Source organism: Ptychodera flava, chromosome 11 (genome assembly GCF_041260155.1).
Source record: "Ptychodera flava strain L36383 chromosome 11, AS_Pfla_20210202, whole genome shotgun sequence".
In the NCBI taxonomy this organism is placed as follows: Eukaryota; Metazoa; Hemichordata; class Enteropneusta; family Ptychoderidae; genus Ptychodera; species Ptychodera flava.
This window is the reverse complement of record NC_091938.1, coordinates 17,180,351-17,252,439: the sequence shown is the minus strand read 5'-3', so window position 1 is coordinate 17,252,439 and position 72,089 is coordinate 17,180,351. Positions and strand designations below refer to the sequence as shown.

General features: G+C 37.7%; 3 protein-coding genes across 3 annotated transcripts; 1 reads left to right on the top strand and 2 right to left on the bottom strand.

Annotated features, from left to right (window-relative positions):
• The first annotated feature begins 1,976 nt into the window (after window positions 1–1,976).
• Window positions 1,977–9,268, top strand: LOC139143677 (nuclear receptor subfamily 1 group D member 2-like). Its single transcript, XM_070714195.1, has 5 exons — window positions 1,977–2,104; window positions 2,997–3,141; window positions 3,780–3,988; window positions 4,899–5,664; window positions 6,193–9,268. The coding sequence occupies exons 1-5, from the start codon at window positions 2,003–2,005 to the stop codon at window positions 6,429–6,431; spliced, it is 1,461 nt and encodes a 486-aa protein (XP_070570296.1). The 5' UTR covers window positions 1,977–2,002; the 3' UTR covers window positions 6,432–9,268.
• A 1,466-nt stretch (window positions 9,269–10,734) lies between these two features.
• On the bottom strand, window positions 10,735–28,399 carry LOC139143675 (transcription factor Sp4-like). Its single transcript, XM_070714194.1, has 5 exons — window positions 28,021–28,399; window positions 26,841–27,906; window positions 18,735–19,044; window positions 15,334–15,533; window positions 10,735–14,750 (listed from the first exon to the last, which is right to left on the bottom strand). The coding sequence occupies exons 1-5, from the start codon at window positions 28,081–28,083 to the stop codon at window positions 14,290–14,292; spliced, it is 2,100 nt and encodes a 699-aa protein (XP_070570295.1). The 5' UTR covers window positions 28,084–28,399; the 3' UTR covers window positions 10,735–14,289.
• Window positions 28,400–42,360: 13,961 nt separating this feature from the next.
• Window positions 42,361–63,758, bottom strand: LOC139143674 (obg-like ATPase 1). Its single transcript, XM_070714193.1, has 13 exons — window positions 63,618–63,758; window positions 60,571–60,690; window positions 59,059–59,129; window positions 58,680–58,691; window positions 58,207–58,267; window positions 56,696–56,823; window positions 55,885–56,060; window positions 55,459–55,536; window positions 51,429–51,526; window positions 50,646–50,786; window positions 47,495–47,591; window positions 44,937–45,059; window positions 42,361–43,892 (listed from the first exon to the last, which is right to left on the bottom strand). Exons 2-13 carry the CDS (start codon window positions 60,666–60,668, stop codon window positions 43,782–43,784), a joined length of 1,194 nt encoding a protein of 397 aa, XP_070570294.1. The 5' UTR covers window positions 60,669–60,690; window positions 63,618–63,758; the 3' UTR covers window positions 42,361–43,781.
• Between the last annotated feature and the right edge of the window lie 8,331 nt (window positions 63,759–72,089).

The following is a 72,089-nucleotide window of genomic DNA, read 5'->3' as shown; positions in this document are numbered from 1 at the left end:
CTAAAGCAGGTGTGTAAAATTTAGGATGAAATTTGCATGTTCCTATTTTTCAGGTAATTTTTTCAGTTTTTAGTAAAAAAATGTTTAACTCTGAAACCATTCATCTGATTGCTCTGAAAGTTGGTATACATGTTCCTCAGGATGACATCAGTCAAGTGTATACAAATTGAATTGAAATTTTTATATTTGTAATTTTGGGGCAATTTTCCGAATTTTTGGTCAAAATTTTTTTTATTCAAGAATAACTAATCTGATAGCTTTGATATTTGGTATACAGGTTACTAAGGTTGATCCAAATCAGTTTGATGAATATCGTGAAGATATCTTGAATTTTATATTTTTGCTGAATTTTTTGGTTATTTTTCTCATTTTAAGTAAAATTTCTTCTTCTCTGAAACCGCTAGCCCAATTGCTCTCAAATTTGGATTGGATGTTTGCAAGGGTGTTACCCTTCTAATTGTTGAAATTACGACAAAATTGGAAATATAACTGTTTTGGGGCAATTTTGTTATTTTGATCAAAAAATCGTAAAAAACATTTTCATTTTAAAGCCCCTGGACAGACGGCTTTTACATCTGGTGTACAGATGTCTAGGGATGACAATAGTTAGATATGTGAAAATTGTCGTGAAATATACAAATTTGTATTTTAAAGACAATTTTGTCATATGGTCAATCAAACTTGTTCTCAAAATTACTTGTCTGATAGCTTTGTAATTTGGTACAAAAGTCCCGAGGGATGTTATTAGATAAATTTTCTGCTCAAAGTGTTGTGAAACCCCCAAATATTTATATTTTAGGTAATTTTCTTTTGTGACCTTAAATGACCTACACCAACCAAGGATTTGTTGTGAGACAGTTTCGAAGGCTGTGAACATAATTTTGTCTTGTTTAATATCAATTTGTAGTAAAATTTGATCCTGAAAACAGAGCTGAGGTAAATTTTTTCATTGCGAATCAATTTTTGCAACTTTCGCATGTAAGACACACAAGAACTGATGAGAAATTTGGATCCAGGATAATTCCAGATGTCATAATTTCCCCCCCCCCCAAAGTGGAAGGAATTTCACTATCTGTATACGTAACTGATTTAAGTGCTGTTTACATTTGAATGATAGCACTCATAGTATTAATTAAAACATCCGCAAAGTTGTAAATATACTGCCAGCTGGTCTTATGTAAACATGATCAAGGGGTGGAACATTTGATATTCAGGAGGGAGTAGGGGATAGAAGATTGATGAGGTAGCATTCCTTTTTAAAAGATCCCTTTTATATTTTTTCCTACATGTACTCTTTTTTCCCCACTCTCCCACCTTTTCTTTTTGTCAAGCTTCTCTGGCTAATTTTTGTTGACATTTGCTTATGTATGTAGGATCTGCTTGTCCCATTGCTATAGAAGTTGATATGCATGTTCCTAAAGATGACCTCCAGTACCTAAGTTGCAGACCTTATTTGCTTTTGTCATTCTTGTTTTTCTGGTGGATCTTTGGTACCCATACTGGTAATATGTACCAATTCTGATAAAATGTGAGCGACTCCGTATAATTGCGGTTACGTATTTTGGTCATCTTTTTGTCACCATTGAAAAATGACCGTGGTCAAAAAGAAAGATAACAATAGACAATAGGCTGATAGAACAAATATAGCAGCAAGTTCTGAAATAGATAAATTTCAGTCGAGTTTATGGTAGAAGAGTTTCATAAAAAATGTTCTGTGTGTACCCTTTGTATCTCTCAGTTCAAAGCTGTAACTTTATAAATGATTTTGTTATCATAAAGAAGGAAGTGAAGTGAAAAGACACATACAAGGTCATGGTACTCATTAGAATAAAATTGGTTTTGGAAAAGACAGTCATTTCAAAATTAGGGTCTACAGGGGCAACACAGATATAAAATGAGATACATAATGGGTAACTAGTGACATTTTCTCATCAAAATGCTGTCAAATTCTCATTACCGTGCATTTTTCACTTTGTTTTTCCAGTACCAGACTCCTTAAGTCATGAGTGCTATTACAAATGAGGGTTATCCGGTGCTTTGCCGAGTGTGTGGCGATAAAGCCTCTGGATTTCATTATGGTGTGCACGCCTGTGAAGGTTGCAAGGTAGGAGCATTAACATTCATCCGAATTCAACAGCCAAAAAGTTCATTGCAGTATTTGCCACGGCTTGTTAAAACAGATGTCCAGCCAATTTACATAACAATACATGATTGGCATAATCTTTTGTTGTGAAAATGTTTCTTTTAATATATGAATAGATTGCTCCATAAACGGAGGTGTGGCCTACCCCTAAAATTCCCCTTGCGGTGAACCCTGCAGTGAATTGAAAGAAAATCTGCATATATAAATAAAGTCCGTCATGCGTCTTCAAAAACTAAAAGCCTTGAAACTTGCAATGGAAGTTGACATGAACATCTTTTGGCCCTTCGGGTCTTCAGTACAAAGATGGGATATTTTAGATTTTGTGCTTCTGCCACTATGAGTACATTCAATTGCAAAACTCCTGTTCGCTGTTGTGGTTTCTTTTGCTATATCTACTTTTGTAGACTTCAGAGTGTGCGTGAACTAGAAGATCCATGTACTCAGTGACAAATCTTCAAGTCTTAGTGTTGTGTAGAAATATACCTCAACTATAATCCCATTCATGTCCTGACTTTCAAAAAAGCGTTATTGTATAGTCATTAGTCATTCCAAAAGCAAAACATGAATAAAAATGAGATTATTTGAATTACTATCATATTCTTATTTTAATTCTTAGGGGGAAGCACACTGTACACCACATTGCCTCATACATGACATACAAAGGGAAAAAAAATATGATTTTCTTCTTGAAATCGAAACCCACCTTCATCACATCTCGATTATGTTTCAGAGAACAAAAATATGTGCATATTTTATGCTTCAAAAGGACAGCATCTTGACATCTTTTATGACCCTTCATAAGCTTCATCAGTAACTTATACGTGTGTTTTATTTTGCCTTTTTTGTCTCTCAGGGGTTCTTCCGAAGAAGCATCCAGCAGAATTTAAAGTATCCTGTCTGCAGCAAGGGAGATGACTGCCTGATCATGAGAATCAACAGGAACAGATGTCAATACTGCCGATTCAGAAAGTGTCTGACCGTCGGAATGTCAAAAGATGGTAAATATGAGTCGTCTTATCAATCAACAAAGTTGAGGAGAACCTGAATGAATGTAGCCGTGTGAACAGCGACAACATTTGTCATCATTTCCCTCTGTTCAACTTCATATTTAGATATTTAGGAATGACAAATGAAAATGTATGTGGATGAGTGTAAGGGTTTACCTCTGTCATCTCTCTCTCTCTCTCTCTCTCTCTCTCTCTCTCTCTCTCTCTCTCTCTATATATATATATATAATACATATATATATATATTCTCTTTCTCTCTCTCTCTCTCTCTCTCTCTCTCTCTCTCTCTCTCTATATATATATATATACATATATATATACATATATATAATACATATATATATATTCTCTTTTTCTCTCTCTCTCTCTATATATACATTTTCTCTTTTTTCTGTCTCTGTCTATATATATATATATATATATATATATCAGTGAGTCTGATTTTCGTGGTACTTCTAATGTCACAGATTACAAAGGTCAATGAACCGGGAAACAACCACCCACCCCCACCTCTACCCCAGTAGATAAGATCATCAGTTGAATGACATGTACAGAGAATATCTTTCAGTAAATACCATACATGCCCCTGAAATTCATATTGCATTTCTTCCCACCCATGTCATTTACAGCTGTGAGGCTTGGCCGCTGTCCAAAGAAGTGCAAACCCAACGGAGCCCCCTTGCTGATTCAGGTGCCTTGCTACAAGGACGATGGCTCCCCTACTCTGGCGGACAAGCAGATGAAGATCGAGCAGCTTACCCTTGGCATCCATGAGGCACACCTCAAGACAGCATGGAGTGCAAAACTGTACCCTGAATACAGTGACCATAGGGAAAAGGTGAGAGTTCATTTACAACTTCCATGTTCACAATGCCGCGCCTGGATGACTTGACATCGATCAAATTATAGTGGTTTGTTACAAGATGTTTTTTTTAAGTCATGAGTGGCCATTTTGCTTGTCAAAAAATGCTCTTGAAAAATTGAAATTAGAAAATGTTTGTAAGATTTGTCATGGATTGAATTTGATGACAAAATATGAAGAAATTTGACATCTAAATGCTGACACAATCTGGCATCACAGGTGATATCTGTGCTTTCAAACAGTGTTTAAGTGTAGCCTGATTGGCTATCATATCACCATAGTGTTTCTGATGGACTGATGACATTATGAACGGAAATAAAAATTGGGTTGTGTGTAAAACATTATCTTGTGGTACCGTCTTCACTTACAGCATGTGCAAATGTCTTTGAATGTTCCAAGTGGGGGCCAGTCTGTTTGTATTCACACAACCTTTCTGCACAATTAACAGCTGGGATGTTTCGTCCAGCAGCCTCGTAATAGTGCCTCATTCTTGTAAGGGGAAAAACTTGGAGACATTGCAAATCTGTAGACTTGTTCTGACTATGCATTGACATTTTCATTAGATAGTAAAAAATGAAAGATATGTAAAAATGTATGTACAATGTTTACATGTGGATTTAATTCTCAGTTACTGTGCATATCCATTCACCAAGTGTCATGTGATGCAAACCATACATTATCTTGTATGTACTTCTCAGAATTTCAATCTTCTCAGCATTTCCTAATAACCTTTGGTTGTTAAAATTGTCAGAGTTTTATTCGTGGCATCACAGCTTATTTTCAAATAACTCCTCATATTTGTAAAAAGGACCGCTCAGGTTCCAGGTTGATTTGTTTCAGAGTGAGTGTAATATTCATGACAAATTTTATGCATTCTTGTCAATAGGACCTTGAAAGGAAGGATTTTTATGGATCGAATGGACATCATACAGGGTCAGTTCCGGTCAACGGTGTTATTGAGCACAACGGTTATAATTGGGAACGAAATGGACACCACCACCACAATGGTATGAACGGGCAAAATATTCACAGGTATGGACCGTATGGCGTCAGCAACGGTCACACCAATGGTATCGGTCAAAACGGTCTGAATGGCTCTACCAACCATCATGATCATTGTAGCCAGAATGGCGTGAACAACCATTTTGGTCAGAGCAGCCATAACAGTCTGAATAGGTCAAGCGGTCACTCGGGACTGAACGGTCACAAGAATTGTAACTCTAGCCACGTTCAAAGTGAGCACAACCACCACCATGTCGCGAATGGCCTCAGTGGACAGCAAAAGCTGAAAAACCACCACAGCCTACTGCAAGTGATCGCCAGCAACTTCACTCCGGCCATCACCAAAATTATCAGCTTCGCCAAGATGATTCCAGGATTCGTCCACCTGGACAAAGACGACCAGGTCGTCCTACTCAAGGCCGGCTCGCTGGAGGTTCTACTCCTCCGAATGGTCCGTCTCCTCAATGTAGAGAGAGAAGCAATAACAGTGACCAACGGTTGCAAGCACATGTACTTCATGGAGGATATTCAGGGAAATACCATACGAGAGCTGTCGCAGGATGTCATTGGCTTTGCTCGCAAATTACTTCCCTTAGGATTGACAACCTGTGAGATGGCTTTATTTAGTGCCTTGGTACTTGTGTCACCAGGTAAGAGAGTCTCATATTTCTTGTGTCACAGATCACACAAGCTGTAAACTGCTTAACCCTTTGAGTGTTGTAATATTTCCCTCCAAAATTTTAGTGCAACATTTCACGAATTTTTACGAATTTTTCTGTAATTTGTTTGATAGTTTTGGACCAAATGGACATCACATTTCATTTGTTACAATGTTTTATCAAAATTTTAGCAAAACTGAAAAAAATTTGACTGGGGTATTTTGTGAATGTGACAAGAATTGACTTTGGCGCTTAAAGGGTAAAAAAGGTAGAATGCGCCTGAAGTTTTTCCTTTACCTTTAGGGTGCTCATTTTAAAGCTTCTGAAGTGAAACAAAATTGAAAATTTTATTTTTTCCTATAGAGCTAACACAAAAATAGTTTCCTTCCAAACATTTGTGCCCAACATAAATAGCAAGGTGTGAAACATCAAGCTTATGAGTTTCTGAACAATATTATCAAATGCCCAAAGTAACTGTACTTTCCTCCAATCTGATTTATTTTGATTTTGATTTTTTAGATCGGCCAGGATTGCAGGAACCAGAGAAAGTTGAACAGTTACAAATGGAGATTGTACAAGCTTTACAGGCCCAGATAGCCCTCAATCATACCAACAGTAAATTTCTCTTCCCAACGTTGTTAATGAGAGTGTCCGATGCGCGGCAGTTTAGCACACTGAACTCAGATAAGATGCTTGACATTCTGGATGAGAACTCAACAGCCACGGGAAGTATGGAAGAGCCTATGGATGAAAGTTAGGGCAAGACACGGAATTTTTCAATCCATGAGTTCCAGAATGCACACCTCCTGTGACGGATCACTGTTCAGTGGTTTGGGAATACATGTATACAATATATGGAATTGGGACTTCAGATTGACGTTTGAATAAATGGAAACCTGACCTTGGATCATGTTTTAAACATGGCTAAAATTTGAAATAGCAAGTCCTTACCGCACAATTATTCGTAACTGTGTTTTGTATCAGTGGACGCTTGTAGTCAAATGTACCTGCACAGTCGTTTTAATGTGAGAGAATTTCATGTAAGAGACTTTATCTTTCTTTTCACTGTTGTCCATTACGTAGACAGCATTTAAGACAGGAAAATATTTTGATTCTGTCTTACCGTACCTATGGACAGCGCCCTCAGCCAAATCCCTTTAAGTGAGGAATTTTGCCAGGGGTGAATGCCTTGCGACTGTGCCATCAACCTCCTACACTGTCGATTATCAGAAATGCTTATGTTGAATTCGGAGCAAGTCTGCAATGATTGCAAAGACTCCCCACAGGTAGCTTTCATATGTATTATGACTTTGATCATCCAAGAGGGCTGACTATAGCTGCCAAGTAATATTGGGATGATCTTATTTTGAGGGCGTTTTTGATCATTCTTTCAAATTTGTGTACAATTTTGTGTTTTGTGATCTGATCCAATATGGCTGTCTCAAGGTTATTTATATGTGTGTGCACAAAGTCATGATGAATTTTGTTTTCAAGGAGTTCAAAGTCTTGCAATTCTCAAAAGAGAATTTTGCCTGAATTCCATTCGGCATACCAAAGCAATCAAGACTAACCTTCTCAGGCCTGAACTCCTATATATAGGGATCTACATCAGGACTGGAAAGTTCATTAACGGCAAAAATGTCGCTGAAATTCTTGCACTACTCATTTATTTTCCTTAACTTTATGGTTCACTTCATCTTGAAAACTAAAATTTCTCCTGTGAGTGAGTTGTACGGCTGTCCGTTCTCTTTTGTAAAACAAAAGCAGCATATTACGAGTAGGTTAGACCATAACCCGTTGGTGATGATGAAATTTCACTCTAATAGTTGTGACTTTAAAAAAAGGTTGAATTTTAGTCGTCCATGAAATTTACATTTTGAAAAGTTCGGAGAGCTTGCAGATAGATATATGCAACCTTGTACTGATAGCAGAATATGTCTGCCACGATTGGCTGTACTTGCAGTCATTCAAACCATTCTATCTTGGAAATATGCAAGCTTCATGTGCCACTGTCACTTCTTCTCAGCTTTGTCTTCAACCACTTTGTGGAGAGAACGTGATGTGACACGCTGATGTGCCACATAACGACTCAGTGAAGTCGGCAACTCCAAGTTTGTGAAGGCTACCGGCCGTTTCTCGTCAAGTAAATGCATTCAGTAGTTTGATTGGTCTGTTTTGTTGCCAATACAAATTAATGCAAAGTGCTCAGAAAAAAGTTCTTCAAAATTTTTGTGTGGTAAACTTATGATTCTCAGATGATCATAACAGCGCGCAGTGTTCTTGATAGTCAACATTTTCAGAAAAAACAACAAAAACAGACACAAAAGGAAGTATTCTGTGCTGTTATTGTACATAAACGGTCTATTTGAATTTTTTCCTCTTACAGTTGTTGCTATATCTTTTGGTGTGTTTCAATTTAACCCTTTCACCACCATGGTTTGTCCCAAATCCATTGTTTTCTATGGTAAAGTTGGACCTGTATACAGGGAACTGGGGTTTCAATTTAAAACAAACCATGGTTCAAACCCTTCACATTCAGTTTTGCATGTAGCCCATGTTTATTTTATAGAGTGACAAATATTTTGTGGATGACCACAGATTAAAATCTTTTCAACAATCATTCCACCTCAGTTTTTGCCGTGAAAACCTCCTTTGACCGACAGTATCTCATTAAGTAGACACATAAGAATGTGCAGCAAACACTAGGTACTATTCACAATGTGCACAATTCACTTTCTCTATTCTTATGCACGAGAAAAGACAGCTGCTAGCTAAAAAAAAAAATTCATAAACTAAAAACTTAAAAAATGTTCAGTAAGCCCCAAAGCAGATTTTAAGCCATTTAGAGGTCTTGTTATTTGTGACTGTATCCAACCTTTCCAAGATTACCCCTTTCAGCTACAAATCACGGACTAACTTCAGGGGGCGACCAGCGATAGATATGAGGGTATAAAGAAAAATATGGAAAATCGAAAGCGTGTTTCACCTTCAAGGGACAATAGCTGTAACATATGCTGATATTTTTGTCATTTTTATCGTCAAAAAGGAGTGTATTTCATTCCAGCTGATGGGAATGTTGAAATGCCAAGTGGTGGCCTTGTAAACAGAATGTATTGTCAGCGATATTATGTTGACAATTGTTGTGTTGTAGGGACTGCACATTTGTCAACTCTTATACTGGAAACTTCACACACATACCAGCTGCGTCCACAAGTTTAGGCATTCCTATGTGATTTGTGAAAAGCACAAGAGGCTGGGATTTTTTTTACGAGAACAACAAAAATCAGTGGGAAAATTTGAAAAAAACAGAGTTACTGCTAATGGAGCAATAAATTTGAAGACATTCCGTGTTGTCAGGTAGCCATTCATTCAACGCTGTGTTCCCAATGTGGTCCTCTTACATTGCACTTTCTCAGGTGAAAAAAAATTGAGCAAAATTCCATCATATTGTCTTGTAATCCCTTTGAGAGAAGAACAAATCCAAAATTGTACCAAAACTGTCCTTATTTTATTTTCAGTATTGTTACTCGTTTGTTGTTGTCAAGTAAAATTAAATATATATAATATACATATATATGTATATAGTGAAAAAGAACTTGATGGCCGTGTGTCTTTCATATGCAAGTGATGATGACCGGATTGATGTGCTTGAGATATGGAATGGTTTTAAGGTACAGAGGAATGTGATGTATGTGAGTTTAGTTGTCTGCAATGGCAGACAGAAAGAACAGCCAACAGAAGAGGTTTGATGTCGAGGGTAGCTACCCCTTGTATCACATTCATGTCCAGCAAGCAATCACAAAAACACAAAAAAATTATTCAAATCCACAGATTTGTTGAAGTGTTTGGTGAAAACATTGAGACAGGAGTATGTATGGTTGGAATTTCAGCCATGAAAGTTTCTACAATAACTGGTTTCCCAGTCTAATAATGAGTCTTCATCCCTGGAGGGAAGAACTTCCTCAACCTTTTTTAACGTTGGATGTACTATGGTTCACATACATAGAATGCAACCTGTAAAATAAAACCTAGCCCTAAGTCTAAACCCCCTTCAAGGTTAAATTTGATGTGCTTGCTTGGAAAAAGTCTCAAGATTACAGTGCTTTCATGTATGAGGGGGCCTAAAGAAGTCTTGCCCATAGAGGAACCCCTGACAACTCTCACTGAATAGTCAACAATCCTCTACTCTGCAAAATTGAGCGGCTGACTCGCAGCGTGTTTGCAAGGTTATATCTGATTGGTCGATTGTCACTATTCACAGCAACTTAGGGAGTTTATTTGTATTGTTTTAATTATATTGGTAAGATTCAGCCAACCAATAGGATAACAGCTTCGAAATCGCTGCAAGTCGCCCCTACTCTGCAAAATTGAGTCGCCCATGAAAGACAAAGGACATAGAAAACAAAACACTGATGGCGCTCAACTTATTACTTGACATCGATACATTCCGAAAGAACTTGCATCTCAGTCGTGTGGTGGCGCTCAACATCACCGTAAGTACATACAACACACATTTACATACATACACATACACATACATATCACAGACAAAGAGACAAAAACCCTATTTATTCCTACTTCTGAGTAGACAGGAAGCTAGAGGGTCAATGTCCCTACATTTTGCTTCTTAATTTGTCATTAAAATTAAGATCTTCCCATCAACCACTGACAGTAAAGAAACTCTCTACTGTCTATGCTTCAACTATTACCACAGACTACATTATCAGTGTACTAGCATATCATGGCAAGCATCAAGTACATTCTTTCTGCGCTGAACACTGATATAGTATTCTAGAATAGCTAGTTAGCTTATCACCATGTATTGCTAGCAGATTTCAGAATATGTTGAGGCTGACAATAACATTTTCTCTCAGAGACAATAGCTACTCCTTCAAAAACAATTGTGACAATCCACCAAACACAAAAGTGACATAACAACATGTAACCGACCTGAAAATCGACAAAAATATTCAACAAATCCATGAATTGGTCCTTTGCCACGCATGACGAGTCACAAATCCACACTTACACAAAGACATAAGAGATGTGAATGCCATAGCATTTGATATACAATAGACCCATTTATTTTAAACACATAATAAATTTTAAAATCATTAAAATCTACAATTGCTACATAGGTCAGCACCTGAGTACCTCTGACGAAAAAAAATAACAAATGTCTAGTAATAAATACAGAAATAAACATAAATACGCTTAAGGCTCACAACATTACGTTTTTTTAGTTTTAAAGTTGAACTAAAAGTGTTTCTACTTGCAATCATAAATATGAACAAAGTGTCGAAGTCTTGACATATTTAGGTGATGTGAATCACCCTCAAATGTCATTTTTTTTTAACCGAAAGAAACGGAAACAAAGAAAACAGCATGTTAACTATTGCAGATGCGAAGAAGCTGCTAAAAAGATACACAATTTACCATCTATAAGACGAGGTAGCACATTACATTAGAGTCTCGTTAAAAATTTGTTGGTGGGATTCTTTTTTCAAGTGTGTACAGCAAAAAACACGTACATTTATAGATTCTATGTTCCTGTTTGAAACAATTGACCAAAAGAAAATTGACCACACCGCCCATTCAACTGCATTTGGTGGTCACATGACCACCATGTGACTTTGTCGATAAGTGCGAGGTCATCATGTCAGCCAATGACAGAGCTAGATGTGATTATCACGTTCGCTGTTAAGTTAAAACTAGGAAAGCAAGCATTTTGGCATTATTCCATTGTAGAAGTCACAGCAAAATAAACAAAAAATGCGTTTGCTCGGCTTCCAAACCAGTTGGAAGGCCAAAAAGTGACAACTCAGATTTGTTTCAGTCAACACATCTACACTTTTACTGTGAAACGTCCACATTTGATTCCATATATTGAAACTGTAGAAAAAATGTTTAAAAATCCTTTTCGTTAAAAATTACTCAGCAAGCAGCATAAAAAGATTCAGAAATCTTTTTTTTCCAAGAATGTATTTTGGTAGAGGTGGGATGATCGGTTGATGTCTGTTCAGTACAACACTCATATGAAAAGACCACACAACTGAATTACAATGGAAATACTGCCCTCAACATTCCATGCCTTCCACAACATTACCCTTCCCATAAGATTTGTCTCGTGCTATTCCTTCTTGCAAAGTCCTATTACAAAATTCACAAGTTCTTCATGGCATGGAAAAGGGGCTGCATGGGTTTTCTGTGTGCAGTGAAGTCACATACTCTGAAACTATACACTTGTACGATGAAAACAATGGTACACAGATTTAAATTGAATATTTTAGGGGTATTATTTCAATGAAAAAATCTCGACAGAAATACTCCCATTGACAGTGGCACCAAAATGTCTCTGTTAAGTTTTTAGATATTTTCCTTGGTCGTGGTTGTTGAAGTGTACTCTTGAAATGATTTTGAGCAAAAGTCACTGGAACTTGCATACTGAATATTGTCTTGAACTACTTCGAGCCTCGACGCTGTTTTTGCAAGCATGAATCTATTGACTACATTAACTTTATAATTTACAGATCTGTTGACTTTGAAATGACAAAGACAAAAGCATTTGAAAAATACATATTTTTTCTCGATAATTTTCAGTCGAATATACCTATGTGTCTCTAAAGCTCGATCTGAGTTTATTCATAAGCTTTCAGGATGAGTTGCGAAAAACTCCATCAAATAATAACCGTGCTGTCACTGTACTTCCCCCTTTCACTGTTGTGGTTTGGCCCGACTCCATTGTTTTCCACCATCAGAGTGGAAAGGTTTACATAGAAATGGGGGTTGAAAGGCTTGTATCACTTTGATACAGTATGAGCATGTATTGTTTTTTTTCCAGGGAAAAACTTGACAAGCTGACAGGAAGCAAAGGTTTACAGAGCAATTTCTCCTGTATGCTCACTATTACCATACTTTGCTATTTTCATCTCGCTGCCAAATTTTTACTTCATTTAGTAATAAACTACATTAAAGTGTCTGTAAACTGACACAATGCACAACAAATTTTCAATTTTTGTGAAGTTAATAAGATATTCACAGACTTTGGCATAATAATTTATCCATAATTTTCATGGCTGATGCCAGTACGGGGCGCTGTTTGAGTTCTGCCGCAACAAACTTCACAACTCCACAGATATGCTGCTCTCGCAAATTATCACAATCAAATCAGCAAGTTATGACACTCTGAAATGCTCGGTATGCTGGCACATTCCCAAGAATATCACATAGCGTTGTAAAATCCCCTACTCCTGTCTCTCCTTGGTAACCCTACCAAGAAATACAACATGGCACAAACATTTCTCTACACAAGTATCACAAACAAACATACATAGACTACATTTTTTTCATTGAATTTTCACGGTGGGATAGTCAGTAGAAAGATGCACTTCTTTCACTCAAGGCTGCACTGATACAGCGAGTTTTGAACGCCTTCGTTCATTCCTACATCTAATAAGCTTCGGCAAGATTAAGGTCAGCGTTGAAAATAACCAATAACATAGCAGACCAGATAAAGGTCACTTTCCACATTTTGTAGTAGCCACTTACTGACGTGTGCTTCTTCTGGTGTAGTGTACTACACAGATTTAGAAGCTTGCATTCACGCATGCACGAATTATGCAACCAAACGCTGTCCACTCAAATCATACGCACTTCTTTATGAATCACGTGAACACACGAGGCCATATTGTGACAGCAAAGGATGTTGAAGATATCACAAAGCTCTGACCACGAAACATCCTCGGACATCATGCTTCTTCACACTACCTTTTATCAAGTTTTTTGCATCTACGGAAACTATCAAAAAACATTAATTCATTTAGCGTTATAAAGATTTCTTGTTCACATTATAGACATGTTTGACAAAAAATATATATGCTGCACTCAAAACACTCGTTAAGATAAAAAGTCTTACTCTTTTACAAAATCTACAGTACCAATTTCTCAAAATGCTTCATGTCAAACTGCTTGGAATCTCAAAACGAACATGGTTGGAGGTCACCCTCTGTGTGACCTTTGGCCCTACATCAAGGGTCACAAGTACACACGCTCATTTGACAAAACGAAGCTTGAAAGATATCGACTGCAGGGGGTTCAAAGACCCTAAAAAACGTCCTACATCTAAAAATAATGAACAGTTTTAAATTTAATTTTTATCAATATATAAAAGAGTAGGTGGGCAAGTTACTGTGAAATATCTCACAGATGGTTATGTCATATTCTCATAGCAACTGTTGGTAGCCTCCTAAACACAGGAAAGCAATATTTGTCTCAAATATATACCAATACCATCAACAGTACAACTGATAGTCTTTGTAAGTTTACACATGTTACTCAATTCTATTTCAAAATAAACCTTGAAATCTAAAATTACTTTTTTGTTACAGATGAGAGTATCATAAGAGCGGGATTATATTTGTCCCTCTTACTGGTAGGTGATGACTTAAAAAGATTTGTAGATTATCATGTATGTCTGGTTCAATGTAAAAGATTATTCTATGGTTAACCATTACAGCGATTTCACAAGGTGGGAGCTACATACATAGTGTTAGCAAAGTTTGACTTCTAGTTTTATCAAACCAGCATCTGTCACTATAAACCAATATGAGTGCCTATCTACGATGTACCAGGCAGGGCCTCAGTTATGGTAGCCACATTACTTGCTTGTGGTAGTGACACAATGGTCATGGCTGTTATCGGAGTCTCTCCCAGCTGGCCATCTTGCAGCGGCACGGAGATGATAGTGGGTGTGGGCATGGTATTCGTTGTTGTGGTGACGTAAGTGACCGCTTGTCCGTGATTCTGCTGTTGCTGCTGTTGTTGCTGCTGTACTTGTTGTTGTTGTTGCTGTTGTTGAATTTGTTGAGCTGGCGTTGGCTGCTGCTGCTGTACTTGCTGGATCGGCTGGGGTGCGGCTGCAGCTGAGCTGACCATCGTCACGGTGTTGTTCACCGGGGTGGTGACCACGCTTTTGTTAGGTTGGTTTTTCTTGTTCTGGTGAGTTTTCAAGTGTTTGGACAGATGATCACTTCTCATGAACCGTTTAGAGCACTCCTGACACTGAAACCGTTTTTCGCCTGAAACAAAAATACTAGGATTGTAGGTGCTGCCATTTTTTGTTTTTGATGTTGACGGACATACATATATACATACACACACACTGACATACAGATGCAACTGACCTACCATACAAGCTCTCGTTGGTACATATATACCAAATGTAAGCTACAAACAAATCAATCGATATATAAATCTTACAAGGGGCAAAACAAAATCACGCAAAATCCAGTACGCCCCTGGAGAGACAAAGTCAGGTTGCAACAATGTTGCTCCCTACATCATGAGGAGAACACACCTGTTTTAGGAATGTGTTGTCACGTGTAGGATATTCAAGTGACATCCCTTCGATATTTCACCCCGTGTTCTGATGTAACCAGTTCACCTTTGCCACTGAAAAGATCTGCCACATCAGGGTTTGACCAAATGTGGCCGAGGCGGTTAACTTTTCTCCATTTTTTGATCAAATTGCCCTTTAATTCATTCATTAACCCTTTCACCACTGTGGTTTGGACCGATGCCATTGTTTTCTATAGTTAAGTTGGATCTCTTGACAGGGAAATGGGGGTGAAAGGGTTATTAAACAATAACATGGGTTCATACCAGTGTGAGTTCTTCTGTGTCGCTGCAGTTCGTCAGACCTAGTGAACCTCTTTCCGCAAAACAGCCAGTTACAGACGAAGGGCCTCTCGCCAGTGTGCCAACGCAGATGAGCCCGGAGGTGAGACGTCTTGCCGTAGACTTTGTTGCAGCCTGGAATGTGACAGATGTGTTGTTTCTTCTTACCAGTCTCACTGTTGTTCCTGTCCAACAAAATGGGAAAAATCATCCTCAGTTAATAACTTCTGCACTGTGGACAGCTCCACACAACAAACAACTTTTCTCTAAAAAAACAGAGCTTTCCTAAAAATGCTGAGAAGTCATTGATAAAGATGCCACTTTGCCCTTGTTGTCAAGGGTTTGTGAAACAATCTCGAGACAACAGGATTCTGAACAAGATGTGCAATTTGTTGAACTGTCTGTCTGACATGCAAGCAAAACTATGCTTGTTACATATACTTAAATGTACTACAGCATCCCTTGACAAACAAGATGTTGGCACATTTACAATAATTTTAAAAGCACAATGACAGAGATTGTTGAACTACAATTTCACTGTAGTGGCATATCTTCTAACCTTGCAAAATCTGAAAATAAAAATACTGCCTTCTCTCTGTTGTTTTCTGTACATGTAACAGTGTCCTCATTCACAACTTCAAAACACCACACTTTTTTCCTGTCCATTTTTATTGTTTTCGTCCATTTTTTTCTGCACTTGTATGCACGCAGATGTGAAATCAACAAGCTCATCAGCTCAGTAACCTTCCCTGCCCTGTACCAACAATAGGTGTTAATGAAGAGCATGTTACTCCATATACACTTCCTCTAGACTGTGAAAAGAACCTTGTCAGGGTTGCTTTCAAGTGGCTACATAACATTTACACGTATCAATTGCTTGATGTTGTCGAGGGCACTACCTCGGCCCATGATAAGAGCTCAACTTAAAAAAAGACACTGTTGCAAAGTACGTTTGCAGTTTCCTGTATGCCTAATTACCAGCGAATTGTACAAAACAACTGTACTACCTCCAACCAGCAAATTTTACAAAATATGAGCACAATCTGCCCAAAACAAACACCTAGATAAATTAATTTGTGTCTAAATTCAGACACACACTTGCTATGTTGGATAGGGAAACTTTATCCCGGTACGTACTTATAGACTGAGTCATGGAATATAGACAATGCTGGAAATTATTAACCCTTTGAGTCCTGTAAAATTTTCCAAACCAAAATGTCAGTGCAACATTTTTTCAATTTTTGTGACTCTTTTTGTAATTTTTGTGGTACTTTTGGACCAAATGGCCATAACTTTTCACTGGCTACAGTTTTTGACTAAAATTTTGAGAAAAATCTGAAAAAAATTCTCTACATCTGAAAAAAAATTGTTGGTGTTATAATCTAGAAAGGCAACAAAAAACTGATTTTGGCACTCAAAGAGTTAAATTTGGTCGAGCACAAAATGCAACTAGAGAAACTAAGCATATTCTGTAATCTTCCAAAGTAAAAAAAAACAAGTATCGTCATTGACATACGCTTACACAGTCAGAGCGGAATGCATGTGTGTTGCTCTGAAACCGTCACAGCTTGATCCCTAAAATCATCCATCCTGGTGGTATAAATTTTCCTTACAGGCCTACACTTAGTGGACAAAACACCACCGGCTATCTCCTCCGTAACACTGAAGGGAGCACAAATATTCTACAGTGCATCTTCAAAGAACTGACCGACCTCGCTCCTGGCTACATCACATTCCTCGTTGTTCTTTTGAAGGCGGCTTCCCATCCTATGCGGGATCAGACAAATCTACATGAACATCTACAATGAACCACTGTATATATACACTGTTGTAAGATCCAAAATACAAACTTCAACTGTACAGTAGGACGACTCCTTTAACTTGCCACTAAACAGTTGGAAATAACGAAAAACAACCTCCTTGCGCTTGAAAAGGTTAACTGTAACACTAGTGAAGCACAACACGTCCCATATGGTGCACTTTAACAAAAATTGAACAAAGATACTGTAAACAGAATTTTTACAGACAAAAGCTGCTACAACAGTGAAAACACATGTTTGAGCTAAATACTGCTTTTCACTGACTTTGCAGATGAGGAAGCGATACTGTCTGGCAGGAAAAGGGTTCATACTTTAAATAAGTCTATGTATGTCAATCGACTCGCACTATAACAGGGGAACTTGCAAAACTGTGGTCCAATCTTCCCGGGTTGTATTTTGCCTGTCTAGAGGTGCCTTAAATTTTACATGGGAGGTACTCCTTAAGTTGATGCTGAATTGCAGTATGGAATAGTTTGAACAAACTGTTCCTTAATCTTGCCATGACATATCTGAAGACACTATTCTGTACAATATTTTACTTTATATCTGCGCTTTCTATGTGCAATACACAATTCTTTAAATTTCAGCGGTCTCATCCATATAGCCATATTGGCAAATGACCACCCTTTCTGTAAAATTGTGATACTCAATAACACTGTACAACTCTTGCTTTGAGCAAATGGTGCCGTTTTCAGAGCGAGGAGTAATTTATTAATATTATTAATAAGTGTTATTTAAACGTACGACAGGAAGGCGGCATGCATGTGTGAGTTTTCGTTCATAAACTGAATATAATCAGTGTTTCAGTTATCTGGATAAATTTTTGAAGATCATGAAATGTTTTCAGATACGAGATAAATTCCACCAGAAGGATTGGGACAAAGAAATTCTCTCATAGATGCTCTCTTTGTTTGCTTCCTTTGAAGGCGAAAGAGTTCATGATCTCTTCCTCTCTTTTCACTGTGCGATAACATGACACTGTGTGTGTTTATGAGACACAGAAGTCTGTCCAACTCCTCAATTATACAAGCAGTGCCCCATTCCTTCAGCCCTGGGGGTGTTTGTCACTGTGCAGAGCAATCTCACCAAACAAGGCATGCCTGTGCCAGTGGCAGGCATGTAAAACACAGACAAAACTTTTTCCATCTCACATTTTCGCCCCTTCTTCAGTCCTACACTACTCTACACAGCTCCTTCTTTGCCACCATGTCTAAGACTTCCACTTGCTATGAAACTTCCCAACACACCAAATTTTTAAGTTGTTGCCATCAATGCACTAACATCTCCTCATCAAATCATAAAACTTCCAATCAGTGATCGAAACTACTGAAACTGTTAAAACCTGGTTACATACATCCATAGAATGTGTGCAGTGTTTTACAGTTGCAAAAACTGTGCACACATCAACCCATGCATCGTTACTGTATGTCCACACAGTTGCGTGTGGGGGTTTTGTACCTATGTGTTTTCATACATGTTGTTTGAGTGCCTATAATGTATATATTTGATGGCGTGCTTGTCAGTAGGTGTGCTCATACGTGTATTTGGTTTTTTATGATTACTGACCTTCCTTCGCCATCCCGGCAATTGGGACAACTGCAAGCAACTCGGCGTAGTCGTTTTCCCGGCTGAGGTTGTTGATGCTGCACCTGAACTTGTTGCTGGTTGATCTGCGTAGGGCTCAATGTACCGATATTCACCGTAGCCGGTGCCTGAGCAACTGTCGTTGGGATAATCGCTGCCGGGGCAGCAGTCACTTGCATGGTGCCGTTGATTGCGTTTGCGGCAGTGGCTGGTTGGATGTTGGCCTGTTGAGGTGTGGTTTGCCATTTCACCTGTTCTGTTGAGAAGTCCTGGTTGGCTATCGGCTGCCCGGCTGTAAAGAAAGAATCAAAACGTTTCTTAGCTTTTGCAGTTTCTATTCAAGATTTTGAAATCTGCTATTCTCATTTCAGTTAGCTATCAATGGTGATAAGGATTATGATAATTCTCAATAACATCTACTTGTGATGATGTAACATTTGCACTGAACCAAACGCATGCCAACATCTAAATACAAAATACTGTTTCAAATGCTGGGTCTATCAGTCAGCCATATTGGACTGGAATACACAACAGTCAGCCATATTGGACTGGAATACACAACAATCAGCCATATTGGACAGGAATATACAACGGTCAGCCATATTGGACTGGAATACACAACAGTCAGCCATATTGGACTGGAATACACAACAATCAGCCATATTGGACAGGAATATACAACGGTCAGCCATATTGGACTCGAAAAAACACAAGAGTCAGCCATATTGGACTGGAATACACGAAAGTGATTTATTGCTTAATTTGAAGCAATATAATAGTATGAATGTCATTGTGCGATTGCAAGAATAAAAACAAGTTACCAGCATCCAGTGCAAGGACAAATCTTGTTACCAAAGGGCATAAACAGTGAACTGGGGTGCCTTGGAGTTAGTAAGGCAGTAATCAATGGACAAATTACGGAATGCTGAACATAACGACACCATTGCACCCACTGTGTCACCACGGTATATAATATATTCTGAATGCCGCTTTAAACGACAGCGAACACACGTCTGAAGCATAAATCAATTAATCAAATAACACTCTAATGACACGAAAGAAGCAATCTGTAATTTTTTCTGTTGTGTATACATGACAGCGGCGTCATTCACTGAGAAAACGTCATTCCGGGTAGTTGAATCCATCAGAAATGAACTGAAATGTGTTTGGAGTGCAGGTTTGTGTTTCAGGGATTTTGGTCAAAAGAGATTAGCTTGCAGATTTTAATAACATTTGACATGTAGCATTTGAATATTTCTTGAAAATGAAAGGTAATTAAATAGAGGCAGGCAACATTGATTTCGTAAAATTTTCCTGGATACAAATCAAAAACAATGTCAAAATATACAGAGTTTCAATTCAAAACACAGGCCAACTAATCGAATAATCCATCTCTTTTTATTAAAATTTTGATTTTTTTCTCTCATGAACTGATAAATAAATTCTGATCACCAGCCTGGGGAAGTCTAACACATGAACAATTCCGCATTTCATATTCTGTCAAAGGTTAACAGTCTCCTTACACACATACTGCTCTGGCGCCCTCTATGACACTGCTCAGTACAAGCAATGGCTGCAGAGTTCTGGGGTCACAACACACAGTGACAGTTTGTGCCAGCCATGCGTTAATATTTCTACTTGAACAGCCGGCAGCAATACTCAGGTTACCATGACCCTTTGTGGCCCCATTTCCTCGAACATCGGGACCAACTCAGGAACAATGGATGTCGTACCAAACTGCGGAGGGTACAGGTCAAAGGGCAAGTTAATGTTGCGAGTGGTTTCCAATGCTGACATGTTGCCATGTTGGTGATCATAGTTACATGCGAGAGCAACCAATAAAAGTATGACACCCACATTCAATCTAACCCCTACACATTCAATCTAACCCCTACACTGACAAAAGTTTTGTCAGTCGAGGGCGTTCTCTCTGACCAAGTTCCTGACCAACATCTACTGTATCTATGACATTTGATTACGGGAAGGTCGGTCACAAAACACTGTGCAGCTTTCTCTGACGCAGGGAACACCGACTGTGGACACAGTGACTCTTTACAAGTGAAACGATGATAGTCAGCCTGGCAAATGGTAACTGTACGGGGCCATACAGACCAACACGGTGGTGAAAGTAGAGACAGCAACACAAAACCATTTCAATACGTGCCGAGAAGTGATACCACAGCAGTGGATAGGATGCTAAAATTACAAATACATCAAAAAATTTGTATTTCTCAGTGCCATTTGCAAAACCAGTGAGAGCATGAAAAACGTGCATGGGGGGCTGTTGTTTAAACTGCTACCATGGCTTGTAAGTTATGTATGAGGATGTAAACAGTGAAATACCAAAATGGCATTTCCATGAAGCACATCTGAAATGGCATGTAGCAAATATCATCAAGCGTACGCTCCTGATTACGATATAACTGGGGTAGATTTTAAAATTTTGCCGACAACAGCTTGCCCTTACAGCCAATATGGCACGCCACAGTAATGCAAGTCATAAGATCTATTGGATACTGAAGAATTTGTTCAATTTCACGAACTGTAACACAATGGGGCTTATGGGAATTTTCACAAATGACCTACATCAATCAAAGGCCGTCCGTTCTCCCACTCTGGGATATATGACAGTGAATTTTTTCACAATTTCATAATCTGAATGAAAGAACCTAAACTCATCATCAATATTACACAATAAATAACATTTCTTTAGTTAAAACTCCCACGCAGCAATTTTTCCAACTATTGCTGCAAATGCTAAGAGCAAGAATGACTCAAAAGATATTTGATGTACAGCCTTAACCCTTGTCCTGCCTGGCCTATCCCTTCCCATCTAGCAAGTCAGTGGAAATTGGTACTGAGTCAAAACCTGTCTATATTTTCATCTCCTTGGCATGGCATGCTAGAGTAAATATCTGGATTTTCAGAAGCCTTCACATGTTCTAGTCCTTGTTAGCAAGTAACATATGGGATACGTTATGTCGCACTGGTTTTCACGAACTTGACCTGATGGTGACATATGAACCAGGCAGGATGAGGGTGAATATATAAGGATGTTACGCAAGACCTTTTTGAAAACCCACTTGAAGATCAAACCATGTCCTCACTTTGTTCAAGCTGCCCTAACCAGTATCTAGTATCTGCTTGACATTATCATTCCAAAATTAGCAAGATATTGATGAATTAGGCAAAGAAATATAGCTTGTGTTGCTTTGATATAAGTTGTTGGCCACCACTATGGCCTGTGGAAAAGAATGAAGCATGATCCACGGTTTTGCATTAGGTCAGGGGTCGTATGAGAGTCCCTAGCAACAAAATGGGGTTGTGATCTACTTCAGCAAACTGAGTACACTACAGTTTTTTGTATTTTCAGATCCCAATGTTGTGAAACTGCTCTGATAAAGTTAATGGAGAGTGGCCACCGCATTTCTTTTCCTCCTATATTGCATAATAATTTTGGTCTCCTTGCAGCAAAAATAGTTTAGTGAGAGAATCATGCTGGTAGCACACATTTTGCACAAGTGTCTCAAAGCATTCTGCAAAATGTAGTCCAGACAGAAACTGAACATGTATGCAATGTTTGACTGTTATTTCAAAATGGTAATTTTTTTGTGTGTTCAACTGAGCAACAAAATAGGATTTCATATTCTGAGTTTGAGGAGACAACTTGGACAAGAGTCATGTGCAACAATCTGTGATGTATCAAGGACAAAATTTTTGGTACAAATGTACATAAAGCAAAAAGGTACGATTAAAATCATTAAATTCAGAGCTAAAATTAGATTCTGAGTAAAAACAAAACAAATCCATGTGGCTAAAATTGGACATGATGTCAGCGCACACGGCTGAAATACCACGATGTGCAAAGGTTGTAATGAAATTCTTTGGTTGCTCCGTTGCGAAGCATTTCCAAAGGCAACTCAGATACACAATGCAAGCAGTTGTTACAACCAGCCAACGCAAACTTTCAAATTCAACGTCCCTAAAGGCAGAAATCACCAACACACAGAATCCCCATTGACACTGTAAAAGCCTGTGAGAGCTATTTACGGTTGATTTTGTTTTGTCGTTGTAGAACTCTGGCAAATTATCACAATGCCTGGGTGGATAGGTCAGAAACTAGCGGGGAGGGCTGTAGTCGGAGGCAAAGCACATATTACTACAGCCATAGCATATCTCTGAAGGTGGTGGTATTCTGAGAATACCTAAGAATTGAGCTCCATAATAACAAAATATACAGGTATAAACGTTAACTGGTTATAAAAATTTCTTGTATGTAGAGTTTCATTATTCCAGCATATATCTTTTTATTAGCTTAGATTTTTATCCATTATTTCATCTACTCATTTGTTAACCATTTATAATCAGTTTCTAAATTCATCACTTATTCATGTTATCTATTTTGACACCGAGTTTGTTTCTTGTGCATATTTCATATGAGTTATATTTTTGCTGCCCCCCCCCCCCCAAAAAAAAACATACTGGCAAGCAATTGTTCTGTATTTCAATGGGGTGTCCATGGAGATATCAAAAATAACATCATCCCCATACCAACTCATTAGCCAGTGTCACAAGGTCTTTTTCCGCTTATATTTCCCAGTCCGCTGACACCTCCCAATAAACAGAGTGCCTGGAAATGATGGTGATTGCTATTTTATAACACAATATACCTTGATATAATTGATACAGTTTTCAACCTAACACTTACACAGAACAGCCAAGTAATTTTTGAAAACAACTGTTGAAATGGCTGGGTGTAATGCCTTACCAAGTGACTAATTTAGTGATCTTTGTTTATTTACACCAGTTTCACATTTCCATTTCAGAACTGAAACTTTTCAAATAAGATTTGAAATTATTGTGAAATATTCTGTTTTCGGAAAATTCTGAACTCCTGCCAAAAATTAAGAAGAGCTTTGTCCTTTCTGCAACAGAAGATGACCCATATTCTGTTAAGTGGATAGACTTAACCACGAGTTCCTCTCAACAACAAAGAATAAGGGCTTCGCAAATAAAATTGTCAGCGAGCCTGATTGTTCCTCAACCTGCCTGCTGTCATAGGGTACACAAACTGTCTTGAAAAATTAGGAGAGCCAGTTTCCTTCTCACGGGATTAAAGACTTAATAAAAATAATCCACATATGAAAAATGATTTTCATTTCAAATTACGAACTTGCGGAGGATTACGTTTGTTGATTATGGTACTTAGGAATTTTGTACTAAAACACTACTTGATCCACGGCCGATAGCTCGACAGCGTTCTCTGGAACATCTTTTGGGATAGAGTTGGCACCGCATTACACATCAACACACCAGCAGAATTGCTAATTTAGGATGTTGCCTACACTGTCAACACAAAGACTACGATACAATGGTGGACATCACGATACCTCCCCAGAGAAGTCAAAATAAAAATGCCCGCATGAGTAATTTTAATCAGGCACTTTCATCCAGATGGCGTGTTAAAGAAAAGACTCTCAATTTAGTCAACTTAAATATGACACAAACGGGTAGGGGGGACACTTTACACTTTTGGCTCTACCTGCATTCAATGAAAAGAGAAAGTGGGTGAATAAGATTAGAATATCCTTGAGCAAAAGCAGTGTGTGTCTCATTAACCCAAACATCAAACCACATAAACATGTACAACCTCCAACTTCCTTTTGTATCTGGACCCAAAAAAAAAACAGAACAAAAAGGATTTTTACACTGTAGAGACAGACAAACATGTCGTGTTAAAAGGACAAAACAGATGCATGCTGGGTCGTACAGAACATGAAAAGGCCAGGGTTTTGTGAAACAGGAACGACACTGTCGCTTGTGGCCGCCGCTCAGTCACAAAAACGTCCACACAGCTACAGAATTGATTGAACTGTAGTGAGGCATTATGGATCATAAACACTTTCTCTAACGTACAGTTTCAGTTTTGAAAAACAGCAAAGCTTTTTGTGGATGTCTGCAGTAGTTGAAGTCTGACGAACGACTCGGGCAGTTTTCTTTTCACGGTTTACAATTTACTTCTGCTTTCACAAGCCGCTTGAGCAACATGTTGGCCCTCCATGAAAGGACCACCAGCCAGATATAATACCACATCAAGTTCTCTCTGATCAAAAGCTTGCGAAAAAAACGTGCAATAATGAATATTATTACAACAACTATGACCAGCGGCTGGAATTCAAGTGGCGAAAAAAACCCTCGGCTTTAGTTACCTAACGAGTACGAACTACAGGATTGAAGTCATCAATTTGATCCATCTATTTCAAAGTAGAAACAGCTCAAGGTAATAGTGAAGGGGGCACGGCGGACAAAAGTGCAGACCTATAATACTGAACATCTCTGATAACAACCGGCCAATGGACATAGTTAGGTAAAAAGACTCCCAAACATACTCCCCGCTGATGAAAGATTTTGTAATTACTGTCACTATTATTAGAAGAGTGGTTTCACAGTGTATTTGAACAATGGATGGTAAATTGCCCCTTCTGCATAGGATTAATACAATCCATCCGGCCCAGATGCTGTATATATACAACCACAGGTGTATAGTGTTCCGTGTCCACTTCTGGGTATATTTAGAATTATAAAGTAGATAATATTTTAAGACATTCACACCTCTTTTCAACATTTCATTATTTTTTTCCGATTACTTCTGAGTTTTTTGCAATATTAATACTTTATATATGCTGCACTGATCTACACCATGGAATAATGTATACAAACACCACTGCAATGAAAAAGTTGTGGATTTGATAAAGGAATATGATAAACTACAATGCCCTGTGTATCAAGTGATAAATTGATAGGGTTCCCCCTTTCTAACCCCCCCCACCCCCCTTAAATCAAAACAATATGAAAGGGGTCCCAACAGCATGTCTGTAACTCAAAACATGGGAACTTTATAACATACAAACAGGACCAAGCTGGCAGAATAAAAGAATTATGCCAACAATATCACAATATGACACAATTACAAATGTATCATAATGCACTATTGTGAGACCATTGTACCATTGACAATGAGCCACTGTGTTGGCAGTGAACCTTTCCTCTTCCAGAAAAAAACGCAACCACCGTGTGCAATCGCATATTCCCGTACCAAACGCTTTGGCATTTACTTTCTCACAATGAAACGCCTACCAACATGTTTCCCCCTAACAAAGGATCCGAATGTGCTCTTTTCCAGGCTGTACAAATCTGAAGCAACCTGAAGGTATTTCCGAAACAAAAAGCGACGAATTCGGACATTTTAAAACCTGACAATTTAGAGGGAAGTCTTGGAACACAATTTCAAGGATTTTGGAGTTTTTCCCTCAAACTTTGCATGGCAACTCGTGTCACTTCACCAATACATTTGAGAATTGTGATACAGTAGTGTATCGGAAAAATGGATTACAAAATAAGAGTGACAGCGACAGAGTCGCTCTTGTGACACCAGTGACAGTAAATACGTCACGACGATAATTCAAAGCCACAGAGATGCGGTGGTAGGGTGTTCTTGAAAGCGGCAAATCTCAAGTGCTCTTTAAACTTCGGTCAGGGGAACTTTTCATTAGGTGATTAAAATACATGGAGCGCGCTCGGGAACAAAGGCCACTGTTATAGCACATACTCTTCGGCGGCAATCTGGTAACTAATCTTCAATGTGTGTGTGCTACGGGGAAAAAAAGGCAGGAGTGGATGTACGTACTGGGTATTTTTTTATGGTCCACCATGGCGGTTGATGTTATTTTATTCACGTTTGTGTTTGTCCCATATACATCCGCGCAATGTTTGGCTAGAGCAGGAAGCATTTATGACGCGTACCGTGACCGTATTGTTTTTCAAAGTCGAATTCGGGCAAAGGCACAAAACTGAACACTCGCGTTCAATTTTCTATTTTTGCCCCTGATGAAATTCACTTTCAAAGTTGACCTATCAGCCTAATCGAGACAGTTTTCAGTAAAATAATTTTCACAATTTGAGAAAACGCCAAGTAAAAAGCTGTTTATCAAGCATGTAATTATTATAAACACAGACGCGTTTGGCGCGCTGTGGCCAAAGCTCGTTGGTTTGATAAGCATGGACAAGGAACAAATTATCAAGACTTACCGACAGTAATTCCCGCAGCTTGAAGTGCGTTCAGGTTAACAGTCGAAAGCGGGCTGAGGGGGGACAGTTGGGTGGCGTTGATGGTGTTGGTAGATCCATTGGCTGTGGCAGCGTAATTGTAAGCCGGTAAAGTTGCGACGTTCACGGTGGGAGTAACACCGACCGAATTCGCGGCCGCAGCGATAATTTGTTGCGATTGGGTTGTGGCGATCGTGCCGGCTGGTACACCTTGTACTTGCACTGGTTGCCAATTTACACCTCCCGGAGTTCGTACGGCGGTGATCCAGGGCTGCTGAATTACTGTCTGTCCGTCTGGCGTAGTTTGTAACGTCAACGTGTTCACATTCAGGGCATTCACGGCATTTACAGCGTTCAGGGCTGTCGGTTGAACTGCTGCCTGTCCGTTGCAAACCGTAGTCATAAGAGGCGCCGTCGTCGCCTGACTAGTCGCGATAACTGATGTATTTACAGCCGACGTCGTCACAGGCGCAGGGGCGATCGCTAGTGCCAGGGGCTGCGACGCTATTACGCGTGGAACCCCGCCAATATTCTGCACAGTCACGTTGGCCAGATTAGCGACGTTAGCAACATTCGTAGGGGCGGTTCGGATGAAAGTTTGGTTTGCTGCTCCTGTTGATATTGTTGGCGAGTAGTAAGTCGTGCCGTCGACTTGTACCGTTGCGCTGGCCGCATTAGCGGCTGCGTTAGGGTCCACAGTCTGAATTTGCGGAATAACATTGTACTGTATTGGATTTGTGCCACTTACTGCTGTAATAACATGTGGATGTTGTTGAATGTACGATGCAATTGCAGGTGTAATGTTTTTGAGTATGGTCCCATCGGCAGACTGGATTTGAATTGTGGTCGGCAATGTTTGTTGTGCTTGTTGCACCGCTGTCGTGACAAGTCCTGCGTTTGTCGTCACCACCTCTCCCTGAGCGATGGCCGCATTCTGTCCAACCAATTTAACAGTTGTCGTGGTACTTGTGTTGACCGTTTCTTCTGGGGTTTGACCGATCTTACTACACGTAGCGGCGAGTAAGGCGAGCGGGGAAGGCTGGATGTCCTGTAAGGGGCGGGTTTACGAAAAGTGGGTGTGAGTTAACCATACAGGAAGTTTAGGCCGAAGCAAAAAGCACATGTGAATGAAAGAATATACAAGAAAATTTAGTCATTTTACCTGTGACGCATTTACGGGTTGTATATACTCGTGATTTGGCCTGCTGATCGCCAAAGTTGCCATTCTTGAAGATTTTTCTTCGTCATACAACGCAATGAGAACAAGAGCAAAACGTTGAAACAGACATGAATAAAAAATGCAATATTTTTTACAAACACACACACCAGCTGCACATTGCGAGTCGCGTCACCGCTGACGAACATAGTGTATTCATCCGCAAACCTAACGAGTTATCCGCCCAAACATAGTCGCGCGATAACCTTCACGCTGGAAACGAAATACCAGCTAAAATACGACATGAATCGGCCAACTGTTCGCCAAAAGTCCTTCTGTGGGTCGAAATGATAACTTTAGAGCTCTAGGCGGAGGAATATGCTATGAAACGGGAGTCACGCTCAAATGATCGGCGTTAACTGATGTTGTGTGATTGACAGGGCCCGAACAAAGAGGCCAACATCAAAGGAAATCGCCGCCATGGTTTCAAGTTTCCCGTGTCTTTCGTATTTCCGTCACTTTAAGCCTTCGCTTAAACAAAAGAGTTCTACAAATAACGTAAAAGCGAGCTATAAGGTATTTTTGCTTATTGCTTGTTGCAATCTATCCGGAAAAATAAAAATTATGAAGCAAAGTTAGTCAGGAGAGGGATGTTTTCGCAACGGGAACATAGTTGGGAAGCCTTGAAACTGGTAGAACTTGATTGATGAGTTAGTCAACAAGCAATTTCATACAGACGTCGGAGAGGCGCGGTGTTTTACGCAAATATCTCCCTTGTGATTGGCCAATTAAGAAATACCGGAATCCACGTGGACACACTTAATGTGATTTATCCTTCTCTGAGAATGTTTTCCTTCGCCGAAACCCAAGAAAGTGGGGGTTTAAAGAGGAAGAAATGTAATTTGATGCGCCCACATAGGCCGGCAGATAATTGCCATGAGTAAATGTCCGACAGCGAAAACATACACTGGAGTCGGTCAAAAATTTCGATGTATATGTTTAGTTGACACCGAAGAAAGGCGGCACTTTGTCCCTGAGATAAAGATCAGTGGTATTAAATATGAGACGTCAGTGCTGTGGTAGGAGGCCTAATGAAATTTGCATTGTGCTAACAACATTACGGAATCACTTTGATGTTGCCGCCCCAATTGATCGGACCAGAGAATAAAATCCCGTTCAACACAAAACATGTAGCTTGAATAGTTTGCATTTGTCAAAGGGGCTGCATTTTTTTCAACTGCAGACGCCTGCCTGTTTGGTTTTCTAAATTTTCCCATCTCCAAACTTACACGAACAATTTCCGGAAAGTATAGGCCCCGCCGACATGGGCCGACTTTCGTGAAGAGGGTGTTACCGTGTCGGTGAAATTTGACTTGTTTGGGTGTAGGTAACGCCCTTGGCGGAGCTCACGGTCCCACAGCAGGGCGGGCTTGTGTGAGAGGCCACCCATTTCTTGTTACGTACCGCGGTAAAACAACACAAGCCGTGGGAATTGTGCCTGGATATCAAGACTGAACTTATGAATGAAATTGGACCGCCCTGCGACGACCTCACAAACAACTAGGGAGAGCTTTTTTTCTGTGGGGGTTGTCGTATCGCCAACTTAGTCAGCCAATAACATAGCCGACCGAGCTTTGAAGAGTTAGTAGTTCAATTACGGATAAAAACAAGTGGAGTTGCGTCCGTTTCCCTCCGTGAGTCTCCAGTCCCGGACTGTATCGGTATAATGACTTCGGTAACGCCAGTGCTTCGAATTTGAAGTGGGGGTTATTTTAGCACCCGCTGATTTCATATCGGGGACACGACATATTTCGCGTATTTCACGCGCACAGTGCGGTCAAAGTAGTTCGGCACCCACGTCAAAACATAGTTTGGAATTTCGCCAAGCGCGGTAGTAAAATGAAACAAAAGATGAGAGAAATCGTTATATTGCCACAGTAAAATTGTGAATTTAGTTCAACAACACGCGCAGACGCGAAAACTTGTCTAAACAAGCTTTTCGCTTTTGTCCTCACTGACCCTAGGATGTGCATGCATGTGTCGCTAAAATAAATACGAATTGCACTGTCGTGGCTTTTAAGTGACGTTCTTCCGTGATTGGGGTCAGAATACAGCAAAAGATAGGACACCGATGCGACGTGGACTGCACTGTTTTCTTACTGGAAAAGTTGAGCAAATTATCCAAGTTCCTCGAACCTGGCTATGTAATAGTGTATTATTAGATTCAGGACAGAAGATACGACCTTTAACCTTGTGCTGCTGCTTAAGGTAACCTATAACATCAGAATGGCAATTTAACCCGACGTGTTTTCTTTTCATAATAACTTTTGACTTTGATTAATTATCTCATATTCATTATTTGCCTCTTGTCCTTCATCATCCATTCAAGTTTCTTCTCCAAGTCAAGAGGGCTCTGTTTATTTATTTTGGTGTAGTTGGTTTTATAATTCGGCTTCCATCGTCTGTGTTTATTATAAAAATATGTTGTCAGGTTTCTCTTCACAAATTTTTAATTGATACAATGAAACAAACTTCAACAAAAACAACAGGCAATTACAATTTAAAAACACATTAAGCTGCCTCAAAAAATACCATCTTCTGGCGCTTTGAAAATTTTGAAACACAAGAGACTCGTGTTTGCTTTAATGCATGTTTTATTCTTCAAGGAACAAAAATACCGAGGAAATTTTGTGTAGATAAATATGAATCTACTTTTAAAAGAAATTGAAAATATTCATGCAACTATGATGTTGAGCTCTCTGCATTCGTGAAGTTATCTGAGTACAAAGTTAAACTACAATCTCCCTAATGAGGGACTGTGGTTAAAATATGACATGAAAATATCAGAGTTGAATTGTTTGTTTCAAGATGCATGAATGGAGAACTGAGAGGGCGAGAATCAAATCATTTGAATGGCGATAAAAGTTCAAAGTAATTATGCAACAAAAATTTAAAAAGTTTGTTTTTTTAATTTTTTTGTCATTTTTTTTCATCTGTTTGATATTTTGCAAGTTTTTTTTTGTAATGAGAGGCCATTAATATGCTATTATGCAAATATTGCAAACCTATTAACTCTTTGATGAGGCTCTTCTCCAATCAGCTGTCTTGCCTCCTGGGATAATCTCCACACACAACAAAATAACTAACATTGTGATGTAGAATTACTTTTTCAACCTCCAGCATAGTACAGAAAAATCTATAAGTAAGATTTAAATTTCTCCTTTCGTCAAATGTAAATTATTGTGAAATGCTACATGCCTACTGCATGATTCAACAGTGCATTGAAATAAATTTGTGTTTGCAAAACTAGTGTGTGTTACTAGATTTTTTTGTTGCTTGCATTCCAGAAATGCCTAGTTCTGTTAATATGACGATTTCATTTACTGTTTATGGAAATATCATATGCTGAGTCTGTCTGGGTATTTATCTATTGAAACTCCAGCTATGCTGAAATAAAACAGGTTATCTCCAGACACAGAAAAACTTTTGCAAATCGATGCAGAAACAGCTGTAGTCTTGGGGGATGGGGAGGGAGGTAAGAGAGGGGTAATTGGGAAGGGAGAAAGGAGACAGCGTCTCCAAGAAAATCTCAACGTTGTGGATACGCAAATAGTCCTCATCTAATTCAGATGTTTAACTGAATTAACTATTTGTAATACTTCTCATGAAGCTACAAAGCTGTATTATAGCGTATTCATTTCACTTTCATGTTGTTTGTCCAACCTTTGACAGAAACTCAGTCCTTACATCACAGTAACAGAAAGCAGCCTAAACAATCCATTGAGTTGGAAATATCTCTGTAAATTGTTTGCATGAGAATAAAACCTGAGATTATAAACAACTGAAATGGTATATCCTGCTGACAAAATTGTCTCTTTCCAAAAATAATTAAAGTTCACACCCTCTGATGATCCTGAGCTTCGGATAATTCTGGAAAATTAAGTATTATCCAACTGATCAGAATGATGGTCAGCAAGCCTGTCCACCCCTAATTCCCTGTTAACAGGTCCAAAAGCACCACTTAGAACAGTGGGCTTGGGCCAAACCATGGTTGTGAGAGGGTCAAAGGGACAGATGAGAAAATAAATTTTGTTATGCGTCGTGATATGGTTATTGAAACAGGAAGACAGAACAAACTATATCTACATGGTACAGAGGCACCAACACTGCTTTGATGAAAACAGGAAGTTGCTAGACTTGGGTTTATGTAACCTATAATGGGATCGAATGTATGATATTCGATGCTGATCAAAATGTGGACTTTTCCAGATATTTGCAGTCATTGACACTATTTTTAGTATGCTAAATATGTTGAAGGAGACCAATATACCATATTATTAATCCCATCATCGATGTGTTGTATGACACTCTGCTAAACACTAATTTTGTTTTCAGTTTTTGCAAATGACATCATTTCCTTATACATGGGGAAGTGACTGGGATGAAGGGGAAGTCGTTATCAGACTTGGAACACAAGGTCATCATATATATGTTCCTCTACCACAGATAAGCTCAAATTCATGCTGTGTCTAAATGTTGATCAGAGATTTTATCTTGCAGAATATTCAATCATCTGGAAATCTACATCACTTTCTGATAAAAGTGTGAGTAATGTTAGCTACATAATAACCTCAATGCGACAAAGCAAAACAAAAGTTAATTTTCTCTCAGTTTCCTGAGAAATTAGATTTCACAAACAAAATGAGGATTGTATCAACTTCTCTGTACTAATGTTTGAATCATTAAAATTTTTATGGTGAGTTCAAAGGTGAAAGTGCAACTTTTGGTTAATTTCCTGAGTGGGAAAAATCTTTGGTCCAATAATCTTGGGTGTTGTGACCCATTGCCATTGTTATCGGCTGGTAGATAAATTGGGGATTATCACCAAAGATCTAACGATGATGCTGAAAGGGCAATAATATCCTTAGATGTTACTGATATAAATAATGCAAATGTGAGCGACTCCCATGGCCTTTGCTCAATTCAGCAGTAAATTGATAATTATGCGGCCATTCTTTGTAATCTTGTAAAAAAGCAAAAACTCTAGCATTCATGATGTAGGGATAGTCATAAGCATGGCTCATATAATGTGGCACATAAAGAAATTCCTATCTCCATCATAAACATTCTAGAACCTCTCTTTGGTTTCAGTACCCCACGCTGCCCTAAATGATTTTGAGGGCAGCGCAGCAAACATTGGAACCAGTAAGAGGTCTTAAACTAAAATTTGGTTGATATGAGAACTGGGTCAAGTATCAGAATCATATAAAAGGAAAAAAACAATGACAGCAGATAAATTTCATTTTGCTTGTCAAAAAATACTATAAACAGGTTAAGTAGTGGCCCTTGGGGCTTTGTTCCCATTGGCGAGGCTATAGGCATTGTGCATGCCCACCTGCCAGCCTGCGTCCCATTTTCACATGTGGCCCTACGACCTGTTGGCAACTTGTGGATTGAAGCGTACGGAAGTGGCTGGGTTTTGTTGCAAGTTTTGGACACAGAGTATGAAATATGATCAAAAGGAGATGTGAAAACATATGGAAAACATTTGCTTTGGGAGCATGGCATTCTCTTTATCTTGAAAGGGCTAGCAGCATGCATCATAGTATGCCCCTAATTGTAGCTCTACCACATAACCTCTAACTATATCCCTCTACCAGTGGTAGAATTACAAGAAAAGCAATATAATTCGTTGGATCACGTTGACAGAAAAACACTAGGATATTTATATTACCAACAATTACAAATCAACACTTTTAGAAGTAGCAGGTGAAAGGATCGGGGAAAATTAAATTTTTTCAAAACTCATTTCCTAGGACCATTTCCATTTCAATCAGCTGAATGCCAACAATGCATCAGATACGATAGTACCAGTAGTGATGATTTTTTCACATTTTCATCTTTCCATATCTTTGAAATGTATCTGCATATATATCTTATATCTTGCTTCATTTGTTTTGAACTCACTTGGGGGAAAAATTCTTTCTAATGAAATCATCATGCTTTGAATCACCAACTGTCACTTTTGACGAAGAAACGAGCAAAACTGTTGAGGTAAATCTACTCCATGCTGAGAATAAAGACTGGTTGCTGTAACCTTTGATTATTGTTGCGCCATTTTTGTTTTGTGTTTCTTCTAACATGTTTTTGAGGTGTAGAACAAGAACTTGCGATTGACATACAAAATAAAAATAGTGAAAATATCATCAAAAATTACAGCTCCTGGCCTGTGTAGTGTATGTATGTTAATATTTTACTTTGTTAGTTTGTTTGAATCCAGTTAACTAAAGAGATCTGAAGCTTCTAGGGGAAAAAAAGAAAACTTGTATTGAATATGTGTTCAAAACATTTTGTGATTTCTTCCATGACTGCGTGTCATCTCTTGTGAAGTTGATGAAACAATGTCAATATGGCGAGTCAAAAAAATGATGATCAGGTTGTAATGCATCTTAAAACCAAACATTTCAAATTTTGCTTGAACTTAGACTTCCCTGATGTAACTTTAAACCATTCTTTTTCACAATTATGAATGAAAATCAGGGACACCGTGCACGTTTTGGAATCAGAGAAATCACCCCAAAGTAATTGATATCTAAAATTCCAAAATGGCTGCTATTCCTTATGTTAAAGCTATGTAGGAAATGTAAATTTCTTATTTTCACAAAAAAAAGTTAAAATATTATCTGCTCCACTGCTTTCAAAATAAGTCTCCTCACACAGCAGAACAGAAAAGTATTGTAAAAAGTTGAGAGTCTGAAGATCTACCTCTATAGTGCATTCTCCAGAAGGCTTGGGTACATTGCTTTATCGCAAGAACAATTTTTGTTCATAAGCAATTGACTGTCTTTGAATAAATCATTACAATTTTTAAAAATGCTGATAATATTGACACTCTCAAAGTTCATGATGCATAGGGCATTCATATAACCCTAAAAACAAATTTTCTTTCTTTCTTTTTTTTCATATATTGTTCAATATTTTACAAAGAGCATTAGCAAATGTGACCCACTACCCTGAAAGGCAAACAGTATATAAAAAAAGTCTATCTTTAATATTTGAAATATGATGTCATATGTCATATTTATAAATCATATTGAAGATTTATTCTGTATTTATATTTCAACTACGGTAGTCTTGTAATTTGAGTCTGACAGTAGTCAACCAAAGAATTGTGTGGTAAGATACTCTGATCTTTCATCAAGCCCCATGCCCCCTATCTTACCTAGAATTGACAGAATATGATATAACACAACACAAAACAGTACAAAACAATACAATACAATACAATACAATACAATACAATACAATACAATACAATACAATACAATACAATACAATACAATACAATACAATACAATACAATACAAATCAAAATGTAACAAATGAAATCTACGTATATATTCATTTATTGGTGCTGGTGTAATCCTTTTGGAAACAAACAAATTTCAAACTTTTCAACATGTGCATACAATAATTGTCATGTTAAAATCATTCTTGTTGTGTGGTCTGGAAAACAATAGCAAAACATTTGCTTCAAACTATAGGAATGCGTAGATTATAGATATCTTGGACAAAATATAAGTAGTCAAATGACCTCAATAGAGTAAGTCTTTTTACTGTTCTTATGATCAAGCAAAAAAAGGGAAAGAAAAGATTGTTCCCCATGGTTTGGGCATGAATACCTGTGAAGTATGAACAATCTGTTGCCTCTTTAATTTGTTAACAAATAAACTGCTGGTGACTAAAACTGATTGGGTTGTTTTTCATTTCTTATTTCTTCAAGAAAGGCTGTATTCCTTAAACAATACTTTTTACTAAAATCTATCACTTTGAGAAAAAAAATTATTTCAAAAAAGTTTCCTTTACTTTACTGTACTTTTGACAAAAATCTATCACTTTGAGAAAAAAAATTATTTCAAAAAACTTCATATTTTCACATACATAGAGAAATTTATTCTCTCACTCAGACTGCTTCAAAGATCAAGCAGTGAGTCAACATGCTGCACTGCAAAAATTACAAAAATATTTTGCATATAATTGATCCACTTTGTAGCCGTGACTAAAGGTCAATGGTTTTTACAATAAACATAAAAATAATTGTTGCAACTGTTTTTTTCTCTGTCTGTCACACCGATTGGCAACGCGGTTCCTTTGATAGATTTCAAAAGAATGGCTGGTTGGTATGGCACCGGGGTCAGCTAAACTCTACCAGCTGTCATAGAATTATGGAAACAGATGGTAATCAAAAAAATATCAGAATTGTAACCTCTAGCAGAAACTTAACCGGAAATGTGTAAATGGAACGAGACTAAATATTAAAGGAAGAAACTCGGTTCATGTATTGGAAAATAAATTCTTTTCCTGATACTAATCTTTTTATCTGTACATATATAGGACACCTCCGGTGGTATATTATGAATTACCAGGAATCAGCTGTGAATGAAATTGTCTATTTGTTTGACTTTGTTGGACAGTCACGCAATATACTGTACCTGCTCTTATTCAGTCATGTGATTCAAGCTCTAATTTTATCATTTATCATTTTTCTATTGTTCTGTGTGTTTAATCAGCTCCACCTTGTAGCTATTTCGATCTCTCCACAAAGATGAAAGTTGCTCCCACAATTCAGCTTGTCAACACGCTGTAGCCCAACTATTTATAATCATTGACACTGGCCTCCCAGTATCTCCTGAATAATAGACATTGTTAAATTATCGTTGACAAGTGAATAAAAGACTTCATTGTGGCATGGATACATGCATCATAAAAATTTTCACTGACATATTGTGAGGACGTTTGACTGGGCATTGTACGGCATTTGAATGCCATACGGTATAGTTACTATAATTGTGCATATGGTAAAAGATCGACATTTGATGGGGGGCACATTGTACGGATGTTTGACTGGTATATTGTGTAGGCATTTGACTGGCATATTATTGTTGTATCACGTATATTAAAGGCCATGAATTGTACGCAGTATTGCGTTCAAACGTACTCATTTTGGAAAAAAAAAGCACTATCTTGGTTGTCACATGCGAAAACAATCCTCACTGAAAAATACCAAAATAGCTGCATGCAGTTTAACAGGCAAGCTATGAATGAAACGCCACAGTCCTGCTGTCAATGCTGTCACTCAACATCAGGACTCGGCTCAAAGAGACTTCAACTGATCTATGAACATCGAGTGAAACTTCAATTTTCTGTACTTAAAATGAATGCAATCAAGAATAAATTAGTATATGTCAAGATGGATTATCATTAAAATCAAACGACAGTTAAGTTTTTGTTTTCTTTTTATTTGGTAAGAATGTTGACACATTCAACAATTTTTTCAGGGGGGGGGGAGGGGGAAATAATGAGAAGATTGAGAATGCATGGTTTCTAATACTCTTAGGTGTATTCAAAGCTTTTGCTAAATATATATCAAGCTGTACAGTTAAAAACAAACAGCTAGTTCATTTAATCTTCTTTGTTTCAGTGTGACAATGTGACACCAGAAAAAATCTCTCCCTGGGGTTGAGTTTCCCACTGGAATAATGGTTGATATACTGACTGTTGTTTTTGGAGGTAGAATAAGCTTTTATCTTCAATGGGTGCACATATACTTTTAGAATTCAGTGAAGCTGTTTATTTCCTAGTAAAATGTATATTGTGTGACCTATACATCAGGTCAGATCATTGTTTTTATATGGGAGTCACTCATTGTCCAGTCCACTTGGTAAGCTAGGTCAGTGTAGTATAGGTTTCCCAACAGCTATTTTGAGGGAGGGTTCCTGCCTGAGTATTAAAGCATCCTTGGCTGTAGCCTAGTGAAATTGGTTATCACTCTGTTGTCGTTTTTTTTCTGCTGAGCGTGAGGTAGAACGCACCTCGGGGACAGAAATTCATGCCGTCAAATTTATCATTTTCTTCTGACCTACCACTTGTGGGGGCTCATTTTCAAGCTCTCGGTGAAAGAAGGTTTCGTGGTCTTAGTTTTTCGAAAAGCGAAAATTTTATTTTTCCCATAGAGTTAACACAAGGATGGCGGCCAGTTTGGATTTCAAATATCGAGAAATCGAAACTTGTTTGTCTCTCTAGTACCAAAGTTTGCATGGTGACCCCTGATTTTTATTCTTGCTTTGGTAAGAGAATGATTGAAAGTTTCACTGAGCAAAGTTTTAGCAAAAGTTTAGGTCTTACACTTTCGAGGTGCATATTACCTTAACTTCGAAAATTATTTGAAACGCTTTATGTGATAGGGGTAAATCTTCTCGGAAATGGTGAGAGAAAATCAAATTTAGGGCCACAACGCTGGTGGGGTGGGTGGTTGAGGGGGTTTGGGTGGGTTTCAACATAGTTATTTGATCAGCCCAAATCATAATTGGAAGATCAGGACTTCAGAGACATGTTGATGTGAATTGAAACATTTTGAATGTCACTCTAGGTACAACATTGAGAATATGCAATGCATCAAAATTGCATGGTGCTTTGCTTGTGCCAGGTGTCACATGAAACAAATGCGCTGAGAAGCCACTACTCATCAAACAGTTGATTCTTGGTTAACAGTGCAAAATTTCAAAGTAGTTTCTGGCAGGTATACCAGAAATTAAAATGCAATTCCATAGAAGAGAAGGGCGATGAACCGACTCATCATGGTGATCAAGCAGCCTCTAGAGGGCGCTGTAAATGTGGCATGTCCCTTCGATAATATCAATATCAAAAGATTAGCAATTGCAGGAATCGAAAATGATAATAATGCAACATCTGACATTATTTACTGTATTACTTCCTTTGTAAAATATACAGTTTGGAATATTCGAAATTCGGTTACTCTTGATGGGATTAAAGTTTCCCTTCAATCCTATGTCATGCAATTGAAATGTTATCTCTCCTCATGGATGAATACATTGTATTTCACTTATAAGATGATGAACAAAACTGAGGATTTTATCACAAAGTTTTCAAGCCTTGTAAGACTTGAAGGAGAAGAATGCATCCTGAATGCATTCATATGATGATCTTTGTAATTAAACAGCTAATTATTTGGGTTTTTTTGTTTTCAGACAAGACGCATTGTAATTTTAATGCATTCACAGTTATGTAGATTTGTTTTATTTGTGACTATGTGGAAATAAATTTATCTTTTTCAAAAAAAAAAAGATCAGAATTATGCCATAGAGCAAATTATCAAATGGCAATATTGTATTGGTGATGTTGCTTTAAACTCAGAAAAATATAGAATAAGCAACTATGAAAAAAGAAAAGAAAAGGGGAAAAAATTAGATTTGTGTTATGAATATTGAGCATTTCTCAGTGAAGATTTTAGCATATTGCTCCTTCAGTTGACAATAGTCATTTTGATCCATTGTTTTAATGACCAGATTTTTTCAATATAAAAGAGAGAAGTTCCAGCAGCAACCTATAGAAACCCATTTTATAGTTTATAGATCACTGTGGTACACACGATCTATGAAAAGTGAGCACAAAAGATGACCAAACAAGATAAACACAAGCTGCTGGTATTAATATTTTGTAGGGCACATTGATAGTTTTGAAACAATAGTGTTTTATGATGGATATCAGGTGACCAATTTACCTACTACAACATTGATGGGTACAGCTCATAGTAATAAAAAATAAGCAGATCAGTAGATTTCATGGATTTACAATTCCCAGTAACAAAATGTAATAGAAAGTAGCTGGGTAAGAGACATGTCTCATGAAATTTGGTACAAAAGCAGTGTGACTTTTGTGTAATTTCTGGAAATACAAAAAAAAAATAATACGACGAGTTAACAAATAAATGGTGTAATTTCATGATAAATCATCAAAGGATGAGTAGACTACCAGATTTTACAAGTTCGCGACATTTGCATGAGCAATAGCGAATGCATATACGGAGTGAGCTGGTCAAACCCAAGTTTCTACCTGTCGCTGGGATGATTTTATCATATAAAAGCATATAGAAATTCTGGCACAAAACATATGTGTGTGTATATATATATATATATATATATATATATATATATATATATATATATATATATATATATATATATATATATATATATATATATATATATATATATATACTGTATGTATATATATATACTGTATGTATATATATATATATATATATATATATATATATATATATATATATATATATATATATATATATATATATATATATATATATATATATATATATATATATATATATATATATAATCTGTCTTCCTTTCGTGTGATCATACGGAAGTTGACCAGTCGATGCCATTGTGAACATTTTGCGGCTGAACCTCATAGCGTCGCGGCATAAAAAACATTGCCGTAAACCATACCCGCCACCCCAGAACAAAGTCTGACAGTGGGTTTCAAAGCATGGGCGGCCGAAAATTAAAATGGGTGGCGTAGATTTTATCTGGGCGGCCGTGAAATTAAAGTGGGCGCACCGCCCACTTAAAAGGCGCCGTGGAGAACACTGATAATATATATAGCATGGTTATTTTAACATTTTGACCAATCAGATGGCTGTATTTGCACCATCAACATACTGGTATCATGTGATGCAGATTAGTACCAGCCTTGCAGTGCTATCGTTGACAAATGAATTCTAGTCCCAACAAAAATTCAGAGATCAATAATAACATAGGACCGTCACACAACAGCTTCTGTATCGAAATGTTGAAGATCAGGGCATTGACTTTGGGAACAGAACAGGAAACCGTACCTCACTGAAAGAACTAAAATATCAGGAAATTACATCAACGTTAACAGCTAACGCATCTTTAAATTTGCTTTTCAGATGACCACATGTTTTCTTCTATCAGTTACAACTGCTGTGTCTGTTTTACACTTTCTACTGAAACGATGGATGCTTCCGCACAGACTGTGACACGTTGCCCTGCTATACACACCAACTCAGGACCTTGCTATCAATGTCTTGAACATGAACATAACTTCAAGGATTTTGCTTGGTACAGATTTCTGAAATTACATTGAACACTGACAGATTTTCAAAAACATACGTGCATGGTGTTCAGAAATACATGCATGGTTTTGAGCTTCAGTTCAAGGCTGCTAAGATCGCTAAGTATTGGAGACACTAGAATGTCCCTCTGAAAATACACGCACATCTGGTAACAACAGTTGGCTTTTTTATCTACAATACGGTATGTTCAGTAAAAATTCCAGTTTTTCTATTATGTGCAGAGGTGTATATTTTGCCATAAATACATAACTTAATTCTTACTATATGTGAAGGATTTCAAAAGCATTGTCAAAAAACTGGTTTCTCATGGAAACCATTATTGTGTTACGTTTTACTGCAACTTTGTATCTCAAGCTCTTCTGCTAATTAAGGCAAGATATCAGTGACTTTTGTTGAAAACAAAACCCTGAAAATATTACAAAGATGCCACAGCAAGAGAAATTGCCAAGAATTGCCGATGGACGTATTTAAATAATAATTTTTGAATTTACAGTGGTTTAGCATATTTATCCCAATTCTGTGCAAACAAGTTCTCGATCAATACCATCAATAGCAATATGTAAGAATGGTGAAAGAATTTAATATAAATCAGAGTTAAACAACAGACTGGTATATTGTATTTAACCAAAGGAAATTGCAAGTTGTGATGCACATTCAATGGCAGTTATCTTGACAAAACACACATGCTATGCAAGGCTGGATGGTCTGTGCATGGTCAAACCTATAATGAGCTCAGCAAGGTCAAAGTGAAGTTGTGAGGTCAAAGGTGGTACACAACACTTTGCTGCTTTCAATGGTGCATTGAAGCATGGGAAATCACAAAGTAGTTCCTGGTGGCCATACTATCTGGGGAAGACAACATGGTGTGACTTTTGTTTTTGTTTTGGTCGATGTTTGACTTAAATCACTTCAGTTTTGCCAGTGAAACACTGTTTTGCCAAGTTCAATTAATCATATTAATATCTTGTTATATGCCAAAGTTTAACCTTAAGTCCATGTTACAGAAAGGATGGCTTTTTTGTGGTGAAAAGTATGTCGCATTAGTGTCATACTTGACAATGGATGATAAACTTGGCTTTGCATTTTGATTGAGGTCACAAGTCAAAGACCCTGCTTAACAAGCCATAAACTAAATCACAAACACTGCTTTCTTAGAAGTCTTATCACCGAAATGGCAATCTTCAAAAAAATTCCAGGGTCAATTACCCTTTAAACAGTTTACATCTTACTATCATATGTTCCTGTTTGTACTCAAGGATTGGCTCCAATTTAGGAATGATAGCAATTGCTTTATGGTAAGCAAAACCTTGAAAATTAAGTGTCATCCTCTTCAGAAATGTTGACGAAAATAAACTACAGATTCGGTCTTTTCTTTCAATACATTACATTTTTTATTCCCCTTTTTTAGTTCATATAAAATTCTGGACTACATTGATGCAGGAGCCCAGAAATCTATGACAGGTTATCTAATCTTGAAAACAGCATGTTATCCAGTGGTCCGACAAGGTCATTAAGCATGTAAATTTATGCATGACATAACTGTTACCAAGGCATCAAAATCTTGCTGCTATGGCAACAAAATCCTCCATATTTGAATATGGAAGACTAAAATACACCGTTTGTTGGTCTGGCAGTTTTGATGATTTTCTATTCAGGTAGTATTGAAAGCCCTAGCAACTGTAACTAAGGACAAAAACAAAAAAAGGGGTTTGTCTCTCATCCTTTTGTGCACCGTTCTTGGCTAGCCACATCGGTCACCTTTTCTATAATGTTCACTTGAATAAAAATATGTGTAGAAAATGACAATCACTGCATACAGCCAAAAATATTGATATCTGTACAAACACAATATCTCACTCAGGCTGTACAGTTTTTGGAAAATTGAACTTAATGTTGTCAACCTCCTGCGTGCAAGAATTAACACTTTATGTTATTATTGTTATGTATAATGTTGGATTTTGTGAGCTTTAAATAAAAGAGTAGAGTGAAAAAGTGCATCACTGCATCAGATGTGTAAGAGAACTGAACTGAGAAAAAAACATACTTGTTTTGGCCTTCGGACAACTTTTAAATTTTTGTACAATGAACTAACTGTACAACAGTTTCTTGTGCTATTCCCTAAAACATACTGCAATACCCTGTTTTCAGCTTGTTTTCAGAGCGTCTTCATTTGTGATGTACTCTGTTGCATGATTGGACAGTAACTCATTTGTCCACAATAACACAGCACACCACAAATATATGCTCTGAGTACACAAGTTCAATATTGAGAAATTCAAACTCGCCATTGGTTGAAGATTTTGAAGCCATAGTTACAATATTGTCAAAGCTTATCCTCACTGGCACTTTAACCAGATTATACAACCATCCAGGAGACATGGATGCCACATCTGCAAAATTCACTGTTGTTTCAAAATTTGTGTTCTAAGTGTTGTGTTATCTTGCAACCATCAGCTTGGGCTATGGCGTATCAACAGCTACAACTTAATTCTAAATTCTATCAATCATAACAACTTTAAAATACAAGATGAGGGGTCGTGATCTGTGTGGTACCTCCCCATTTTGGGGTAGCACACAGGTGATATTCCAGATCCCCTCACAGTCTCTCCAAACTGCCAGTCCGCCTGCCCCATTTTTTTCAGTTTTCTGTCTCGTAATGGTCAAATAATGATACCATAAAATGCTGTTTTCAGAATGACAAAAAAATTCATTTATTATTGTCAATATTGACCGTGTAAAACAATCTGGTGAAGGCGTGTTTTTCCGATAAACAAGACCCTATTGTTTTCTACTTTTTCTTTTTCTCTGTAAGACCAGCCGCTGTATTGGCTTTAAATAAAACAATATCACCGTCTTCAACGACATAGTTTCTTCCCTGTTGTCTGTACTTGCCTGCAGCCTGTCAGGACAAAAAAAAGTAAACTACTCAATTTTATCGTACATTGACGAAAACAGAATGGAGGCTGTCAGATGATGTTTACACAAACAGTACATGTCAATATGTGACTTGATCAAATATTAGAAGTATATGTACATGCAGGAAAGATCTAATTTGATGTTGCTGTTTTTGATTTGCCCATGGCACCTAATGGTAATTATAAAACAGGTATCAAATTACCCTCAGGGATGACATCATTGTCTTTTGATGTTTTCTCGTTGTTCCATTCTACATTCTTCAAATCAAGCATGGAACTGGAACTGGACACATTGTATGATGAATGCCAAGGACAACTTTGTAATATTTCACACTGAAGTTTGAAGTGGGCTGGAGCAGACATTAGCTAATTAGCATGACGTTCAGATGGAGATACCCAAAATTATTCCACTGTTAGTTTTATTTCTTCTCTCAGTAAGTGAGGTTCAATGTTGACCACTTCCTCAGAGTGAACCTTATTATTGAATTCTCAATGTTATAAAATTGACAAAAATAATACAGAAACTACAGTAGCTTTGACCCCTTGACCCCTTCTCCCCACTTCCTTGTGTAGCAGTCCAACTTGCCATAGAAATCAAAGGGATTTGGGCTAAACCATGGTGGTGAAAGGGTTAAACAATGGAAGTTGGGAAACAACACTTTCTTTTCCGATTAGATCTGCAAAATCACATGTATGATGTATGCCTTGACACATAATTTATGTCATCCTTCCCGGTTTTTTGTATTCCTTTCTTTTAGAACTTATTTTTTTTTACTTTTTTTCTATGTGTTGTCTGTCATGCAAATATTTCTTACTGTACTTGACCACTGTTTTGTAAAGGCCATAAACAGGTAAGTCCCTAAATTGTTTACCGTTGTTCCAAAATACTAGCAAAAACACAGCTGACTTGTGAATAAATTGGTAAAGAAAACAATCCCATCACAGCTAGGTCAGCTGAAATTTATACTATGCTAACAATCACCAAACTCTTGCATTAAAAAAAATGTAATAGCTTAGAGACTTTTTACCTTGACTGCTGCCTCAGATCCTAACTCTTTGAAATCGTCATATTTCATAACTTCAGCCATAATGAAGCCTTTCTCAAAATCACCATGTACCCTGCCAGCAGCCTGAGGGGCCTTGGTTCCTTTCTGTGGTGTCAAGTATAGTAAACATTACATTGCTGTTAGTAATTCAAAACTCCCCAGCAGACCCGAAAAATGTTCAAGTTTTGAAAGAAGCAGCACTAAGCTGAAATTATCCTTGACAATAGCTTGCATTTGGTTGTCTTAATTTTGGGTTTGTTTTGAAGGCAGAACACGCTAAGGTATTCACAAGATAAGTTTTTCATGCCAGCAGAGACATACACTGAATGAAAACTTCATACACTGTAACTTTTGGCTAATTTTGCAAGTATTTTTGATCTGTTTGAAAACTACAGAGTTTCTTGTTCTTCTTCCAAAATTCATGTTGAAATGTCTAGTATTCAACGTGTTGACATAGTGCTTGTGAGTGCAATTATCTGATTATACGGCTGAGGCTGACCCTTGAATTTTAGACCAAACTACAATTTGTCAACAATAACAGTGCAAATTGTATGCAAACATTATATTCACAAGTCTCATACTTTGTAACGATCTCCTCGCAGAGATTGTAGCACAGCGTGATTATAGTCTGGCTACTGAGTCTGACCAATAGCCACACCAATCTACTGCTGCAGGCAAATTCAAATCTTCCGGACTGGATCTTCTTTCAGTCCTGCACGTGCCCAGTTGGCTTAAATCACATGACGGACATCTCAGATTGTGAGAGGAGCTGTCCAGCGAGAGATAGCACTTTCCATACATCAGTTAAAAATAATCATAATCCGCCATAACTTTGGCAATCATGTCGACAAAGCCGACAGCTGTAGGGGCAGCCATCTTGAATTGTCAATTCACACCTTGTAACCCAGAGCAAGGTCTATGTTTTGCGAGTGTTCACAGATTCAAGGATCAATATTGAAACTGGTGCATCTTTTATTTATCTTATATTTTGGTTTGAAATATTAAAAAAAAGACAGAAAATGTATAAAATAAAAAAAAAAAAGATGTACATTATAGAAAATGTGCAATTCTGAAAAAAGTGGGTGTAAAATGTTGCCTGCAGCAGAGATTGGTGGGGGCGTGCAGTCAACTACTCACTGACTCTCTGGCTAGGTTAGAATTATCCATGCTGCACTACAATCTCTGTGTGGAGATTGACTGTGTATTTCAACATCTGTTTTGGGAGAATAAGATGATTATATACTGGTTTCACATTGCGCACTAATTGCAGGCAGAAAACAGCACAGCATTTCAAAATACATTTTTTTTTTGTCTATCTTTGAAAGCGATGTCAGCTTGACGACAGAGCAAGCACTTGCGTACCCTCTTCCACAACCAATTTTCATCAACATAATTGGGTCATTTCAGGCTCTTGAATGATTAATACAAGCCAAATTAATTCTGGAGATTAATGCCAAATATGGGCGCTCTTCAGAGAGAAAAAACACGAAGGGGTTAATCAGCAATCATGTAATAAAGGATAATGTAATTTGCCAAGCTAACGAGTCGCTTGAATTGATATAATTGAGATGAGCAAATGTGCCGTCATAACTCAGGTAGCCGTGCTATTTTGAGTTTCAAAATCAACATTCATCAGTATTTTAAAACCTACTAACACTGATTTTCACGCAGTTTTTGCTCTGGCATACAGAGATAAATTTATCATCTTGGCACCTCTTTGCTCCGGACAATTTTTTTTGAGCATGTGTCAAGTTTGATCTCCAACCTCCGCATCCACAGAATCGCTGAGAGGAGACGTCTGGAAATTACCGCTGAGACCTCTGGCTCATCGTTCTAATGTTTCGAATACATGAATTATCAAATGTATCAGAAAGTACACAGAGATCTCGATAGCAATGCAAATTGAATAATTACCGTTATATTCACATTTGTCAGGCTGGTATTATATCAATTTGCAACAGACCCACAGATACCGCAAAAGACAACACTGGTATAAAGCAGAGATGGCATGTCTGGTGATATTCCTGATTTGAGATTTTTTAATTATGCCCTTGAGCGGTTTCCATGGCACCTGAGCGCGGAGAAAAACCCTGTAATGACTGTTTTCCTCTGTTCGTTCAAAGAGAGAATGAAAAGAAAAACCTTTGACATTTTGAAAAGCTCGTTAGAGTCAACAAACAATTGAAAAATGATTTTGTAAAACTGTCTACTGCTAGTGTTTCTCTGTTCAAAAGAAAACAACTCGGTAAACTATATCTGCCGTATAAGTGTGGCGGCCATTTTCTCCATAGCTTGGACAAAACAGAGGGGCAGAGAACTTACATAAGAATGTATAATTTGCATATCCTTTTGTTGTGAAAATGCAAATTTGTGTTGATATTAACATATGAATAGAATGGTTAAAAAACAGTGGGGTTGCCCATCCCTTAAAACACCCCGGTGAAGAACGCTGTGGTATATCCATGTGTGTGTGTGTGTGTATGTGTGTGTGCACCTGTCTATCTGTATGTCTTTCAGTGAGTATCTCTATTGTTCATTACCTGTATTGTCCACGCTCTGACTTCATCTTCGCCGGTTGTAAAGAAATATTGAAGAGTCAGGGCTCTGAATCCCGTTGTGATTATCTTGGGTAAAACACTGCAATGAAAAGACAAAAATGCACATGTGTATATACCAATGTTAACATTTAAAACGGCCAGTACCTGTGACTTTCTCATTATTTTTGTATTCAAGTTCAACTAAAGTGTCCTGTTCTACTCCTACAAGAATGTTGAGATATATTCAGCTTGTTTACTCAGCCTTTATGTGTGTAAACTGCATCATTATTGTTGACAAGTGGATTCTCTTCTGGACTAGAATTCCGATGTAGACACTTAAAAGTGCTTTTACTGTAAAATATACAAGCTAAACAGTTGGTGTTTCAACATGCTTTTGGAAGTAGAACAAAAACTTGAAACAAACATACTAAACAAAATTTGTGAAAAAAAAATCATCCAAATTACAGTTACTGGCACTGTGAACAATCTTTTCCAACATTAATCATCAGACAGCACATGGTTTGGTAGCACGTGATTCTTTCATTGAATTTTTCATCAAATTTCCCTCTGTAATGACACACAGGTTCAAAACGCTCAAAGTCACTTCAAATTCAAGGACATTTAAGAACTTTTACAGCAATTTTCAAGTACTTTTTTGAGGTCCAAAATACTTTTTTCAAAATATTATTTTGACAATATATTATTTTTACATATCGGTTTACATATTGTTTTTACAATATGACTTATCATCTTGTCCTTTTTGAAAATTATTGGTGGATTATTAAGACATCAGGGATTCAATTTCATTGTCAAGGGCTTTTCCCTAGGATTTTTAAGGAACTTACAGACCCTGTACACAACAACTTCATCATAGAAAACATCAGAGATACACAGAAAATTCGCTGTGGAAGCTGTGTTTCCTCTGGCTTCTGAAATTTTTTAGTAAATTTACGAATTGGGTATTGAAACTTTTCGTAAATTTTGAAATTCATAAGTAAACTTAACCGTTCCAATACGGAATATTATTCAGTCAAATTCAAATTAAGTACAACATGTGCTTAGACAGAACTATTTTGAGGTTTGTGGGCCTTCAGCTCTCAATCAACTAGCTGCTTCCTTGCTTTCGTACATTTACGAATCAACAATGAAAAAAATTAGTAAATCATCTAAAAAATAAGTAATTTTACGAATTTGAGAGTGGCAGAGGAAACGCTGTGGAAGGGTCACAACCCATGTCAAAAATGCATCACTTTCTCATTTGGAAATGTTAAATAAAAGGATACAGCTGTACTATAACAAAAATTTTACCAGTGAAAGGATTTAGAAAAAGAGAGAGTACAATGGGTGTTCATCACATTCAATAGGTAGCACTTGCACCATAGTGACACCAACACCTTAGGACCTCGACAACAATATGAATGCAACATCTGGGAACCAACCATACGGGTACGCTCACTGCAGTAATATAAAACACTTTTTTAACCTATTCATAACACAGTTTTCACACAAAATCCACATCAACGAAAACAAATGGATTAAACCGTCTCTTGCCGACACCGATTTCTATACATACAATGGGTAACTTGCCCCAAAGGTTGTCAAAACACTTCACTCGCAATGCTTAGCAGTACATACTAATGTGAAGTCAATCATGAAAGTTGGGGGCGCTGTTCTTGATTCTGAAAGTCAGATGGAATTGAGGGCAGTCATTATTCAAATAAAATACTGACATGCAAATTTTGCTCTTCCCCAGGAAGCCACATCACCTGGAATGAAATGCAATTAATATGCAAGGAAATGTACAAAACCTCTGCACAAATTTAAGTAACATCAAGTGAGTGCATTAATTAATCTAGAAGTGAATCATGATTGAAACCACATGCTTTAGACATGTACAGAATAGCTATGTTCTCATCCATATTTTGTTTAAGGAAGTATGCGCCTCGAAACTGAAAGACTTCAACTTTTGCTCAAACTTTCCTTAAGGAATCTTTCAACCATGCTCTTTCAAAATCAAGAATAAAAATCGGGGGTCATCGTGCAATTTTTTGGTACTAGAGCAACAAATAACCCAAGATTTACCGATATTTGAAATTCAAAATGGCCGCTATCCCTGTTTTAACTCTATAAAGAAAAAGATAAATTTTCGAATTTTGGAAAACTAAGCCGGTAAAAAATTTTTCTTACACCAAGAGCTTTAAAATGAAGCACCCATAAGTGGTAGATCAGAAAAGAATTGTAAAAGTTTGAGAGACAGGATATCTGTCTCCGAGGTGCATTCTACCTTAACACAAAATTCTGACAAAACCTACCAGGCACTCATTTTCATGAACACTTCAACAAGAAGTACAATTCAAATGCTATTATCAGGAGATTATACAGTACAGTACACGTTACAATAATAAATTCACAGACACTCTGACAGAAACACCTTCAGACCCTTACCCATATAACATACAGCGACAACTTTACATAATATATTTTGCCAGCTTTTTATCCCATAAAAATGATTTTCTACTTCATAAAGGATAATATAGCTGATGATATAGCTTTCCTCAATCACCTATCAATAAAATATGCCCCAACTTGAAAAACCTTGAACTCATTACATAATACACAGACCAAAATTGTGTAGTATCTCAGAGTTTTTGATCTTGCTGTAAACCATTTGAATGTATACAAGTATTCATTCAGAACATGTTTCATGTTTTTACCCCTGTCTGCTGTTTCTAATGAATTTTCCTGTGAGTTTTGAAACTGTCATATTTTGTAATTAATGTATATATACATGTTTGTTACCACTACAATGCAAATTACCCAAAGTGGGATAATAGAGATTGATTGACAGATTGTGTAAGACATCCTAGCTAGTCTGACCAGGATTTATCATCACAAATAGGTATTGGTCAAAACTGTTCACATAGGTTATGAATATTTAGTGGTTGATATTGAACCCTGACCCCCCCCCACCCCACATGACCTTTTACATAATGTAGTGATTCAACCACAGTTGAATAGATTATGAATAAATGATCGATACAAGCAAATACACAGACAAACACATAAACATACACATACATATATACATACACTCATACGTACACAAATGTACATAATTTTATGCATTTTGGTTTGCAATCATATACAAACTCACCTTGAGCAATTTTTCTCCTTGATGTATGCTTCTCTCTCCTCGTCAGTTTTTTCTAGGAGATTCATTTCAAATAAACCAGAAAATGGTATAACAGGCGCCCCTGGGTCGTTTGTATCAATCCATTCCTTCATTTTAACAAGCCTGTGATTTGTGAACAAGTTTTTACGCAGAAATTGAAAAATATCCATATTGTTAAAAAAATCAATTTGTATTACATATATTCTGCAACAACCCATATGTTACCTTCAACTGAGAAAGTTTGTTGTCTGATCATGGACTTATTTGTCAAAGAGCAATAGTTAATATTGTTTTAAGTTTAGTATAATTGAAAGACTGCCTTCAACATGGGTTTATAAGTCAACACATTCAGCGGTGAGCGAGAGCATTTTTACATTTGATGACACCAATGATCTGTGCAAAGAAACATTCAGGATACTACAAACCAGCAATGGCTCTGACTTATGTCAATTCTTATGTCACTTAACCCTTTGAGCGCCAAAGTCAATTTTGTCACCCTTATAAAATATAACTCGGTCAATTTTTGTCAGATTTTTGCCAAAATTTTGATAAAAAACTGTGGCTGATGAAATATTGCGTACATTTGGTCCAAAATTATCAGAAAAATTACAGAAAAGTTCATAAAAATTGGTAAAATGTTGCACTAAAATTTTGGTGGGAAAAAATACAGCACTCAAAGGGCACTTAATGATCTTTCTAGTCCAACACATACTTCTATTTTTCCCTATAAAAGAGGTATCTAAACATTCCAGACTGCATACTAACCATTTGTTTTTTTTACGTAAAAAGTCCTTTTCTGACAGATTAATTAGGTAAATCATGGGCTTGGACGTGAGTAGAAGATGTTTATTCAAAATCTCAATCTGTAAAAGAAAGAGGTAGGAAAAAATTCATCTATGTATACATGTGTGACATTGCCACTGTCAAACACTGCATAGAAGGATGGGAAATCCATGTATACATATACGGTTATAAAACTGTCAGCTGGTATGAAGGGTAAAGCTGTATACAGGGCTTGGAGAAATGCGATATAGTCTATGGTATATGGAAAAAGGAAGACTATTTATCGGAAATGTGCACTAAATATGTTTACAAATTGACAACAACGTAAGCAAGTTTGCTTGTCTGGTACTCCTAATATGGAGAAAACAGGGAAATGCATAAACAAGCACAAAGTTTGTAAACAGGTTGAATGTGCATGGGGCAAATAGCTCCACAAGTTACACTGTTTCTTTAATCACCTCTTTATTCTATGCCTGTACACGTACCAGCCACCTATAATCTACGCCAAAAACAATCAACACTGAATGGACATGTGTGAAGAACAAAGTCCTTTTTCCAGAATCACTTCTACATAGTCAGTTTATGTTCTACAAGCTAATGAATATCAGGTGACACATTCTGGAGCAACGTAGCCACCTCATTGGCTTACACCTTGATGACCAAATTACGAACAAACAGAAACAGACTTTAATTTTCAGAGAGTAAAAATTCAGCAAGTACAAAGTGTGGTATGACTGCTTTTTAGCTGATGGCAGCAAAAAATCAAGGGCTTTTTGCCATTTTGCCACATTTCCTCTAAAATATCAACGCTGTATGCAATAGGTACCGGGGGGTAATGTGACTTTCTAGAGCAGTGAAGTAACACCCATGCAGAAAAACGCCAACTGAATTTGATTGACAACAAAGAAATACCGGTACTGTCATTATTTGTTAGTCTCCACGGTGAAAAAACTTTTGAATTTGGATTTTTGCTTGCTTAACAAAAAATACAGTAATAGAAAGAAGATTCACATCTTTTGCTATGCCATACTTGTAGTTCATATTCCTTGGCTAATACATTTGACAAAATGATATGTGGTGGGAGACTGACAATTTGAACTACCTGGGATTTTGTTAGTGGTTCTACTTTGGAATAAAAATACCGCAATTATACGGTGTCGCTCAAATTTGATCAGAATTGGTACATACCAAAGATCAACAATAAGTGTTATTTCTATCTGTTCAGTGCAGGAAAATTATACGTTGATGTTATGACAATTTCTGCACAGTACAACCAGAAAAACAACAAGAAATATTTAAACCAGGAAATTAAGAATGACAAAAGTAAATAAGGTCTGAAACTTTAGATACTGAAGGTCAACTTTAGCAACATGCATAGCAGAGAATCTTTCTACCATGGATGTACAAAAATAGACATCCATATGGTTTCAGCAGATCTGTTAATATGTCACAGTTCATAAACAATGACAGGAAATGAACAATTAGCTGTTTCAGTTACTGCTACCACTCCCAAACATAATAGGTACCCTGCATACAAATAGGTTAAAGGTCAAAATCCTCTTATTCAGATGTGTGGGCTGATTCAGTTCACTGCCACCACTCCTGCACACTTGCAGTATTTCCCTTTTTCTTACCTCATTTGCACATTTTTGACACTGATGTGTTCATTTGAACAAATTCACACCTCAACCCCTACATCCACCTGTACACCAAATACTGAGATGGTAGCTTTGGCAGTATGGGAGCCTTTGTGTGTGACGGACATGAGTCTTTCCACAGTAAAGCGCAACATTTGACATCCCAATTTTGGAGCTCTAGCTTTTTCAAGATAACAGCATTCACACAAAATGATATTATTTTTAGTAAGTACTACATATGAGCATATATAAAAATAATATTAAAGCTGTATGTCCAGCTCAACAAAAATTATAGATTTTTATCTTTGTAAATATGGCCTCTATTTGCTCACCATTTTGTGACATTTTGTACCCCTGTTACATTAGGAAGGGATATTTACAATATTGATACTATTTGAATTGATTTCAAATGCAAAGTAGTAATGTATTATAAGCAATTACGAACTAAATTTATTCTTGGAAAAAAAACACTAGGGAAAGGGCCAAATATTATGCCAAAAAATATTGGCAACGTACGTAACTATGTCTGTCCAACTCTATGCGAATTGATAATATGAGAACAATAAATATAGTGAAGGCTGTAAGCTGCAACAAACCACTCATACATTTGACTAACAATGAAATCTTCCACTATGTATCATTCTTTATTCTGTCTTTATTGAAGCTTGGGTTCTCTTGCAGTTAAAAATATTTCTGGAAGGCGTCTGTCCACATGTTACGCGCGTTACCTCATTTCCAAAATCAAGATTAAAAAAAAATTCTTTTGGTATACATTGCTGAAATGTTGTCATTTGAGGGTGCCCTAAATTTCATGTATTATGGCGCAATTGAATATAAACCAATGGCCACCATTACTGAGAGCACCTGAATGGCAGGATGTCTGTCCTCCTTGTTACACGCGTTACCGGTGTTACGCGCGTGGAAGTAATTGTAGTTTAATTAAATACTGGATAGAATAATGTTAATTTGTTTTTTAGTGTGACAATTCTATCTGTATCAGAAAGTTACTGAAAGCTTTCTTTACAACTATTGATGCACCTCAGATGCCCATATCGTTTATGAAAAAATTGGACAGAACTGATGATGTCTGTCCAATGTTACATACGTTATCCCATAGACAATACAGGGGTCTTCCCTCTGTTGTCTATATGATTATCCACAGAGCCAATTTATGACAATTCACTTCATAATTCTGAGGTATTTAACTTCGTCATGACATATACATATACAAATCAATCAGTACATTCATTCAGATTGGAAAACACACAATTGTGTATAAAGCCAATCCAGTGTCTGTCCATGTTACATACGTTGCTAGTGGCAATAACATTGCATCAGATATCCTCCTCTTCTGATAATATTTAAGATTAAAATATCTTCTGAAGTGTATTTCTAGTTCTTGTAGACTAATGGGTTTCTTTCAACTTGGCACAGGGATGATAACGGCATACATGTGATCAAATACAATACAATGTCATGTCTGTCCATGTTACACGCGTTACTGTTGCCACGACAATTTGCCCTCTTCCTTAAACAAAGAAATTATTTATCTTAAAAAAATTTTTTTCAGATGACACACCTGTAGTACTGTCCACCCACTCAACTTTTAGATTCAGATTAATGAATTTAATTTTTGACCTTATTGTCACAAAGTGGTTGCACTTTACTGTGGAATGACTCACATACATCCGCACATACCCAAAATATACAGACATAGACGCCACTCAGACTCATCATATAAGCTCTTTTGGTATTTATATATAAAACCAAATATGAGCTAATAAAATGACGCGCAGTATTTTTTAAACACACTCAGTATCCCAAGGGATCATGTGATGATGGTACAAACAAACACACAAGTGCAAATGCGAATGGAAATACATGCATTTCTGTGCATGTTTGTGCACATGGTTTTGCTGTACTCTGGTCGATTCGAATTCTGGGTTTAGTCTATTAGTTATCACATAGTGTACTGCACATGATGTATGCAGATATGATATTATTTATTTTTGCATATAGTTAAGGCGATACAAGTAAAACATGTAAAATTTGACACAAATGGGAAAAAAACTGGTCTGGCGACGAGCAAGTTAATGGATCTCTGTGCATTTAATCCACAATCTAATCTCAACATGTAACTAATACTACAAAAGTAAGAAAGACCTACAGTGCAAAGTACGACAAATTTAAAACTTTTGTCCCTCGCCCGGGCCAACCACATGACACACATTTTTTACATTTCTCAAAGGAAAGATGAAATTTTCAGGAATGTCACTTATTTGTTGTAAAAATTACTCTGAACAGACAGACAGACAGACAGACAGATATACAAACACACAACCTCTAACTGGCCAGTTTTCTCAAAAAGCTCTCACCTCATTTGCAGTCCAGTCACAAAACCGGACAGCTTTCTTCTCTTCATCCAGTATTTTATGAATTTTGATCAGCGTGTCCTGTTAAAATGTGAACAAAACAACAACATTAAGTTAGATTTCTCATATATGACTTTTTTCTCCAATGGCATGATTGTGTGGAGTCAGTTCTGCAAGCATTCTGATTGGTCAATTTGAGTTGTAGATGCTTGTAGCTTTTGTCAGCTTGTCCCTGATGTCTAACAGATAGAGATCACACTTCATGAACTAATAGGGTATATTCGGATCAATTCACTGCAGTGTCATTCAGCCCATTACAGCAGTATTTACCTTGGCACCCCATTTCGCTGTATACAGGTCCACACTCACCACTTAAAACAATAGGTTTGGGCTAAACCATGCCGGTGAAAGTGTTACCCTGTGACTTACATATTCTGCCCGTTTTGACTTGTCACCGCCACGGGTGACTTTCTTCTCTACGTCCTGTATCCTGTCATTCAGGTACTCTATATCTTTCAGTCTCAGCTCATCAAAGATGATCTCCATGTCTCGGACCGGGTTGACGTCGCCCTCAACATGACTCACATCCTCATCTTCAAAAGCTCCTGAAAAGTCATAGTTGGCCAAAGAGAAAGGAAGAAGTTTTATAGTACGGTATTTTTAGAAAACTGAGTTTTCTATTCTTAGCCCCTCATGAGTTGTCAAAATTCATAAAGACATGAGAATTACATGGTTGGCCAACAAAATCACATTCAAAGTTGAATATGTATATTCTGGTTACTGAACAGATTTGAGCTCGGTCATCAATATTTTTCCTCCAGAAAACCGTAAAATTTATATCGATGTCACTCATGCTGACAACACAATTCCAATCAATTTTTAAAATTCTGATTGGCAATTAGCAACAAGGTGGTTTCAGAGAAATGAAAATGATACAATGGTTTTGAAAAAATGCCAACATAGTCTTCAGAGAAGTCCATTTTGAAATCAGATGCAGGGCACACTGTTCACAAAGTTTTGTACAGATTTTTTCAGGAAAGTTTATTAAATTGTGTAAAGCAATACCAGTGGCCATGTTAATAGTTGTTTTGCATATAAATAAGAAAACAACAACATTTTTGCATATCAATGAGAATACAACATCATTTTTGCATATTCATGAGAAAACAGCATTTACAAAAGTCCAATCACAGGCAGCAAAGAGTCTGGGTGAGGACCACTGAAAATGGGGAAGACTCACTTGTCATATGGAATATTGCATCACAGGCGCTGATATTTGATAAGAAAGCGTTTCCCAGACCCTGGCCTTCATGGGCACCTTTCACAAGTCCCGCAATATCGACAACTTTCAAAAACGCTGGGATTTTACTGTGAGGATCCAAAACAAATGATAAATACAATTGGTTAATCGAGTCACTCAATTAACAAAATTTTCTTCAATACAATTGACCCTTATTACAAAATTTCTAATAGAATATATGATGAAATGTAAATTTTAAATGCCACATTTTAACTGATGCGACAGGCAACCTTCCAAAAATTCTCACAATCACAAAAAAAAAAATTGCATAAAAATTGGACAATAAAATTGTATCTGATGAGACAGTCATGTGTAAATTGGTTGCATTGTGCTATGTATTCATGAGATGAGTGCATGAGAAAAATTGCTTACAATTGTGTACATTCTGTTCAACTCATTAAAACCTGAAAGAAAATTACATCCCATTGTATTCGCATGTTATGAATTGAAAGCACCCACGTAATAGCAAACAATCTGAACCCATTGAGCGCCAAGGTCAATTTTTGTCACCTTTAGAAAAGATACCGAAGTCAATTTTTTCCAGATTTCGGCCAAAATTTTGGAAAAAAATTTAGCAAATAAAATGTGAGTCCAAAATTATCAAAAAAATTGCAGAAAAATTCATAAAATTTGTAAAATGTTGCACAAAAATTTTGGTGGGGAAAAATTACAGCACTCAAAGGGCGGAACTGGAGACAAAGATAGCCGTCCTTGAATTTTCCTTGCAAGACAATAAAGGCAAGAACAAGTTTTCATTATTTTTACGAGGCAGTTAATTCCGCTGATAACTTGATGACACTGAAAGCTTAGTCAGTAAAGTTAGGTATCATTGGTGGTGAAATCTTTCCGATGAAACAATGAGAACATGATTGCTGATTAAACATGACAAAATATTGTATTGCAGAAGTATTTAGAGCCGACTTTGCTGAATTCTGTAAAAGAATTAATTATGCAAAGGTAGAATGGCAATTTTGAGAAAAAATGGCGGTTACTCCACCCCAATCATTTTGTCATTTTTGTTCTCACTTATCTTATCCGAGCATTTTCTTTGAGCTATAAACTTAAGCTGTAAACTTTGATTATTTTCATGCTGAAAAAACTTGGAGATGCATGCAAGCACCTAGTACCTAGACTATTAACCCTTTGAGCACTGTAATTTTTCCCCTAAAATATTAGGGCAACATTTTATCAAATTTTATGAATTTTTCTCTAATTTTTTCCATGATTTTGGACCAGATGGACATATATTTTTATGGGCTGCACTTTTTTACCAAAATTTTGGGAAAAATCTGAAAAATAATTGTCTCAATCTGAAAGAAATTGTTAACGTTACATGGTATAAATACAACAAAAATCGACTCTGGCACTCAAAGGGTTAAAGAGACCCTTTCATTTTAATGTGAAATACAGGACATGTATAGAATGTGGTGGGTTTGAAAAGATTGTCTTACCTGGGTGGTTTATAAAAATTACACAGAAAGTCAAACCTTTCATCGGGGACAGGGACTCTACCTGAAAACAGAAATAGAAAGATTGATCAATATGGCGTAGACTAGTAATACAACAAATCAGTCAAAGAAAAAGACTGTGTTCTATAGGATGGAACAGAGCAAGGACTTTTGCATTTTTTTCACATTTTTTGGGTGTACACCCATGGAAAGATGCTTTAGGTTGACAAAAGGGTTTCGTAAAAAATGTTATCGAAAAATGTTCATGGTGCACAGCTATGAAACATGGTATACTGGGGGATAGTTAGACCTTTTATATTCTATAGCTCAGTTTTACAACTACTAATGAATGTGAATGAATTTCTGTGATTCTACATATATCATAAGAAACAGAATGAAATATATAAGATCACTTGACACATTTCAATGCAACCTCTGAAGTTTAGTCAAATGAGAATGAAATATGCACAACTTACTTTCATTGGGGTCTTTGAGTCAAGCCAGGAACACAGCAGCGATGTAAGAAAAAGAAAGATGAAGTAAAATATTGCTTATATGCATTTGGAGGAAAAATACAAATTTGTGGATGTTCACATCCTGAAAACAGTGAAATTGAAAATGAATGCCTAAAACACACTTCTGTCACTTTTGAAATTTGTTTGAAACTACATCCTTTATTAGTCACGCAATCTGTATACATTTAAAACCAGATTATCATTGACTACATGGATCCAATTCTATGGTTTAGCATTAGAAACACAACGCACATCAAAATTTGACCTAAAAGGGTTAATATACATACAAGCTTCTCCATTTTTCATTCGGAAAAAACCTCTCTGACAGACAGATACTTACCTATGGTACAAAATGGAAAGTTCTCAGCAGCTGCAGTGCTTTTTGTAAGAACATTGAAAAATGTTGACTTCCTGTACAAGGAGAAATCAGATATATTCTCAGAGACCACAGCCGAATAAATGATGTGCATGGCAAGCAACACACACTGCCTTTGATCTCAAACTCGTATAAACGAAAGTTTTAAAGTGAGAAAATGAAACTGTTAACTTCTGCTATTAACATAACAAATTGCTTATACAAGTTGATGGATGTTTAAACCACTCCTATGTGTTTTTGACAAAAACCTCAAAACAAAATCTGAAAAATAAAGAAGTATCGCGCACACAGTTTCCTCAATCTGTGTTTCCTCTAGCTTCTGAAATTTTTTAGTAAATTTACGAATTGGGTTTTGAAACTTTTCGTAAATTTTGAAATTCATAAGTAAACTTAACCGTTCCAATACAGAATATCTTTCAGTCAAATTCAAATTAAGTACAAAATGTGCTTAGACAGAACTATTTTGAGGTTTGGGGCCTTGAGCTCTCAATCAACCAGCTGCTTCCTTGCATTCGTATATTTACGAATCAACAATGAAAAACATTAGTAAATCATCTAAAAAATTAGTAATTTTACGAATTTGAGAGTGGCAGAGGAAATACAGCTTAATGTAAAAACACCGTATAATTTGTGCAAATTTGCGAAAAATTATCACAGCAGTGCTAATCCCGCTCTCCACCCCGTTTTATTTGTCATGTACATATTTGAATTTTCCACTGACCCTCAGTTACAGAAACTTTACAAGTTCACCCAAATGCCATGTAAACAGTTACCAATGATAACAATGCATTTAGACAAAACCAGAGTGTTGAAAGGGTTAAAAATTAATGTATTGTCTTAGACTTATCATCTTAGCATGGCATAGTTTTACTTTATGAAAACAGTGCCCTACAGAGAATTTTAAATAATATGGTTTATTTTCAGGATCTTAATGCATGAAATGACAAATTAAATACATGTTGAGGGACCATAATACAATGCAAGTGTAGTGTGGACAACATCTGACATTAGCTGTTGTGAATATACATGTACTCTGCTGATATGGACAATAGAGGGCGTAATTCCATGTTCAGAATGTTTCTTCCCTGATAGGCAACTATGAAAAATTTGAACATCTATACAGCATTACCAAAGAGACACAATTATTGCCTAAACCACTTAAAATATCTTCATTTAATATTTTTAGATTGCTAAATTTGCAAAGTATGTTAACTATTCCAGCATTTTTTTTTGCAAGTCAAAATCCTTATATGCAGATATAACAATATCTTGCATTGATATCATAAGTTTCTGATACAATATTTTATATGATACTAGATCTACACCAATAGGAGACTTTAAAGTGTATAAGTGTAGCATGATTTCTTAAGTCTTTTTACCACTGGAGTTTCAACTTTGAATTAGGCTGTGAAGAGAATGGAGATCAGAGGTCGCAGGGTCAAGATATCACCTTCTTTCTGATGCAACTCTACTTACCCAACATTGGGCAATCCCACGATGCCACATTTCAGAGAGGTTCCTACCCTGCCAATTAATGGTTTGGCCTTGGGCTGCTCCTTCTTCTTGGGCGGCATTGGTGTCTTCAATATTGAGGCTCTAATGAAGATATGATATAAACAAAATGTTTCCTGTTATGTGCATGAATTGTCTATACTGTACAGAAGTCAGTGAAGAAAGGAGCAGCTGTATTGACACATTCACTTGATGTCAATAAACAGGACACGAACAGTCCAACCTGTCTAAGTGGTCAACCTTACACAGTGGTCAACTCTTTATAGTGATCACCCTGTGGCAGTCCCATAATATTGCACATGTTGAAGGCCCTCTACAGAACAGCCACCTTTCTTATGTGGTCAGTGGCCGCATGTATTTACTCCAATTTTGTACAAAACCTGTGTATAGTGGTCAGCATATTTGGCTCTGAATGACCTCTGTAAAGTAATTGCTTAGATTGAGAGCAAGAAATATGTCTAGTTTGATTTATTCCTGCATTACAATTTTACAAATTTTATGAGACTAATACAGTCAACAGTTTACCAACCACTTTGAAAGAATACTATATGTAACATATCCGTAAAGTGACATATCGAAAAAAGCAAATAAATACATCAATGCCCAGACCCTCTCAAAGCCCCTGGTTGGTTAAGCAGTGTGGCCCTCTTCTGCCCTGATTAGGTAGCTAACTGTAGCCCAGCTCTGTGGGCTGATGTAGCCTGTAGCCCTCCGTACGATGCTGTGTGCTCCCCGTGTTATACGGCCTCCCACCACAGCCCTGCTGACTGCCATAGATGATAGAGAAAACCGGTGGCCATGGTCCTAATTTGGACCGTACACGAAAAACTACTTTTATGATTACTATCAGCTGAAATCAACTAGATTCCAATCTATGCCTACCCAAACAACTCAATCGCTCACAGATTGCAAAAAAACTCTGCTCTTGTGACGTCCCAAACCATTAGTTTTCCAGTGATGCACGGTCAGGGGCCAAGTGGCCAGTCATATCTTGCATGAACGTATCTAACGGCGAGCCACTGGGCCCTTGACCAAATTGGGGCCGCGGCCACCGGTTTCCTCTATGGCAGTCAGCAGGGCTGTGGTGGGAGGTCGTATAACGCTGGGAACACACAGCATCATACACAGGGCTAAAGTAGCCTGGTTTTGCTACATACACCTTGTGCTGGCCTAGACAACCACTGACGGCAAATCGGTGTTAGATCAGAAGTTGTGTAGTGTAGCAAATCAGAAGCTATGAGACTGACGAATGAAGGTCATGTCCAGGACAAGTTTTGTTTCCTATCAAAAACCTCACATTGAGAAAAAAAGAACAGTGACATTGGAAAAAATCAACAGCTATGCCCGTGAACATTATTTTTCGTTTTCATTTCTGTGCAACATATGTGCACATATAGATATAAGTATAGCTCAACTATGACTCACAAATATATATATATATATATATATATATATATATATATATATATATATATATAATATATATATATATATATATATATATATATATACATACACACAGGGCTCGAAATTAGCGGTAGTCCCGCGTCCACAGACTACCAACTTTTCCCTAGGGCTACCAAACTCCATGAAATGGTAGTCCACACGGACTACCAAAGCCTGGGACATGAAATTACTTATTGGGCGACATTGGGGGAAAGGACAGGCTATGACTTTGTTATGCAAATTAAAAGGCGACAGTACTGTCGAATTTGTTGCGACAAACTTTCAATAACATATCATTATCTGAACTGATGAACTTGGATAACAGGCTTGGGAAATGATAGCCAATGAAAATTCATTTTCATAGTTATTTAATCACTATGTATCAATCACAATTAAATGCAAAATTATTAAAACTGCAAAGAGAAAGCTGTTGGGCCATCCACAAATTGCGCTTTCCGAAGTTTACTATGGGAAATATAGCCAAAATTGCCACGAAAGTATAAGGAACATGACTGTACCAAGTTGTCATCCTGAAATTCATTGCCAATCAATTTTTAGCTACGTTATGTTTACATGTGCTGAGTGAAAAGTCGTTGTCATGGCGAACATCAAAATTTGCATATATGCTCTACGTATGTGTGAATAGGTGGTCAAACTTTGAGGCGTCACCGTTGTCCACTACACATGCTATACCTTTCTCCTGAGGCTATGATCTGCGGGTATTGATGTCAAATGACTAGAAAATTCACTTCCTGGATAGAATCATGAAAAATAAATCATTGTCTAGATAAAAATAAAAGTATCCTTTACAAAAAATATTCTTCATTCATGCATGGGCTACCAAACCTTGTCACTGGGCTACCAACTTCAGAAAATGGTAGCCCAACGCAGCTGGCCCAACGGGACTACCAGGGAAAAAAGTTGATTTCGAGCCCTGATCATATATATATATATATATATATATATATATATATATATATATATATATATATATATATATATATATATATATATATATATATATATATATATATATATATATATATATATATATCAACAGCTATGCCTGTGAACATTATTTTCATTATTTTTCGTTTTCGTTCCTGTGCAAGATATGTGCACATATAGATATAAGTATATCTCAACTATGACTCACAAATATACATTTCGGGCAAGTTTAACTTTTAGTCTCCTGTCAAGAGTACCTGTGACAAGGGGTCGATTGACAGATGTATCACATACTATCACTTCTGGGTAGATTCCTAAACTGTGACAAGTTTTGGTGGCCTTGTCATGCAGGATGCGCGAATAACTATTACGGTTTTGTTTAAAATGTATCTAAAATTGACTGACGAAGCCCATGCGCGTCTAGACAGCAGAACTTGAGACTGAATCGCTGAGAAATCTGACCGTCCGATGGGTTTTGCAACATATTGGAGTCAGGACAGCCGACTGCAGTCAACGTTGCACATGTTATTAGCGTGCGTTACTATTTGAGGAACATTATGTCAGATTGTTGGAATAAGTCTTGCGCTACGAAAATTTCTGAGACACTTTTATCTTACCTGATCGAATAAGAGACAGGAGAACGTTTAAACTATTTGTTACACGTTTGACTGGTGCAGTTTTACTATGGACACGGGTATTGCAGAAGGTGAGGAAATTCCGTCGGCCAGACTGCCAATGTACGCACGCGTAGTGTCCTGTGACCCGTACCGTTGGGGGCGCTATCATAGTTCTTTGAAACTTCTCTACACTGTACACATGCAGTTACCATGTGTACAGTGTAGAGAAGTTTCAGGCAGTGAGTTACAGGTGGCCCCGGACCGGCTGCTCCGGCACGTGTCGTATTTTGCAATCCTGGTGTATTTCGAAGGAGCAGTATATATATGCATGCAGAGTTCACAATTAACGCTTCGTGGCAACAACCTGTAACGGTTAAAGTGAATACCTCAAAAATCACTCATCAATATGCCTAAATGGCGTGGCGTCCATGCATTTGGCCACCGTCGAGTCGCGCAGCGCAGAACGGAATTTTAGAAAACAGGCGACTGTGATTTGGCGACTGGGAATGACCACCAGCGCTCAGGTGTCTATGGTAAGGCTGCATTCACAAAAAAAATGATGTGGGGGCTGGAGGAATTTGGGGGGATTCGGAAATTCTGGGGTAGTCGAAAGTTTCGCTCTGCCTATAGGGGAACCTGCAAATATTTTGGTTCTCAACATATTGATGTCATCAATGGTGGTTGTAATGTTAGTACATGATTAAACAAAATCTAGAACCGTTTTGTGTCATGATGTAAAAAGTCTTAAAATGTATGAATGCCATTAAATTTTCGTAAAAACAACAAGTTGGCCTTGTAAGGGGGCAGAAGCTGCAACTGTTGATAATATTTTCAATATTTCTATGCAATGTATCAAACACACTTTCTTGGTGTCTCTCTAAGGCATGCTGAGACACACAACATTCAGTTTGTCAACGAAGCCTGTATATCTAAATATTTGTGATATTAAATTGAATTAGAGTCCAGACTGAAAGTTATTTGTCAATGATGCAAATGCATGGTGCACGTAGGTCTATACAGGCTGTGTTGTCATGCAGAATACTGGACAGTTCAACATGCTGTAGGGAGTAGAACAAGAATGCAGTAGTACAAACTGAACAAAATATTGTCAAAATACAAAGTTAATACAGCTACTGCCCTGCTTAGTACTGCCTACGGGCAGTGTCACTGTCACTGCACAGCAGCAGTGGATAGCTCTGACTCCGATGTTTGGGTAATAGGACGCTCAATTGACAGATAAACATACTTGCACACAAGATAATACCAGAGAGAAACACATGGAAGGCAAGGATATCAGGGATTTTTGAATTCTGGCATATGAGAATAATCAAATATTAGAGAAAGGAAGATGGGGTCACCATCCTTGTAGGTATGTATTTCAGTGCTGAATAACTTGAGTATTGCGTTTGCCCGGCACTCATTTATGCAGGGCGCCCCCTGAACACCATCGCAAGACATAGCAATAAATTTTGCCGTCCATAGGTCCTAATAAGGTTAATAATAAACGTCAGTTATGTCGTGGAAGATCTGAGAACTCTTATTAACTGTCTATCTCGCTCGCAGAAATAATTATCGTAAAACTACAAAAACGTCTATAATTCCAAGTGCTCCTGTTATTCAATAACTTATTCGAATATCTTATTTTGTAAACAGGTTGAAAATCTTCAAAATTTATCGTGCGAAGTAGGCCCCTATACGGGTTATCGATAGTCATGCAAAGTAATGAAACAACTATATTGGCATTGCCAAGATTGTAAAGAAAACAAACTAGAGAACGATTTTATTTTGAGTATTTTGTAATTTACTGTATTTAATTCAGAGCATGACAATCCATTTTTTGATGTACTGGCTTTGAGTAAATTCAAATTAATTTCGAAATTCAGTTACGTGCATGTACTACACTGGATCTAACCTTGTCAATTGCGCCACCTACGGTCGCTTTGGACAAACTTTCGAAATTCGGGTTCACGCACTCGATCGTGCAGGTGAAAATGTCGGGAGTGATCTAGAGTAGGTTTGTATTTCATGCAAAATTGAATGGAGTCTTGTGAGCTCAAATGTAGTATAGTCTCGGTTACCCAGACTGCTCTGCGGGGCTCTGTAGGGGCGGCCGGAAGAGAGCCCCGCAGAGCAGTCTGGGTTACCGAGACTGAGCTATAGTAGTGCAGGACGGAGATGGTCATCGAAGTTTGATTCTACGCAGGCAGTAGCGAACGCCAAATGTCACAAATACACGAGTAATGAATGCGCCTTGGGGACAGATATTCAGAATTATTTTTTACAATACTTTGCTGATCTACTACTTGCGTGGGGTAATTTTGAAGCTCTTGGAGCAAGAAAGATTTTCACCGTCTTGATTTTTGAATACCGCAAATTTCATTTTTCCCTATATAGCTAACACAGAGATGGTGGCCATTATGATTTTCAAATGTCGGTATTTAATTTCATGTGTTCGGTAATTTGTCTCTCTTGTATCAAACTTTTGCATGTGACCCCTGATTTTTATTCTTGATTTTGAAAGAGAATACTGAGTTTCCTACTGGAAAGTTTAAGCAAAGGTTTGAGTCTTTCACTCTTGAGGTGCGCACTACCTTACGTCTCAGACTTTAAAGGTATACTGTCAGCTGTTCCAATTTTGCCACAGTTTCCATGGAAGGAGAAAATCTAACTAATCACAGATTTTAGGCGGGTGGCCGCTTTTTAAAAACAGCGCTCTCATATGGGCATTTTGAATACCAAGGAACGCCGTTGACCATATATGGGCATATTTAGATTACAGGTGACTGTATACCTTTAATCAAATCATGGAGTGCTGTCACAATTCTCACACAGGCTTCGAGTGAATTACGTCAAGCTAAAAGACGCAACCTGCTTTCTGCAAGAGTGAGATTTATACATTGGACCATGGGCAAGCACAAAGCGACACTCCCGTCATTTATCTCTGAGCACGCCCTCAACGTTAGACGATGGATTTTCTCATTTCAATCACGATTCATGAGAACAATCCGTTACCAATCGAGCTGTGCAGTCACAATATTAATTATTGACAATGGGCGTGGAAAGGGTCGCACCGTTTTATTTCAAAACATGCCTTTCTCGTCAATGATTTCAGGGTCAGTGCAGTCAGCTTGAAATGTCAGGGTAAAAAGTCATCGCTTTTTACATCTTATTATTAACGCATATCGACAGTTAAAAACTCTCGTTGAGTAATGAGCTGTCAGGGCAGAAGTGAATTATTGTAGTGAGTGCTCTGCGTTAGTATTCTATAATTCCAAGGGTTCAGATTTATCAACGCGAAAATTGCCATTTCGTTACTCATGCATTACGGATGCCATAAAGGCCAGGAAGTTTGCCCATTCAAAACAGGTTCAACTCGATTGGTGAGAGGAAAATTTTATATCGGTCGACATATAGGTAAAGGAATGAAGGACGGTTTCCTGTAAAATCAGTTGAAGTTGTTTTTTCCCGGAAAAAAAAATGATGAGTAGAAAGAGCGCAGCGCGCTTCCGCAGTTTGTCTATTTCAGTGGAAATCATGTACATTTCCTCAACCTGAGGATATTTGAACGGAAAGGAACACATGTTTGTAATGCTGATGACTCATCCGGTAATATGTCGAGTAGATGTGTTGCTCCCGGCTGATTTTTTTTTACCGCCTGTACCGCTCCCTCGCAGTACAGACCTGACAGATTTGTCAGAGACTGGCGCCAAGCTGATTACAGTCTCTCGCAAAGTGGCAGAACAAACGTGTTAAATGGTCAATTTCTATCGTTACAATTGAAATCGTGCTCCTTAATCAAAGCTTTATTGTTCAATATACGACCCCTCTCCCTCTACGTCACCCGGTATGCGAATATGTAATATCTTTTGCTGCCATCAATTTTATTTGATCCTAGTCTATTCTAAAAACAGCGCCTACAAGTTCTTATCAGGGACGGGCCATTAGATCTTTGGAGGGGCGGTCAGAACGTGACGAAATAAAAAACTTTGCAAATACTTGTTTACGGAGTTGGCATATACATAGTTCCTTTCCCAGAATTCCAAACTACCTTTTTCAGCTGCCAAGCATATTAAAGTTTGTTTCACATAGGCATCATGGCGGGAAGAAATATCGACAACTTTTTTTCTCTCTACAAGTTACATTTTGTCCATTTAGACTAACCGCTCGCTATGTCGAATGGTCAGTCACTTGGCAGTTGTTTCATCAATTTAATCAACCGTGGTATGAGAACTTCCTTCTCCATAAATTTTCTTTCTTGATAAAATGAATGCAATGAATTCAATCCGTACGGCATTTTGTTTAACGCCTGTTGACACGGACTGACTACAACGGGTCACGGTTACCACTCACTTCACCAAGTCTGAGATGTAAAATACCTGAAGTTTGTTCATCGGTAAAGTACTGTACGCATATTGTCATGTTTGTCGGACATGTCTTTTACGATGCCATGTGTCAATTATCGGACACCACTTCAAAAAAATATAACATTGCGAATCTGAAAGAGATTACAAGTCACACTTCTTCCTAAATCCTTTTCACACTGGAAGCTAGGTCTGCATAGAACTGGCCGTTGGAGGCGCTATGCACAGGTATCTTGTATTTGCTGCCCTGGGAAAGACCATATGTAGCCTTTGAAAAAAAAGAACTTTTATTACGCTGTCATTACTGTCTTTGGTGAGAAAGTCACGTCCTGTTAACTCTCAATAAAGTCCATAGTTCTTAAGCATTAAGAAAGGTACAATACTAAAGTCGTGATTTTTTTTAGTATACGTGCATTCCATTATGTTTTCGTAAGTTACATTGTTACGTTTTAATCGATGGGAAGACGACTTGGAATGATTTGTCGGCTTGATTATTTATCAGCGTTTTCAAATAACATGTTCCAGGCATTGCTAACAGCCAATACTATTCAACACAATATAACTTTTAAACTTTCGCGGTCTGAATGGCCCGATTTCGGCGGTCTATGTCATTTCTTTTCATAGTCTATAAAAAATTAAAAGAGAATACTTTCTCTTCAAGTCTGGGGTGAAATACAGTTTCTTCACCAGAAAATTCAAACTGTTAGATATGTCTGCTTCTTCTCATATATCGATTTTTTTATGGAGTTTGGAATCTCTTTGGCATTTGTGATTTATTCTCCATGTCGAAATCTACAACAGCAGCTTCTGGTTGTCACGTCAGTCGAGCTTTGCTTACTGTCATGACGACTGGTCCAGGTGGCACCAGTGTGGAGAGCGCCCTCGGACGGCCAAGCTGACAAACGAGTGGTACCGGGGAATGTCATCGGTTTTTGGCAAGATTCGCCCCTCTGCTGTCCATGGTTGTACTCTGTGACATCGTTGTGGAACAATTTAAGTTTCTTGATACTTGAGTGGATATGGCTTTGGGATACATGAGTAAAACGTGACACTTAGAATGAATCATCAAGTTACTTCACCTGAAAAAAATATTGTATTTTCGAAAAGTATGAGCTTCACGCAGTTTGATACAATAATGTAAACTCACTTTACAAACTTTTTGCACCGTGACATCTCACTATGGACCATGTTTTACATGTCAGAGTTCACAAGAACCATATTTGTCGACCAATTTGGCTGCTTTGCTCTCATAATGAACCGTATACAGCCTCTCATCTCAATGACCACCATCACAATGTCTTTCACGAAAAAAACAACTAAGGACTTCACTGTGTACTTCTGCGCCGTCGGAGGAACAAGCTACAAGCATTGTCCTTTCACCACCACCTAACTCCACCATGACTTGAATTTTACACAAGACATCCATCTCCTCTTCTCGTCACCACTCTATCAAAGTTTACAATCGTCCTCACTGACATATATCAACGTCCGCGTGGTTTCTATCCCCCGCTATCAAGTGTGTCGCTTACAATGAAAGTCAATTTCTTACGTACAATTTATCGATGAATTAAACATGATAGTGTATATCTGAACACTTCTGTATACATACACACACAAACATGCACGTGCGTGTCGGTATATCAGCATATGTTGCATTTTTCTATCACGGACTTCTTATGCATCAACCCAACCTCCATGTTCACCCCACCACTGTCATCATCATCATCATCATCATCATCATCATCATCTTCATCATCATCATTACTAATACTTTTGTTGTTTGCCTCTCTCTCTCTCTCTCTCTCTCTCTCTCTCTCTCTCTCTCTCTCTCTCTCTCTCTCTCTCTCTCTCTCTCTCTTTGCCTTTTTCGTGGTTTTTCACTTGGTCCCAGTCGCAATACATATCGGGGACTGAGGTTATGGTCTTTAAAACTTAGATTCTCTCACTTTGGCACCAATCCACCAAATCTGACTCCTTTCACATGGCATGCAGCTCATTAATCAACTTCGCTTGATGTCCCTCGCCCACAGCAAGCAGTGGGTACGGTACCTCCCATAGACATCCATCAACGACATTTGCGATGCCTCATTCACAGGTCCGACATCTATCACCCACAAGACTGACTTTGATCAACCCCCCTCTATACTCGACGTCTGTCAACCATGCCGGAGATTCTAACCGCCTGCTCCCCATACGTGTTGTGCATAAAACACGCAACACGACTCAAGAAGAAGTGTTTCCATCGACATTCTGTGTGCATTTTTTAATTTCCTCTATGTCTGTGACAGAAATACCAAATACAGCAACGGTTAAGGGATACTTTGCAGTGAATAGCCTAGGATTCAGATTTTCCATTTTTTCCGACTGAAAATCTTAATGGGTCGGAAAGATTTACCGCGACAAAAAAAATAAAATCTGGAGTAACTATCTTATTTGAAGCCGTCAGAAAACATTTTTATGAGATGAAAACGAAAGGTGTCCTCACCGGCTGTCTAAGTTCAACCTGCGTTGTTTATCGGGAGGAATGTGCTTTTCTGTAGTGTATGGATCATTGTCCGCTGTCATTCCCTCGATAGAGTCAACAGGCCTCTCGATAAGATTAAAAATCCGTGCTGGGCACTTAAAACAATGAACATATTACTTTCCTAGCGTTGGTGGTATTTGTCACACCTTGGAAAACGGTACAGTTTTAATTCAGAGTGTATACACTTAATGAATTTTTGGGCATGAGCTTGCTTCAGTATTACTGGTGTAATGAACACATTTACCAGCAGGCTCTGGACTTTCATCTACGTGGGTCTTAGTCAGCACACATTACGAGACACTCTCCTGCAACAAACGCAGATTTATGTCGGTGTGCCCTAGCCTGTCTCATGCACATCGGCCGTGTATGCTGCCATACCCTGGGTCGTACCCTGCGGGGGTTAGGGATGGGGTGGAGCTCAAGACAGCTGCCCCAACCTCGGCAATTTCGTCATCCATAACAACAATCGTTTCAGTCTGTGATGAGTCACATTGCGCCATTACACTGTATCAAAATGTTGGAAAGTTTCTACACCCCCGCCCCTTTCCCGGCAGACTACGGTACTACACATTGTAGCTCCAGCAAGGTGCAAATTCGTAGCATGCATGGCATATCTCTTTTGTACTCTCACGAACGTACCTGTTAGTACGCCCTCACACGCGCAGTTATACACAAGTTTTTGTATCGTCAGACTGTCAGTAAGTTTTTTTATAATTGAGTGCTGTCATCATAATGTTATATGACATGCCGAATAGTGTGATGCGATGTGATGTGGTGTAGTGTGGTTTGGCGTTGTGTGGTGTGGTGTGGTGTGGTGTGGTGCCACGGTGCCCCTTGTTTGGAAGGGGGTCCCTGCCAGAATATTAAAACAACTATGGTTAGAGAAGTTGTGCGGCAGAGTGACATTATAATATATGATGACATATAAACATAACCAGACTGGAGACTCCTGAGACAGGAAAAAAATGACATGTGACAATAATATGGTACGAAGTGACTTGAGAAGGAATGGCAGAATATTACAAGTGTAACACAACGTGACGTGATCGGGCGAAACTACATTCTATGATGTGATGTGATTTGATGCAATACGTGATTCGATAAAATATAATGTGATGTGATGTGATGTCATGTGATATCATATCATACCATGATATCATGATATCATATCATATCATATCATATCATATCATATCATATCATATCATATCATATCATATCTATCATACGATACGATACGAAGCTATAAGATACGGTATGATATGACAGGATATGATATGATATGATATGATATGATATGATATGACATGACATGACATGACATGACATGACATGATATGACACGACACGACACGTTTTGTCGTGAATTGAATGCAATACTTTGCCCCAGTTAAAAGGAATTATATGAAGTGGAATGACCCGTGGAGATTATTATTACTTAAAGATCAAGTTTCTCCGAGATTCTGTTGTGTGTTCCAAAGAAGTAACACATTTATGTCGTCATTTTAATATCATGAGTTGCATATATAGCGCGACTTCTCAAAAATATCTCAGCGTAATAAAAATGACTTCCCTCCCGCTAAAAAT

Bases quoted from the DNA above. Each gene is read 5' to 3' on its own strand.
- LOC139143675 (XM_070714194.1), bottom strand. From the start codon at position 28,083: ATGGCAACTTTGGCGATCAGCAGGCCAAATCACGAGTATATACAACCC. The intron at 19,045-26,840 runs GTAAGTCTTGAT...CTTTCTTTACAG, and splicing joins AGCTGCGGGAATTACTGTCG to CCGGGCAGCCGATAGCCAAC. The intron at 14,751-15,333 runs GTATGAACCCAT...TTTTTGTTTCAG, and splicing joins ACACAGAAGAACTCACACTG to GCGAAAAACGGTTTCAGTGT.
- LOC139143677 (XM_070714195.1), top strand. From the start codon at position 2,003: ATGAGTGCTATTACAAATGAGGGTTATCCGGTGCTTTGCCGAGTGTGT. The intron at 2,105-2,996 runs GTAGGAGCATTA...TTTGTCTCTCAG, and splicing joins ACGCCTGTGAAGGTTGCAAG to GGGTTCTTCCGAAGAAGCAT. The intron at 5,665-6,192 runs GTAAGAGAGTCT...TTGATTTTTTAG, and splicing joins CTTGGTACTTGTGTCACCAG to ATCGGCCAGGATTGCAGGAA.
- LOC139143674 (XM_070714193.1), bottom strand. From the start codon at position 60,668: ATGCCGCCCAAGAAGAAGGAGCAGCCCAAGGCCAAACCATTAATTGGC. The intron at 56,061-56,695 runs GTGAGTCTTCCC...ATGACTTTTCAG, and splicing joins TGCAATATTCCATATGACAA to GAGCTTTTGAAGATGAGGAT. The intron at 51,527-55,458 runs GTGAGAGCTTTT...TTTCTTTTACAG, and splicing joins GTGACTGGACTGCAAATGAG to ATTGAGATTTTGAATAAACA.